Source organism: Podarcis filfolensis (assembly GCF_964270895.1).
Source record: "Podarcis filfolensis genome assembly, chromosome: 7".
Classification (NCBI taxonomy): domain Eukaryota; kingdom Metazoa; phylum Chordata; class Lepidosauria; order Squamata; family Lacertidae; genus Podarcis; species Podarcis filfolensis.
This window is the reverse complement of record NC_139603.1, coordinates 65,647,991-65,720,079: the sequence shown is the minus strand read 5'-3', so window position 1 is coordinate 65,720,079 and position 72,089 is coordinate 65,647,991. Positions and strand designations below refer to the sequence as shown.

At 41.0% G+C, this 72,089-nt stretch overlaps 1 protein-coding gene and 2 long non-coding RNA genes across 7 annotated transcripts in view; 1 reads left to right on the top strand and 2 right to left on the bottom strand.

Annotated features, from left to right (window-relative positions):
• The first annotated feature begins 22,396 nt into the window (after nucleotides 1-22,396).
• TRIQK (triple QxxK/R motif containing) lies at nucleotides 22,397-64,317 on the top strand. Of its 5 annotated transcripts, XM_083623500.1 has the most exons (5): nucleotides 22,810-22,945; nucleotides 25,315-25,501; nucleotides 37,813-37,893; nucleotides 54,984-55,069; nucleotides 63,738-64,317. In XM_083623500.1, exons 3-5 carry the CDS (start codon nucleotides 37,833-37,835, stop codon nucleotides 63,849-63,851), a joined length of 261 nt encoding a protein of 86 aa, XP_083479626.1. In that variant the 5' UTR covers nucleotides 22,810-22,945; nucleotides 25,315-25,501; nucleotides 37,813-37,832; the 3' UTR covers nucleotides 63,852-64,317. The 5 variants fall into 5 exon arrangements, with proteins under 5 accessions (XP_083479624.1, XP_083479627.1, XP_083479625.1 ...); XM_083623498.1 differs by lacking the exons at nucleotides 22,810-22,945; nucleotides 25,315-25,501 and adding an exon at nucleotides 22,397-22,470; XM_083623501.1 differs by lacking the exons at nucleotides 22,810-22,945; nucleotides 25,315-25,501 and adding an exon at nucleotides 22,580-22,769.
• Nucleotides 35,772-37,712, bottom strand: LOC310766878. The gene is made up of 2 exons (XR_014550492.1): nucleotides 37,518-37,712; nucleotides 35,772-35,852 (listed from the first exon to the last, which is right to left on the bottom strand). It is a non-coding gene; the product is annotated as an uncharacterized lncRNA (long non-coding RNA).
• A 2,626-nt stretch (nucleotides 64,318-66,943) lies between the features above and the next one.
• The window catches only part of LOC310766851, a 7,662-nt gene continuing 2,516 nt past the window's right edge, over nucleotides 66,944-72,089 (bottom strand). The window contains exon 2 of the long non-coding RNA XR_014550459.1: nucleotides 66,944-70,938. This is a non-coding gene — a long non-coding RNA (uncharacterized lncRNA). The remainder of the gene's footprint in view (nucleotides 70,939-72,089) is intronic.

The following is a 72,089-nucleotide window of genomic DNA, read 5'->3' as shown; positions in this document are numbered from 1 at the left end:
GGCAGGAGCAGGGACTGAGCAATGGGAGCTCACCCCGTCACGGGGATTCAAACCGCCGGGCTTCTGATCGGAAAGTCCTAGGCTCTGTGGTTTAACCCACAGCGCCACCCGTGTCCCAAATGACAGCATATATGGACATTAATCTCTCTTTATTTTAGTAGATTATGTACAACTGGTAATGAGCATCATAGTAAAATGAGGCTGTCCTTAACTATTTACACATATACATTAAATATGTAAAGTCACTGTTTTATGAGATTTCTCTTCTGTTTCACTTGCCTGTTTGCTTCAGTCTTGTGCAGCATCTGCAAGGACCAATATGTATGTGTTTCTTTTTTTATAAATGTGAAGGGCGTTTGGATTAAATCATGTATTAGCAATATATATCTTAAGATTTCTTCCTTTCATGGGTATGGGAGTAGAGAATCATTTTCTTTCCTTTTCCAAACACACACACACACACACACATTTCCTGCAGTGATTTGGCATACTCCAGACCAGCCTTGTACTTAACTGTAACAAAACTGGAGCTAGGAGACTCATTCTAAATGTAAATACTTGCAGAAAAGTGAAAAGGGGGCTCCAGGTTATTAGGACAGTGAAAATCTTGGCTGTTTTTATTTATCTAGAACATCATAGGAAAAGAGCATGAAAAATATTAACACAGCGTTTATGCTGTAGTCAGAAATGGAGAGTTGACTCAGTGTTTTTACATTTTGGATAAACACCCACCCAACCCATTCTGAAACTGAAGTAATATGCCATACCATCACTAAGGGCAAAAATATTCAGTTTACCAGTCTTCCTGGGCCACTTTAATATCCTTTGCAGTGACTACAACAGGATAATTTTTTTTGTGTGTGTGTTTTCACAGTGCATTCTTGATATTTCCTTGGCAGATCCTGAAAAATGAAGGCTTTTTCTCCCCCAGTGGATTTCAGTTCAAGCTACCTCAGCTTGGTAGTTTATCTAACGGACAAATTATGAGGAGGAACCTCTACCCTGTAAAAGGGATTTTTTTTGGGGGGGTGGGGGGTATTGTTTATATTGGTATCAGAGAGAGCGAGAGAGAGAGAGCGAGAGAGAGATGTTTGATACAAATTGTTTCAGTTGGAATGAGTCTTGCCAAAGAAAACAGACAGGCAGCTGTTTTCATTGCGTATAATTTTTTTTGTTAAATATGGCTGCACCTGTGTAAACACAAACTTTATTTCTAAGAAGTGCCCCATGCAGCTGCAAAAGCTTTTAGACCTTGCCAGACATGTTATTTTTATTAAAGCATGTTACATACTAAATAGCTTTTTGCTGGCCTGCCATGCCTTAAGAAAACGTGTATCATTAGAAACCTTGCACATTTTTAACAAGATATATATTTTATTTGTTCTTTATCATATCCTGGCATAGCCACAGTGTACTTCTCAGTTTAATTTTTCATTGACTTTTTATTAGGGCTTAAAATAGGTCCTATAAAATACTATTTAAGTAACCACAAGAGTTTTCTCGTGTATTCAGAGCTCAGCATGGAGATGGGCCAAGCCTCACCAAAGTCCATGGGAACCGTTCCATAGACTTCAGCAAGTTTTCCAGACTGCTTGAAAACAAATACTCCAAATATTTCAAAATTCGGAATTAGAGTGTGGATTTTGGGTTTGCAAAAGGAGTACAGAAATCAAACTAACTTGGGAGGGGTGGTGGTAGGAAATCCAAAGATTATAATTTTTTAAACATCATTATATGGAATATTTCTGATCTGCAGGCAGATTCATACCATACCTTTATGATACCACCTTAAACAGTAATTGCTCCCCACAAAGAAATCTGGGAGCTGTAGTTTGTTAAGGGTGCTGAGAGTTGCTAGGATACACCTATTCCCTTCATGGTGCTACAATTCCCAGAGTTCCCTGTAGAGACAGATTGAGTGTTAAACCAATGCAAGATCAAGTTCAAATGCAGAATGGGCATTCGGTTGTGCCTGTAACAGGGCCAATTCTTCTGATCAAAGCAGGCATGTGAGCATATATAGGAAAAGGCCATCTTGTAGGTAAACTGGTCCCAAGTTGTTAAGGGCTTTAAATATTAATAGTACCTCTTTGAACTTGGCCTAGCAGTAGTGTTGAAGCAATGCTTCTTCAACATCAGCTTCGTTGGACTGGTCATGTTGTGCAAATGCCTGATTATCGTCTTCCAAATCAACTACTCTATTCCGAACTTAAAAATGGAAAGCGTAATGCTGGTGGTCAACAAAAGAGTTTCAAAGATTTTCTCAAGGCAAATCTAAAAAACATAGTATAAACACTGACAACTGGGAAACACTCGCCTGTGAGCGCTCCAATTGGAGAACAGCCTTTACCAAAGGTGTCATGGACTTTGAAGATGCTCAAACTGAGGACGAAAGGGAGAAACGTGGTAAGAGGAAGGCACACTTGGCAAACCCTCACCATGATCAACTCCCTCCCGGAAACCAACGTCCCCACTGTGGAAGGATGTGTGGATCCAGAATTGGCCTCCACAGTCACTTACAGACTCACTTTTAAAACCGTGTTTATGGAAGACAATCTTACTTGGTTATGAGTGATCGCAGAAGAAGAAGAAGAAGAAGAAGAAGAAGAAGAAGAAGAAGAAGAAGAAGAATGACAACCAGTGCAAATCTTTGAGCACCAGTTTTGCATGCTGCCCAGGCCTTGTTCCTATCTGCAATCGTACTGCAGCAACTCTGTTGCAGCCAAAGGAATGAAAGAGGTAAAGGAGATGGCTAACCTAGAATCATTCTCTTTTGCATTGTAGTTCTTTATGTGCAGGGAACACCATCCAAAACAATGTTTTCATTGGATTACTCTATGTATATGCTCCAGTATTACAAACCAGCTCCAGTTTTCAGCATAGTTTTTACTCCTTCTTGCCTAACCAAATGTAAAAATTTACTCTTGACAAAAGTTGCTTTGTAACCCTTCCCTTGTTAAAATCAGCTGGCTTTAACAATGGCTAGTAACTATTCTGGAAGCAGCTATGCCTTTCTTCTGCTGTGTTCTCCTGGCTCCCTGGGCTGGGAGTGTCCTCATGGTATCTGTGTAAATGCTTAGATGGGCAGTTCCACACTCAGGGGATAAAAAACACTATAAATAAGTCAGAGGTTAAATCATCATAATAAAAGGAAAAAACACTATGGAAAATCGCATAAATTTTTTTTGCTCTTCATTGCCATCTGGTGTCGGATGTTTATAACACATTCAAAACACTGGTTTTTTTTACTAATGTAGCTGAGTCTGAGGGTCAGAGAGCTAATTTGGAGCTCTGGAAGATTTGCATGTGTTTATTTATTTATTTTCTATACTGCCCTTCATCTGAGGGTCACAGGGTGCTTTATAATAATTATAATGTTGTTGTTGTTTAGTCGTTTAGTCGTGTCCGACTCTTCATGACCCCATGGACCAGAGCACGCCAGGCACTCCTGTCTTCCACTGCCACCCGCTGTTTGGTCAGACTCATGCTGGTAACTTCGAGAACACCGTCCAACCATCTCGTCCTCTGTTGTCCCCTTCTCCTTGTGCCCTCAATCTTTCCAACATCAGGGTCTTTTCCAGGGAGTCTTCTCTTCTCATGAGGTGGCCAAAGTATTGGAGCCTAGCTTCACGATCTGTCCTTCCAGTGAGCAATTCCAGTGAGCAAATGCCTTCCAGTGGATTTGTAAATACATACATATATTGCAAAATAGCAAAAAGCGTATGGCGACCTCATTCCAAAGGAAAGTGGACCCTGATAAGTGCTAGAACATTGGAAATTTTTACTGCTTAAATAACTGGGTTGTGCACTTTATGCCAATTTATTTTTAGCTTTTGATTTTATCAGTATTTTAATTAATATTCTATATTGACTTATGTAAACCACTTAGAGGTTCCCCCCCACACACAATTAAGCGATATATAAAACTTAACTAATTAAATAAAATAAAATATTTTTGAATCCACATAGAATTCTTGGGCATGTATATGAATTATATAAGTACACCAGTGAATATGAATTGTTATTCATGTATTACATAGATATATAATACACACTTCATTAGAAATGCCTGTTTATCAATTTGGATTTAGTACAAGATAATTTGTCCCTTTTCTCTCCTCCCCACTGCATGAATATTTCATACGAAATGAATATTTGAGCATCAGAAAATCTAATTTTAGATGGAGGATTTGATGAGCTGTGAATGCGAAAAGGAGGGATCATATTGCAAATGACTAAAATATGACAGATATCATTTCTTAAGTTACTCCATACCAAATTAAATCTAGCCACTTAAAGTCAGACCAAACAGAAGTACCTTGCAGAATTTAATGATTTAAAGGGCAGATTTTGGCAAGTCTTTCCAATTTCAAAACTTTATAGAATGTTATATGAAGTACCTTGAGTAGTGATAATGGGTTGTATGCAATGAAGTCATCCTTTTGCAGCTAATTGTGAGCCCATAACCAAGAAACGATTGAAGAATTTCTCTTTCCCCTAGAGAAATTCGGAGAAATTTGGCTTCCTCCAATTTCTCTTCCCACAAATAGCGTGTTAAATTCTGAGAGGCCATAGGACATGATAGAGATCTATGAAATTGTGTATGGTGTGGAGAAATTGGATAGAGAAAAGTTTTTCTTCCTCAAAAAGTCCTTGAACTTGGGAAACTGCAGTGAAGCTGGATGTTGGAAGATTCAGAACAGATGAATGAAAGTATTTCTCCACATGGCACATAGCTAAAGTATGGAACTCTCTCCCTTACTGATGGCCACCTACATTGATGATTTTAGAAGTAGCAGCATCTTCCTTAATCCTTAATCCTTTTGGTTTTTCTGAAGCAGCTGTGTTGGCAGCCCAGCCGCCATTTTGCAGACCCCACAATGTCCTGGAGCTAACATCATTTCAGGGCATTGTGGAGGGAAGATGGCAGCCACCAAGAAAAATAATAATTGTGGTGTGGAATATTCAGTGACAGTGGCGTAGCGTGGGGGGTGCAGGGGGGCCCGGCCGCACCGGGCGTAACACCTGGGGGTTAGGGTTAGGGGGCGCAAATCCACGGGTTAGGGGGCGCAAATTACTTGCCTTGCCCCGGGTGCTGACAACCCACGCTACGCCACTGTTCAGTGAAAATTCTGCTACGTGGCCTTTTTCTAGAGGACAGAGAAAAAGAAACCCCCCGGAAATTTCCTCAAAGAAATGTCTACTGATAAATTTTGACTGAGCTCTACGACAGTTGTTGAGATACATCTTGTATTTCCTCGGCGATATACTTGTTCCACATACTACTTTGACTATCATTGTCTCGTCTAGGCTGAAGTGTCATGCCCTGCTTTATGGGTTTCCCACTGTGAGAACGGAGTGTGGGACTAGATTTCCCTTTGACAGAAGATGCTCACCCAGGAGGTTGGAGCTACAGTGCTGGTATCTCAGCATATGTTTTGCTGTGTTTTGCTGGGAAGCAGCAGGCCTTGGATGACGTATCAAGGATATTGGTTCAGTTGCAGCAGCAGAGCCAATCCAGTGCTCTTGCTGCAAGGCCTATGCGGCACCAGGGTGCAAAGATCCGCCTGGCACACACCCACCCCAGATTGCCCAGAGTTTTCGACCTTTTTTTATGGAGTGCGCGGCAGCCCATATGGTCGCTGTGCAAGAGGCCGCTTGTACAGATGCCTGTATGGACAGCGCGTGAGAGCAGCAGCCCGTACGGACGCCGAGTGAGCGGCGCCCATACGGACTGTGCGTGCCCTTGGCCGCTCTAAAGCTGGGGGGAGGCAGGGGCCATCCTGTCGTCCCCCAGAGTGGCACCCGGGGTGAACCGCCCCCTCCGCCCCCCACTTCTTACGCCCTTGATAACCTGTACACATCTTTTCTATGTTTTATCTCAACCCAGAGGAGACCACTTGAAAAACCAGTATGCAGAGACTGGGACAGGCCATAAGTAAAGATTCCTTTTTGTGTGTGTGCTAGGTGTAAGATACACTCCCACACAACACAACCCCCAAGAAATGAATATACACAGGATGGTGCTCCAATGCAGAGTGTATTGTTATGAGTACAGAAATTGGCAGTTGTGTCGTCCGACTCCCTCTGTTTGTGTAAGCTGCACACCCTGAAGAAATGGCTGCTGTCTTAAGCTCCACCACAAAAGGAAACAATGCCACTTTTAGTTTGGAGTTTTGCATATGAAATGCAGCCTGGCTCCAAGTATAAAAACAATGCAGAGAAACCTCAGCATGCTTTGCCCCAATCACACGGGGTAATTCATGTTTTATTAAATCCAGTCCTGAAACATAAAGCATTAGTTGATTATGTGTAACCAAATGATGTTAGATGTCCACGGGCAATTATAATAAAATATTAAAAGCGGTTTCATAGCCTGGGGAAGGGAGGGGGAGGAGGAGAAGAGATAAAAATATACAGCTATATACTTTTGATTTAGTTGCTTCAATTTCCTTTTTCGGACATTAAAAATGTATATAAGAAATGGCTTCTCCACTGCAAGAAGATATGAAGCTACTTTAAAAAAGAAAAAAGAAAAAAAGCCAGAATGTCAAGTTAACCAAAGTGTGCCTGAGTTCCTAAAAGTCACAAAGAGTTTGGGCTGCAATGCTACTTGCTTGCAAATGGAGTGAGGCTCCAAAATCCTTTGATAACGAAACCTGAGGTTCTTCGGAGAAAAATCTATCAACTTCGGAAAGAAATAACTCTGGGCAGGAGTCTCTTTAAAAAAAAGCAGGAATGGCTTCCTTGATAAAGTCTAAATCATTCCTTAGGTTATGTAATAGAAACGGTTGTGGTTACAAAATTAATCAGTCCCTCCTATTACAGCAAATTGGTGAAGAGTCTATTGACATGTCTTCATCTACATGTCTCATCGGAGGTGTCCGTGCCATTTAGCTACAAAGCCCCGGAGGGTTTATTCTTCACAGAATCTTATAATACTTCAATTAAGGGACACCAAGCTGCCAACCAGACAGCCGAGCGTTTATTTCTTGATGACTCCTTAAGTTGTGCCACAGGCCTATCATTAAGAGAATATTTTTCACAGCATGCCGCAAAGATCCTCGCGCCATTAAAAGGAATTGAAAAAGCATCCAATTTGTTGTTTCCACCTAACACAGATATTTTTCATTGCTGGAACAGCCATTAAAAACAATCTGTTTTATTGCCTTCTGAAAAGATCACAGGAAGTACACACAGTGATTTATTTCAGGGGTGACAATAGTATTAAAAGCACCATGAATCTGTAGGATTTGGAATAAATATTCAGAGAAAACAAAACATTACGGAAGTGTGGTTTTTATTGGTATCCATTTATCATGTGCTGCACTTGGCCTGGCATTGCTGACACCCAGGACTGGCCCAAGATATGCCAGTGTCTGCAGTGAAAAATCCAAATGGTTACCCCACCCAGAATTTACACATTACCATAGGGTACAATTCACTGGCACAATCGACCGAGGGGAGATGGGAATCCTTTTGTGCAAGCCTACGTGTCCTTCCAACTGGATTATGTTCATAGTTCAAATCAGCCTGGCTTGTATCCAGTGTAGCATTAAGTAACTTGTTCCGTTAGCACAAGAATTTGCTTGCACAATGTAACTTTAGCCCCTTCCACCGTGCACACTTTAAATCTGTTCTAGGGCCTGGTAGACCAGGAATGGTCCTTGTGCCTCACACAGGTGGCCAGGAATGTGTTACAACCCAGGCAAAAACCATTGGGAAACAGTGGTCAGGCTCAAGTCTGGTGGCACAGGAGTGACTATGTCAAAACATGGCTGCTGGGACCCCTGCTTTGAGATCTCCTGCACCTTATACTAGGCAAACCCGTAACACCAGTAGGGCATGTGTTCAATTATTCTCACCTCAAAACCCTTTAAAACTCTGTGGATATTTTGCGTGGATATTTTCCTCCCCCGGTTGCTTCCATTTCCCCTCTTATGTGAAATTCCTTTTGTAACAAATGTGCCTTGTTTCAGCAAGATTGTGCTCACATACAAGTTTCAATCAACATTTGGTGATCTCCTTCTACCAGTCAACAACAGAAAGTGTCCTTTCATACTGCATCACGGCGTGATACACTGGTTTGACATCATCTGATAGGAAGTGCCTACAGAGGGTGGTGACTACAGCACAAGATATTATGGGCTGTCCTGTGAATCTGCTGGATGAAATAGCAGAAGAACGTTGCCTCAGGAGAGTGAGGAAAATTCTCAGGGATGATTCACACCCTTGCCGGCACTTTCATGATCTCCTGCCCTCGGGCAGAAGATATAGAAGCATGATTAGTCACACCAACAGGGTAAAGAACAGCTTCTATCCGTGGTCTGTTAGGCTGCTGAATTAAAAGATAACAACAGGGCAACTCACTTTCGGGTTTGGTGCGTGTGCGTCAGTAAACGAAGGGAGTTAAGACTAAGAGAGCTGAGTGGGGGGTGCTTATGTAATCTCACTGTATACAAGTTGTACAAGTGACAATAAAGTATTTCAATTTCAGTTTCAATATTTCTTCTTCAGTAGCTTTTTACATAGATGAGCTTGTATAATGTGGTCCAGGGATGGGGAACCTGTGGCCCTCCAGGCGTTGACCGACTCCAACTCCCAGCAGCCCCAACCTGCACTGCCAATTCTCAGACCTTGTCAAACTTGTCCTTGTGCTGTGCCTAGAAAGCGTGGGTCAGGGTGGTTTCCCCCCAGCCCTGCTCCTTTCCAAGGGAAACCCCAATCTTTAGTGATAGATCAGAACAATGGGAAATCCAGGAAAAACCCAAATTGCTCTTTGCTCTGATTGGACACTAAAGAGTAGTTTTCCCCGGGAGAAAGCAGCAGGAAGTGTGAATAAGGTGACAGGAATGCAGTTGAGCAACATCTGAAGGCACACAGCTTCTCCAACCCTGTAGCAGTCTGAACAAGAAAATCTTGATACTAATGAAATGGCTCTTACCTTAATTTAAGTTGCTGCTTTATTTCCCATACTAAACGTGTGGGAATGTCAGCATTTATGGTATTTTTCCTGGGTATGTGCCAGCTTAACATTAATTAAATGTTATTGTGATATTTATGCCATCAGTGACATTTTAAAAGATGCTTGGAGGATGCTGTCAAATGGTACTTACTTCGGCTATCAATTAAATTTTAAAAAAAGCTTCGGTTTTAGTCATCTTCAACAGGAAAGGGAATTTTCTTTCCCTGATACATTTAGGGTGTCAGTTTGCACCCTCTGAAAAGACAGCCAATACAATTTCCAAGCTATTTCCTAACATTAAGCAAAATTAAATATAGATTGAACATAAAACTGATATTTTAAATTACCTGGCTGACACAGAAGTAATCTCAGTTTTGCACTTCCGACAGTCATTTTGATATGTGGAACTACCCCCCCACCGCCATACACTTTTCATTGTATTTCATTTTGAACTACATCCTGTCCAGTAAAGCAGCGTGAATGTATAGCCTTGTGGGAGTGGGAGGAAAAAATAGATTAATTTGCTTACATTTTTGAAACTGAACACTTAATACCCTATATACCTGAAGGAGTGTCTCCACCCCCGTTGTTCAGCCCAGACACTGAGGTCCAGCTCTGAGGGCCTTCTGGTGGTTTTCTCACTGTGAGAAGTGAGGTTACAGGGAACCAGGCAGAGGGCCTTCTCAGTAGTTGCACCCGCCCTGTGGAATGCCCTCCCATCAGATGTCAAGGAAATAAACAACCATCTGACTTTTAGAAAACATCTAAAGGCAGCCCTGTATAGGGAAGTTTTTAATGTTTGGTGTTTTATTATGCTTTTATATTTGTTGGAAGTTACCCAGAGTGGCTGGGGCAACCCAGTGAGATGGGCAGGGTACAAATAATAAAATATACTTTACATGGATAGATCTCGTTAGGAAATATGAATTTACTATCATGTCTGATACCCTGAGGATATTTCGTGCAGCAAGCACACACATGGAATCTTTGTCATCTTCTGGTTAAAATCTCCCAGCAAAGAACAGAAATGCTTTGGCCACCCCACTAATGGTACAGTAAATTGCATTTTCTCATTTGGAACAATGTAATAGATTTCTCTACAGAGTGATTTATCATGCAACAATTAGGAGCCCTGGGGAATTAGATGACCATTTAAAATTTTATCAGCTTGTTTCAATAAACTGTTAATGTGACCCTAATGTTTGGGAAGCACTTTAATATAATCAGATTTTAGTTGTTCAATCTACTGACATTAATGGCTAACTCATTAATCACGGGATTCTCACAGAGACCTCTGAGTCTGTGCTAAGTTTAGTGGGCCAGTTCTTACAATAATAAAAACAACAGGCAATTTTCTAGACAGCTTCTTTCCTCACTTTCACAGTAGAATATTGTGTTTGTTAGCAGTTGAATGGGTCACTAAGTAATTCATTAGGGACTTGGAGTGGAAGGGGAATCCTTTAATGTTTGTAGCTCTCTTTTTAAAAAATAAAAAAGGCAACCTCCATTTTATTTAATCCAAAATGGTGCAATTAAATACATACTTCTAATAGATCAATTTCCAGTAATAAAATGAACATTGGGAGAGAAGACGGGAGGCAATTATGCCTTGGTGTTAGGATAGCCACACATTGTCAAAAACCAAGAACTGAATCTCCAAAAGAGGACAAAAGACGATATAGATTTGCATAAAAATTGCACATTGCACATGCAAATTTAGAAATAATTACTATAATTGAAACATAATACAATACATTTTGCCATAGTGGGGAAGACTGTGACCAGATAAAAAACACAAGCTGTTCTTGGGGTGGCTAACCAGATGCCTAGGAGAAGCCCATAAGCAGGACTTACAAAAAAGAGAACACTCCCTTTAATGATCTCCACCAATGGTCTTTGGTTGTACATAATCATCATGACCAGTAGGATGCCAAGTCTGAGACAGATGACTCCTCCAAACTGGAGACTGTTGCTGCTAAAGTAGAATATGCAGCCACCACAACTGGTGCACATTTCTCTGTGACTACTATGAGCGAGCATGTGAAATGAAACAGCCACTCTGAGTAAGAGGGGAATGTGAGTTCTCTAGTAAAAATGCTATCGTGGTGTTGGAGGAGAGCTGCACAGAGGAGGAATGGTGGGAGCCACTCCCTCCCCGTGCTCCTTATCCTGAATCTTCCCAGGAGCAGGAGAACAGTATAGATTTGGAACAGTGGCTTGTAGAGGGGCATAGTTCAGAAGGCAGAAGCTGGGAAATATTGGATGGGGAACAGCTAGGAGAAGAAACACTAGAAGAGAGAGAGTTAACAGATTCACAGTCATTGGACGGCATTCCTCCGATCTCCCCAAAGTCAGGAAGAGCTCAGAAAGTCTCAGAACAGAGAGCACAGAGGATACAAACTCAGATTACAAGACGTAGGAGTGACATAGATTAAGAGGGACGGAGGGGATGTGATCCATAATTGGGAGCACCGCCGTAACTAGAAGATGTGTTCTTTGTTCTCTTGCTGTGATTATTAAAGTTTCTAACTGGTAAGACGTTCCTTTCTTTGATCTTCTTATCTACTGCCATGGGGAAGAGGAAGCCTATTCCCCGAAGCCTGACAACTGAGCACAGAAGCACTGGCAGAGGAAGAATAGTGGGGGGGGGGAGAGCGCACCGCTCCTGGCAGCGTGTTCCTGGCAGGGAGCCATCGCGGCTCCCCCCCGCCTGCGCTGGGCACCACGCCCCTACAGGCGGCATGCCACGCCCCCAGGATGTGTGCCACGCCCCCAGGATGTGTGCCAGCACCACCCTGCCTGCTCTCCGCCTCCCGGTGCTGGAGCATGAAGCTCCACCATTGCACAGAAGAGCAGATAGACAGCAATAGCTTGTAAAACATTATCAGGGACTAATTCAACACGATAGAGGAAACCACATTTTGGCTCAAGTGTCTGCCTTGTTCAAGAGTGACACAGTGGCCTGCAAAGTTTCCCTTGGTAAGGAATTCCACAATGCAGTGACAGCACCAACAAGCAAAACCTGCTTCTTGTTCCTCCTTTTCTAATTTCAGAAGGCCAAGGAGCTTGTAGTAAGGAGCAAAGTGATCTAAGTGTACATCAAAATTCACATGAAGACATTCTGTCACATATCTATTCTAGACCATTTGGTGACTTGGTTGATATTGCCAGGATGACATAGGCTGGAGTGTACTGGAAGGTAGAATTGAAGAACAGGTGCAAAACAAAGCCAATGTTATGAGCAAGGCTATTGCATGCACCAAGTTCATGTGCCACAAGCAAAATTTGCCACACTTTGTTGCCACTCAAACTACATGGAAGAGGTTTGCAGTGGAATGCTCAATGTATAGTTCAGGCATAGGCAACCTCGGTCCTCCAGATGCTTTGGGACTACAACTCCCATGATTTCTAGCTAACAGGACCAGTGGTCAGGGGTGATGGGAATTGTAGTCCCAAAACATCTGGAGGGCCGGGGTTGCCTATGCCTGGTATAGTTTATGCCTATAATGAATGACTCAACCAATCCATTCAGTCAAAGAAGGAGCAGCTGGGCAGAAATTGAGACACACTCAGAGAGAGAAACAGTCACTGGATGCAGCGTAGAGATGTGTAACAGTCCTTTCTTGTCTGTTATTGGTGTTAAGAGCTGAATCCATATACAGTGTAAGCAAACTTTTATTGACCTTATAAGCTCCATGGTTACATAATCTTACATGGTTTTATTGACAATTTCTTGGAGAGTGTATATGCCCATGGACCTCTCTTTTATAGACCACTCATGTTATGATTGCTAATATAATACACTAGTCAATCTAACTAGAGTGTCCACAAGAGTCTGTACCTGGTGTACAATTGTGAAGATAAGACCACTGTCTTAGTTTCAAATGACAACATACAGGATTAGCACACTGTGGCTTGATGGTCTCTCTGGCATTGCAATTAAAATCTTTGATTCATTTGTTTTGCAAGTTATGATCTTGCAAACTCCTTTTGTGGTCCATGGTTGGGAATACCCCAGTGTTGAACTGCTCCAAGGGCAGAGCTATGCATAAATTCAAGGCAAGGTAAATAACAGGATTGTTGACTTTGTTCAAAAGTCAGACTTGGACTTAACAATTTGTATTGTAAAGAGAACAAGGCCAGTTTTTAAACTGTTCCAGTTTATTCATTGGTCGACGCTGTGGATGCTCAACTGAATGGTGATTAAATATTTATTTTTGTCAATAATTATATACCTTTTGTAAATGATACAAAATCATACTAACTTGAAGCATCTTATACTAATGGGATCTAGTTCACATTTCAAGCATCTCTGACAGCAATGAAGGATTCATTTTAAAAATTGATTTTTGATAGCTTTGGGTTTTCTATAATGATATTGCAATCTAAATTATGTAATGCAATATATAAATTATTCACGGTACTGTCAGCATTGCTTAATGCATATTAAGTTTATTTATAAAACCTGTCTGTGGGCTCAATATATTAAATAAGCAACCTGTCTTAGAGGGAATATGCAGTATTGACAAGTCACATGATATATAGGGTTCAATAAAATGAAAGTAAGTTAGGTCATTCTTAGTTTAATACATTACCAAAACCTGTGTGCACTTTGATAGCCATTTTGTTTGACTGCAAAACTGAACATTCTAAAATAATGGGTATTCAACCAATTAAAACTGATCTCGATCCTCATGTAGAGATCAGCAAATCAAAAATTGGGCTTAAACTGAAGTTGGGTTAACATGGGTCAGTTACTTCTCAGGGCTGATATTACTCAAGCTTGCAATCCATTGCTCTTTGCATGCAGATTTTAAATGCACTGAGTATGTTCAACATGTCAACATCTAAGGGGGTTGGGGAACAAACTCAAAGAGATTCTTGTATAGTAATTCAAACAAGATGGTGTAACTGACAGCTCTGGCGCAGTCCTGATTTAACCATGGTGTTGTCATATGTGGGTTGTACATGAACATTTATATCCATGAAAAAAAAAAACATATCACAAGGGCAAGATGGTTCCACATCTGGGTGGCCAGAGCAAGAACAAGATATTATTATTACTATTTATTTATTAGATTTGTTAACCATCCTTCATCACAAGATCTTAGGGCAATTCACAGGATAAAAACACAAGGTAAAAAAAATTAGTTAACAACAAAACAATTGCCCCCCTCTCACAAACACGTTTAAATGGCTGTAGAATATTACCCAGCCTTATAACACCAACAAATACAAGTATAAATACAAAATACAAATTACCATATAACACTTAATAACAAGTTGAAATGGCTCACCCTCCAAAAAACAACACCCACCTGCCCTTTTACCAGTGAGAAGAGCTCTGCTAGAGGGTGTTTTGCTGGTGCAGTGCTGGCTAAGAAGAAAGACACTATCGAGCCATTCAAGTAAGCTCTATGCTGTGCTTGAATTCCATGGCCTGTGTTTTGAGTATACAAGTACACTGGTGTTGTTGTACAGCTGAAGAGGCAGAGTGGTTAATGAGAAGATATATGTGAAAGTAGAGATGGACTGTGCTCTGGGGAGGAAGAGGAATTTTAATTTAACCTGCAAGGCTTCCTCGACTTTAAAAGAAAATCCTCCTCTGTAGCAATGGCTTGACTGGGTTTCCAACAGAGGACTGACATGATGAACGACTTCAGTGCAGTACATGACAGTTTTAGTGTACATTATCTGCAGTCCATCATGGAATAATGTGTCACATTAGCCGCTGGAGCCTTCCTGGTTTGATTTAGGTGACTTCATTTGTAGTTAGTTGACTATTTTGAACTACTTTGGTCAAATGGCTCCAGGATTGCTCTGTGATGGGGCTTAGCTTGTTGCAGAGGCAGAACAAAGCCTTTTCTTCATGGGGCACAGGTGCTCCAGAGGTGCAATTTTCCTGCACTTACTGAAAATCATAATAAAAGGCAAAGAAGAGCTAAATTGTAAGAGCAAAGGCAGACAAACCTTTGCAATTACACATGTAAAAAAGTGACACTATTCTAACATTAGCATTATTAACGAAGATTGGCTTGGGGGTGTACAGTAAATGCAAGAGCACGATGGCAAAGTTATATTTATTGTGTATATTTGTGAAATACAGTGGAACTTGGGTTTTTGAGCATCTCAGAAGCCAAACTTTTTGGAACCCCAACACCGAAAACCCAGAAATACAGTGGTACCTCAGGTTACATGCGCTTCAGGTTACATACGCTTCAGGTTACAGACTCCGCTAACCCAGAAATAATACCTCAGTTAAGAACTTTGCTTCAGGGTGAGAAGAGAAATCGTGCTCCGGCGGCACAGTGGCAGCAGGAGGCCCTATTAGCTAAAGTGGTGCTTCAGGTTAAGAACAGTTTCAGGTTAAGAACGGACCTCCGGAACGAATTAAATACTTAACCCGAGTTACCACTGTAATTGCTTCCGTTTTCAAACGTGCCCCAGAAGTTGAACGGCTTCCACTGTGTGTTTTTCCATTTTCTCAATGGAAATTGCCAGCAGCCCTTTGCGCCTCAGTTGTTGAACGTTTTGGAAGTCAAACAGTCTTCCAGATTGGATTACGTTTGACAACCGAGGTTCCGCTGTATAGATGTTCTATCCAAATTTTGGATGATGGAGAATTCTGGGAGAAACAGAAATGGGAGTGAAAATTGCAGATGTTCACTTATTCATCATACATCCAGAATGAATATTAATCTAGTGAATTTGATCAGTACAATGTTTGTTTATTTATGCCATGTTTTATAAAATGTATACACTGCTTGTTTGTTAAAAAGCTGCTTTCACAAATGATATGTAATTGATTTCATTCCCGGCACCCTGAAATTCGCATTGCATTTTCTTGGCATTGAAATTAATGGGGTGGAATAACATAATGACAGTGTAACATGTGTAGTGTAGGTTGTTTTGTCACAGCAGACAAATACTGTAATGTAGTTTTTGGGCGGAAGAGTAAACTGCAGCAAAATGGAAACATTGCTGCATGCGATGAATACAGGGCAGAATGGAAAATGATACTTACATCCAAGGTCTTAATACTCATTAGCTTTCACATGAAGCATGCACATAAATAATCCCCACAGCATCCACAGAGGAATGGATTCCATAGTATCTCCAAAAGGAATGGATTGATATCGTCATAAAGCATTTATGAAGAGGAAAAGCTGGTTTAATAAAGCACGTTTACCAGGGGAGTTATACTATGTTTAAGTAGCATATACATTGCATGAACAGATATAAGAATAAAATAATTTCAGCACTGGATCAAAATGAGATCACAATCCAACAAAAGGTGCACAGTTGTGATCCTATACACCAGGAGTGGCGAACCTCTGATATTTCAGATGTTCTTCAAGTCTAGTTCTCACCATCCCTGACCATCGACCATGATGGGTGGGGCTGATGATTTCAGTGTCCATTGATTTCAATGTCTTAAGCATGGCAAATCCTTCATTGGCTATGGATCCTAATTAATATATTAAGGTGTTAATAAGACATGCAAAATTATAAAAAAAATGCTAATGTAAACAGATTAATTTTATTGTATTGCACTGTAGGTTATTGACTGATACAAAAATGCAAATCTATGTATTTAAGTACAAACTGCGTCACAAACTTTCATCACAGCATAATCCTGTGATGTCTACCATGAAGTCAGTCCCATTGAATTCAATAGGAGCTACTCTTGGGTAAGTGTGCGTGTGTCAAAATGCATTTTTGCTTATAACATACCTTTCAGAGGTGGATGGTATCTTCAAGTCTTAAAAAAAGAGCAATGAACAGTATGTACAAAACTCACATATCATGAGTACAATCAGCTCCACTTCTTGAGGAAATGTTAGAATGTTCAACATCCATGTTCTCAACAAGTAAATAACACATTCTTTGGCTACATTATGACCAGATTATATCTATTAGTTACTGCTGTGCACCATGTAAATCTCCAGATTCCCCTGGGAGATGAGAAAATCATTTCAGACTTCAATAACTAACAATCAGTTATTGCTCTGGGCAATAATAAAGCTGAATGCAATTACCTAAAGTGAAGTTAGCAGGGTAACAAATGAAATACAGATTTCTCTCTCTCTCTCTCTCTCTTAAAATAAATGTAGCATCTCCTCATCACACACTACCGCAGTGTACTAGTGGCTTTTTAAAATGCATTGCCTGAGCACTCTTTGAGGTTTGAAATATATGTGATTAAAACTTACCGAAAGTTACTTTTTATGATATCACTTGCATGATTAACACAGGGGTATGAAAGGCTATGGGCTATAAAACTGCAACAGTAAAAACATTCATTCTAGGAAAATAGACATCTTTAAAGGCTAAGCACTTGGCCTATACCATCATCTCCTATGTATAAAGGCAACACACACACACACACACACACACACACACAAATTGGAAGAGCGTGGAGGGATCTGGTCAGGATCCAACGGTTCATACAATGATTTCCGCACAAAATGAAGGCATTTTGGGGTACTTTGTTTTTCAAATAGGGGCTCTGCCATGCCCTATGGCAAGCCAATTTTGGAAATAGAAAGAGTTTCTGTCATGCAGCTTGCAATACCACAGGATTCTCCCTTCCCAAGAGTGAATATATACACCTACCAGGCATGTGTATGATTGCTGATTTTAAACAACATATTATAAGGCATTTCTTTAAAAAAGAAAAGAAAAAGAAAGCAGTATTTTTGTGCACATGCATTTTTCTCCTCACACTCCTAATTAAGAACTTTCACATTTCAGACTGTGACCAACAGAGCAATATTCTGTCTACACATGATTTTTGATTTTTTAATGTGAGAGTCAGAAAATGTGGGTTGTTGCACCACCTTTTTCCCCTGGCAGGGCTCTTGCGCTTTAAACAGCCACATAACAGGCAGACAGGGAAAAGCTTCAACTGTGGAATTTCCAAACATCATGAAGCTGTTTAATACAAAACCCACGGCAGGTGGGAGGAGGGGATGCCAACCCTGTATGTGCGTAGTAGATGTTTGGATACTAGGGGTTTTATGGTCCGCATTAATATACTCCGGTATACCAGGAGAAAAATGCATGTGCACAAAAATACTGCTTTCTTTTTCTTTTTTCAGTCGAGAAGTACATGGGATGACCTTGGGCAGATAAGTCTCTCTCAGCCTAACCTATACTGTTTGCTGTGAGACAAAAAAACCACTGCTCTAAACCTCCTCGGAAGACGAGTTTGATGTTAATTTATAGTAATGGAGCACATTTCTGCCACAAATGTTTTCCAATCCAGCTAGACAATCAATGGGCACTTCCAGATGGTGGCTTATAATGGTTAACAGGTCATTGAGATATTGCAAATGGGTTAAGTTTTCTAACACTGGATTTTCCCAAGAAAGTGTGAATCTGGATTAAACTGGAAGGGGGGAATACAGGCTGGCATATTGATGAAAACTATGTTGTGTGGACAGGTCAAAAACTTCAATGTGTGAGGAACACTGGTCACATGATAAATAACCACCTAGAAGCACCCTAACGCTCTTAGCCATGCAGACAGGGAGGCAAAGTCTCTTTTGATAATGTTTGGGGAATGAAGAGATAAGCCTTTCCTTCCCATGTGCTGCTTTCCCGGTAAGAAACAGACACTCCTGCACTTATAATTATTTAAGGGAAAGCAGATACATAGCTGCATCCTACACAATGAAGCAAATGTCTAGTTTAACCCTAATTGTAGACTTTCATTGGTTGCATCCCGGTCTTCTGGAATCAGCTCTGGCCAAACCTTTGCTTCAGAATCTTTCCACTGATATTGCAAGGCTTTGAATCCAGCTGTAAAACACAATTCTGTCAGTACTGGCATGAAGAAAGAAGAAGAAGAAAATAAATTAAATGCTTCTTCCAGTGACACAAGTCTCATGAAGAATTAACTAGGATAAGCACTTATTCTATCTGGTGCACTGACAATCTGAACAATGCAGACAAAAATAATAATTAAAACATAGCTTCATGCTGAGATGAAACTTTCAAGAGTCTCAACTGTGTTGAGCTTATGATTTTTCTGTTTTTGTATTTGTGAGCATAATTATGTCCCCGAGGCAGCAGGAGCTAGTGCTTGTCATCTCCCATTTCCCCCTCCAAAGGAAGATTAATTTCTTTACATAGGAATCCAAAAGTTGACGCCAGAGCAATAATAATAAATGTAAACAAAACCTTTTATTTTTTTTATATTCTAAAACGCATAATTTAATGGCACAGTCACATAAATAATGAAAACACTACATATACTTTAGCCAATTAAGGGTAAAGCTGAAAGGTAACATTTAATGAAGTATTGACTCGCTATGTCAACAAAATGATGGCAGACATCTGTATGGATGATAGCATTTAGCAAAATGCTATAAAATCAATAGAGAGAAAGCAGGGAGTGGGCAGGAGCAGACTTGATGGCTCAGAGTCCGGGTAATGGAATATGGAGCCTTTTGTCCTTCCCTTACCAATGGAGAGAGGCTGAGGTGGCTGAACAGGACAACTTTGCAATGGCTGGTTGGAAGCCTACATGGAATTGAGCTTCCTTTCATAATAGACAGGTGTTTGCATCACAAAGTTAACTCATGTTTCTTCAAATTATCCAGAATCAGTAAAGATATAAACCTTTTCACACAGGCGTTAAGGTCCAGCAGATACTCATGAAGATGTAAGGAATGGAATCACAGCAGTAGGTGCAATTTCAACGTCAACAGAACCTACACATGTACCACTGTACAGCATGCAAGGCTTTCTCCAAGAAAGCAGAAGCCCTAGATTTCCCCCACGACCTTGAAATAAACTTATGTAGGTCAACGTATATCCTCAACATGACTAATCAAAGACAATGCATTAAAAAAAAACCTCACAAAAAAAAACTTGTGGTGAACTCTACCTTGTCACCAAACATGGAAAAATCACACTCTTGCACCTAGAAGAATTAGCATCACCAGTGGCCAGTATTCACATATAGATTACAATGCTCATTCATTTAAAAGTTTACACTGAGGTTACAAGGAACTCAGAGCTTTTGCCATCCAGTGGGTGACAGGGCGGTTAAAGGATGTTACGCGGTAGCTAATTTGTCAAATGATCTTGAGTATTGAAACCAAAGGCTCATCCACACACTTCCACTTTCTTGCTGCTTTCCCCTGGGAAAACCTGCTCTTTACCACTGAATCGGAGCAAACATCAGCCAGTCGGGTTTTCCATGGACTGATGTTTGCTCTGATTCAGCTGCAAATAGGAGGTTTTCCTGGAGAAGCAAGCAGAAAACCTCTCGGACCCATGTTTTCTAGGCATCAGGAAAGAGAAGTGTGAATGAGCCCCAAAAATCTAGACAGCATCTTAAAAAGCAGAGACATCACCTTGCCAACAAAGGTCCGTATAGTTAAAGCTATGGTTTTCCCAGTAGTGATGTATGGAAGTGAGAGCTGTACCAAAAAGAAGGCTGATCGCCGAAGAATTGATGCTTTTGAATTATGGTGCTGGAGGAGACTCTTGAGAGTCCCATGGACTGCAAGAAGATCAAACCTATCCATTCTGAAGGAAATCAGCCCTGGGTGCTCACTGGAAGGACAGATCCTGAAGCCGAGGCTCCAATACTTTGGCCATCTCATGAGAAGAGAAGACTCCCTGGAAAAGACCCTGATGTTGGGAAAGATTGAGGGCACAAGGAGAAGGGAACGACGGAGGATGAGATGGTTGGATAGTGTTCTCGAAGTTACCAGCATGAATTTGACCAAACAGCGGGAGGCAGTGGAAGACAGGAGTGCCTGGCGTGCTCTGGTCCATGGGGTCACAAAGAGTCGGACACAACTAAACGACTAAACAACAACAACAGGAATAATCTTGTGTGGTGTTAAAAAAGAAATTTTTTGTTTCATGTATGCGTACTAATCAGCCATTGGAGAGTGCCTGTCTCCTAGTAATCACAAGTGAGCCCTCCAACAGAATGTGCGTTGCATCCTCCCTTCTAAAAGGATCGTTCCTGTTCAGGGTTCCGCCTATTTCCTACAAACACAGTCATTCTCTTCCATTTTCCTTTTCCAATTATTACTCATTTCTTGTTTTCGTCTTCCCCCTCCATCCTTTTTGCATTGTGTTTATCAAGTCTGCAAGCCCATGGGTAGCGACTGTGTTGCTTTTCATCTCTCAACAGTACAAAGAAAATTTTAGGTATACTCTGTATAATAATTATGATGATGCAGCCATCATTATATAGACAGCTGTGTGTGGAGATATTGCACAAAAACATACCATTTGTATCTCTACACAAAGATGCACTGTGTACACCCTCATCGACATCTGTATCGGCAAGGACCAGACCATCCAGTGTCAGGGCTGGAGAACCATTTTTGCACCAAGGCATTTCCCCCCATAGGAATGAGAGGTAAATATTCACTGATATATGAGGGGAAATACATGGAGCACTTTGGGAAGGCTTCTGCATGGTGGCTGCGGTCATCTGGTGAGGTTTCCCCGATGTAGCCACATGCTCCTGCAATTCACCTTGTGGCTGCCCAGAGCAGGGTCTTTGGTGTAGTGGCACCTGCTACCTGGAACGTACTTCCCCTGGAATACCATATCCAATATCCAATAATTAAAACCATACATTTAAAAATAATAATAAAAAGTATTAAGTAGTTTTATTTATTACATGTTATTACATTGTTTCTAAATTATTATGTGCTGTGCAATATTTATTTTTGTACCATATTGGCATCTTTTATATTAAGCATTTGATACATTTTTTTAAATAAACAGAACAAAAGCTCCCCCCACCCCAGGACTGTAGTGATCATAAGAACTCCAAAACACTGCTGGACAACACTTTATATTATAACGTTGATAATTATAACTTCCAAGGGTTAACGAAGGCTTAGCCCTGATTCTGGGCCAGGCTGTTTTCTACCCCCGCCAACCTGTTCTTCCCCCCAAATTACTTTTTGCCGACTTCAGTTTTCGAAAAGAGATTTCTGGCAGATATAATAGAAATTCTTCAAAGTGTAAAACAGAAGTGAAATCTTACTAGATATTTATGGGACATGACCCAAGCTGATCTATGTGAACGCCCCGCCCCGCAGCCTGTGCCCTGGGCGACTGCCTAACGATAGCACCGGCCCTGCCCGGGACCCTCTTCTGGCGCCGGCGAAGTGCCTCTGAGCATGTGCTGAGGGCGGTTTTCTTACAACGCCTCCCACATATTTGGGGAAGGTTTCTCCATGTCTTTGGACAAGAAATCAAGTTCTGTTGGGAGGCGAGGGGGTGCTTAGAAGAAAACGGTTCTCGGTAGAGATGGAGTTGCATGTTTTATTTCTGTCCTCAACCTGCCCCGTTTCAGAGCAAAAGCCAGATCTGCCGCCTCCTCCATCGGGCTAGGTTGACACTGACGGGAGGGAGAGGCGGACCCGTCCCCGCCCGAACGAGGGGGGCGAATCCCTCGGACACAGAGAACCCGCCCGCCATTAGAGGAGGAGGAGGCGGAGCCGACACGTTCAGTGAAGGTATCGAGGCGCTGGCCGGTGTTTGGCGGGATCCGCGCAGGGTGGGGGGTAGCGAGGAGGGGACAGAACGGAGGGAGAATTGACAGCCGCGGCGCAGCCGGCCCCTCCCACACTCGAGCGCACGCGCCTGGCCAGCCCCCAGCTAACGGCCGACCTAGCAGGAATTCGCGCGCCCGCCAGGCTGGCGAAGGCCGGGGCTTGCTCAAGGGACGCTTTGCCCAGCTTGATTTCCTTGTCTCCCATTGGCCACCGCGGAAGGGCTCGGCTTCGCGATTGGCTAGGCCCCGCTGCCAATCTTGGTTTGTTTCGAAGTCCACGCGTCCTTTTGTCTTCGAAGGGGAGGGCGTTGAAATGCGCCGCGGTGGCCATATTGCTTTAGGGTGGTGAGGTAGCCCGGGGTGGGGGTGGGGGTGGGGGTGGGGGAGGTTAGAGTGGAGAGAAAGAAATCTCAGCTGAGGAAGAAGAGCGACTAGCTGTAAGCCAGGGAAACAAAAACGGGAAAGATGAGGAGATGTGTGTTGTTAACCTTGCCCTTCAGCATCATTTGTTAGGGTGCGCTTGTCGTCCGCCCCCCCCCCCGTTTAAAGTCATTACAGGTCCAGTTAGCTGCTTCTTGGACACCTAGCGCAGGTCTCTTTTGTCAGATCCCGTGACCCATCATGGACCTGCTTAAATCATCCCTGATTAGTTGCAGGCTTCCCTTTGACGCCAAGATTGTGGAGAGAGGAGGAAATGGGGACTGTATTTGGAGTGGAGGCTGTGGATCATAGCTGTCAACGTTTCCCCCTTTTTAAGGAAAATTCCCTTATTCCAAATAGGATTCCTCGCAAGAAAAGGGGAAAGTTGACAGCTATGCTCTGGATGATGATGGCTCCCTCCCTCCTGACCTAGAACCAGTGCTCCCCCCCTAAAAATGTTTAGGGGTACTCTCATTTTCCTACTCATACTGAAATACTGCCCCTCAATGAGGCCAAACTTAGATTCGCAAAATGTTTATGCGTACCCCATGAGTCCCCCCAGAAAAAAAGCACTGCCTAGAACCAGTTGGATCTCCCAGCCACGCTCATGTCACTCTGACCATGCAATCGACCTTCTGTAGACCTGCCAAGTGTTTTGGCATAGTTAGTGCTCATGTACCTCTCACAATTTGAGGGAATGCTAAAAAACAATACAGCTGAGCTGGAGTGGGCTGATCTCTTCTGGTTTGCTGCAGGGATGCACAGAGGTTCCACATACCTGCAGAAGATGCACATTGTCCACCCCACCTAATGGATCCCTGGGACCTAAGGGTGCTTTGCATTTATGTCCTCCTAAAAACTGTGGTTGGTGGTGTATAAAAAAGAAAGCCAAGTTCCTCTCGGTGAATGAAACCTTGTTTGATTGTGTGTGTGTGTGTTTGGCAGCTTTTTCTCACTGCAAAGAAATTATTAGATTTCCTGAGGCTAAAAGGCTTCATTCAGCCACAAGATTGTCATGGACCAAGCTGGTCAAATATTAGTGGTGAACCACAAGAAATAAACTATATTCTAGTGACTAGTGTGCAGTATCATAGTCCATACAAGGTGCCACATTTATTTTTTCAACCTATCAACACGATGCCTCACAAAGTGGCACATTCACACTTCTCACCCACAACACTCAGTCCTCTGCCATCTCAGTTGTGGAGGTACACAAGAAGCTGCTTTCCTACCAAGTCAGACCACTGATCCATGTAGCTCAGTATTGCCAACACTGACTGGCAGTGACTGCAGGATTGTTGTTTTTAAGGCAGGAGTCCTTTCCAGCCATATCTGGAGATGACATGAGTTGAATATGGAACTCTTTGCATGCAAAACATGTGTTCCACCACTGAGCCTTGCCCTGTGGCCTTTCTTCCTCATCCACTGGTACTGGCTGGTGCTGCTGCTGTCAGTCTGCATGGTGTTGGCTTGGCAAAACCTCCACACTCCTATTGTTGGGTGGTAGCCCTTGATGTTGCTCCTGGGCCAAGCTGGTGGTTAGGTTGGTGGGCTGGGCAATGTGGATGGAGCAATGTGCAAGTTCACTGCTAGAAGCAAAGTTCTAATGTGTGATAAGTAGTGCCACACCCATTCCTTCCCTAAGACATTTGTCCATGCACCTGGAAATGAATTTTTCATTGGATTAAACTTAAAGTTTAATATTGTGCTGGTAGCTGGTCTGGCCATTAGAAAAACATGCAAACTTGTTAAAAAAAAAAGCTAGCCTGCTAGTAGTCCTAGAAGATGCTCCTCCCGCTCTGTGCAAATTGTGAATGTTCAGCTGGAAGTCAATGAAAATAAGAATTTAAAACCAAAGTAGAATAAGAAGGCTTAACTTTATTACTCAGGATTAACACATGCAAAGATAAAAAAAGATTGTGTAGTGTGATCCTAAGTAGGTTTAGGTTCCATTGATTTCAGTGAAACTTACTGAATCAAACAATCCTTAGTATACTGTAAATAAGACTGCAGGCAGCTGTAGTGGGTTGTTGTTTTTTTAAAACGGAGAATGAAGTCAAATATTAATATGCCTAAGCTTGTTTTGTTAACGTTACTTAAAACATAGGTCATAGGAAGCTGCCTTATACTGAGTCTCTCCATTGGTCCATCTACTTGAGTGTTTTCTACACTGATTGGCTGTGGTTCTCCAAGATATCAGATGGGAAATTTCCTGCCTTAACTGGAGATGCCGGGGATTGAACATGGGACTTTATGCATGCAAAGTAGATCCTCTACTGCTGAACTATAGCTTTACCCAGGGTTAAGGGCTGAGCATCATAGTGGCAATGAATTTCTAGGTTAAGGCAGCAATTTCTAAGAGAAGCCTTTCTCCACTTCTTTTCAGGTATGGGCATAAGCATACCACTCTGCATCCACCCCGATTTGTTTGTTTTAAAAAATACCTGGTTTGACCACACAAAGCATTTAGTTTGGCAGTATTATTATTGGCCAAGTTTATTTGCTCTTGTGCTCATTCTGTATGATCTGCCTACGTGGAACTCTCTGAGATTAACATTGCACAGAAAACTCAGGTCAGTATCTTCAAATATAAAAACAGTTAAAAATGAAGAGTAAGGCAATGGTGCAGATACAGTATACAGTCCATCTCTTGTTCAGTGGCAAAATATAATCTTTTTATTTTGAGATTTTTTACTTTGACATTAATGAGAACGTGCAGTACTAAAAGCACTTTGAGTGAATTTTTAGGGGTGGATATTTTTCAGAATCTGTGAATGAATGCCCATTCAAATTGAACATACTATAAGAGTATCAAGCTGTACTGTTTTGAAATGCTTTTGTAGCTGTGGAGGTAAAATATGTTGTGTTAGCTGGATTCCATGTAGTGCTGTAGAAAATGTCATTGGAACTGATAACCATAGATTATGATAAATTTGTGTCTATTCATTTCTGGGTTGTATGATGGAAATGCCCCAGGAGTCCGATCGTGGATTCAGTTACCAAACATTTAGTGTAGTGTTTTGGCTGTTCCTTGTTTCTCTTTACAAAGCCAATGATCTTGGCAAATTGTAAATAGAAACCTGAGCTGAAGCAATTTTTCAGCACATTAGCAGCAAATTTAGTGCTTATGAAGATGTGATAGTGAAAGCATTAGCTTTGACAAGGAAGGGGGATGGTATGAAGTTTAGAAGTTCTGTATGAACCTTTGCTATTTCATTTTAGCTCCAAGCGGTAACATTTGCCACTTTGCTGCTGGATGTCCCAAGGAAAATATGCCAAGCTGTATGTGAGGTGGACCGGGAGGAGGCAATCATTAACTTTTACTGTTCTAGCTGCATTAGGATTTGAATACCTGCTTGTGCAATTTGTAGTACAGTAGACAGTTTCAACAGGAATCTTGGGTATGGTGATTGGTATAGGTGTTTGTTTAGATTTTATAAACAATGAATGAGACAATAACATTCATTGAACCAACTAGCCCTTAAAATAATGTTAGTGAGCTCTTTGGTGTTCAGAAGTAAAAGAAGCCACATCTCTATTCCTCACCTTGCTATCTAGAATATAGAGGAATAGGAAGAAGAAACATTGATACAAATCAGGCCTTGCTTGAAAGAAAGCATTCTGTGAGGTCCCAGAAAAAAAGAGTGCAAACATCTAATAAATACAAAGCATTTCTTCAGTATCATCTTGCCTCAATGGGGTCTTGCAGGATAAACAGTGAAGACAAAACAAAACAAATTACACCCTAGAACAACAACATAGAATTGTCGCTGATCTAAATGTTGTCATTCAGGACCAAACGATGCACTACATAGAAACACATGTAATGGTATGGGGGTTTTTTGGCCTAGAAGTTGCTTTGAGATGTGTGTCAACCTAAGAAGAGTCTTATTGAATCAGCCAAAGGCCTATCTAGCCTAGCTTCCTATTTCCTACAGTAGAAAACCAGATACCTATGGAAAACCCACAGGCAGGACATGAGCACAGTAGTGATTATAAGCAGGGAAGTGAGGGCCTGTACTTAATTATTTCCGCACCCAATAGTGCCTTACTAAACAGCTCCCCCCTACCAAACTGGTATTCCCAGCAGGTGTTTGAAAACTTCAAGAATGGAGGGCTTTTGGGGTGGGGAAAGGGTTAATCACGCCCTGTTTTTCAGTCTCCAGTGCTTCCCTCGTGAAATGGCTTTTACAGCAAAATAAGAGCAATAGCTATTAGGCGATCATCACACACGTTTTCAGGCAGTATGTAGTTTGGCTGTCATACATAAAATTAAAATGCTGTGTTTCTACATCACTCTGGAGTGCAAAACAGTTTGTCTATAGTTAGGTTTGGCAGATCACAGTTTTAGTAACAAAACACTCTTGAGCTGTTGTGCCTGGAGTAAAGAATGTGTGTTGTTTTCTATAGGATTGTGATGTTTTGGAATAAGAGATAATCCTTCAGAATAAGGCACATCTGGCAGCTCAGTCTGTCGTCTGCAGCAAATCTATCAGCCTTGACTTGGAGAGTTGCCATGAGACTGTTGTGAACTGAAAAAGCATTCTGTGTACAGCTGTATTGGCACACCTGAGCTTCATCACATCCCCCCCTTCACATCAGAATGATTTTCCCCAAACACAGCAGTGCGCAGGCTTCCACTAATTGACTCACAAGTGGCAAGTGCCTTTTCTTGTGACTCCCCCAACACCCACACCTGGTGCAAAGGTGCCCTCTACTAAGTTCTCCATGATGCGTTCTGAAGTTGATGGAAGGAGTTCTTTCTGGCATCTGCAAGAGCTCAACGATATAAGTACCCCCGCTCTAATTCCCTCTGAATTCTAATCGGTTTATAGAACAGTCAGGGATGGGTTGATGTCTGTTTCAGACTCCTGTATTGATTAGGAAGGAAAAAGTATTATAAATTTCACAGGTTCTAAATAGCTAAGTGGATTACTGTTTGGGATTTCCCCCTCTACGTCTTTTTTTAATACACATGTATCTTGGTTTACAATTAAGTTGTCCTGGTCAAAGAGTGCATTTTTTTGTTTTTAAGCAGAGATTGTATGGCCATCTGTCATGTATGATCTAGTTGAGATTCCTGCATTGCTGGTAGTTTGACTAGATGACCCTTGTGGTCCCTTCCAACTCTACAATTCTAAGATTCTTTGTTTCACTTTACTGTACCAGAAAAGGCATGAGAGCATGGGAACACTAGGAACAGGTTTACTTACACGCAATAAAATCACACAGCATTCCTTGAAGGGTATTAGCTTATTAGATCAAGTGTTGGCAGCATAAGATCAGTGCGTCCAACAATGTCCCCACCTGAGCATCCATGATGGGGCTCCACATCTGTAGAATACTACTCATCCGTCATGGATGCTTTAGCTGTGATTCCTGCATTGCTGGGGGTTGGGCAAGCCGACCCTCGGGGTCCCTTCCAACTCTACGATTCTTTGATTCTACACATGGTCCCATTAATTCATGCCTTCAAATGGGCTTGGGGACTTAGGCAGATAATGGTGCTATGACTTTTTAAAGTGTTTTATAGTTTAAACTATTTTCATGTTAATGCTGGTCTGCTATTGGTGTTGATAATTTTATTGTGGGATTTCAGTGTTGTACAGTGTTTTGATTCTGATATAGGAAGCTGCCTTGAGAAGGAAACAAGCTCATCTTGCAGGGTGGCCATTTGGGTACACAAGTGTGAAAATGGTTCTGGTGCAAAAGCCTCAATAGGTCAGATGAGACCTTCTTCTGATTTAAATGGCAATCCATTACAGTGCTCTGCTGTGCTCATGGCAACGCCTACTAAACCACTCTTCTGCAGTTTAGTGAACAGGATGTCATATGAAAGCTTGGGGAAAGTTTTATTGAAGTTAACTTCTCAATCCGTAAGGAAATCCCTTATCTGTCAAACACAAGTGGAAATGGATTGTGCTTAAAACATGCCACATGCTGTTTTTAGAAAGCTGCATGGGGGAAGGACTAACATGGGGGGCAGTCAGGAAGTCGGGCTTGTATATCTCATGAAGCTGTCGCCATAACTCAAGCATCGTCTTGCCTATAGTCTAAAGTGGCAAAGTCTCCTGTCCCCAATGTCTTCCACCTCCTTCTGCATATGTAGACCATGCGCAGGGCAGGTGCAGAGTCACCGTGAGTGACAAGGAAAGGGCTGTAGCTCATTGGCAGAGCATCTGCTTTGCATACAGAAGGTTCTGGGTTCAATGCTCATTTCCAGGTAGGGCTGGGAATGCCTCTTGTCTGAAATCCTAGACTACTGAGCCAATGCTCATTAATTCAGTAGGAAACAGCTTCCTATTTCTTTTCATGTAGTTAGAACTGTCATGGGAGGCTTTTAAAAATAACAACTACCTGGTAGTATGATGCCTTTGACTACCAATGGTGGTCAAAGAATGAACTGGATTGTTTTGGGCAGCTTTTTAAAAATAATAATAGTAGTAATAATAATAATAATAATAATAATAATAATAATAATAATAATGCAAAGTTTTGTTAACATTCCACAGCATTGGTTAACAAACTATAAATTTCAACACAACCCACCTACCTTCCTCTTTTGACTCATCCCCTGATGTTAAGCAAAACAATAAGTGAAAAAGAAATGAAAACAAAAGAAGGAACACTGAATATTGTGTGTGTGATGATATAATTTTAAAGCTGTGTTTGTTTAATTCATATGTAATTTTCCAACGTGGAATGAATGCCATGTGAAGAAAAAGACAAAGGGATTGTGTGTGTGTGTGTATGTGAAGAAAAGTTATGCTATTCCCAGGTAGTATACAATGAATCACAACTCAAAAGAGCTACAAAAAGTTATCTTCTCTCCATTAAATAACTTGAATGATTACACACTTTCTTTTTGATGTTTTAAACATGGTGCGATATGTGCACCTTGGCAGCCTTCATGACCCATAGACTGGAACCCTGCAAAAATCATTATGATAACGGAACTGCTTTAGAAGCCTCAGATGATTTTGAAAACATGTGATCGATGACCTTTATTGCTACGGCTTTTATTTCAGTTATTTCCCCTCCTGCATCAAAGGAAATAAAATTCAAAAGGGGTTTGTGAGTGTTAAGGATAAAAGAGGGAATTAAACCGTTTCCATATCATGTTTGCTGCTGATCTCCTTAATCACTAGGGCAGAAGAAATAATTACCTCTAGTAGCTTTTATTTTTTTATATATATACATGGAAGTGTGCTGCATTTTTATATTGCCTAACAGTGGCAGATTCCTGAGCTCTGCCAGTTTAACTTTTAATAATACTCAACATGGCACAGTTTCTGTATTTGTGCTCAGGCTGTTTACATAATATGATCATCCTGCTGGATCTTCTGTCGCCTGGTATTTTTTTCACCAAAGCTGGCTGCATGTACTCCATCCCGTAAAACCCTGAGGGGAGCAGAACATGCAGAAGAGCTGATATCCCTCCTACCCCCACAATAGAAATTTAAGTTGCAGTAAGAGAACATGCAGTCCTTGGGTTGTCCCAAGGTTAAGAGTTCCCACAGCATAGCCATCTTCAAAACTATTTTGCTTCACATGCAGCCTTGCCCGGCAGAAGGAGGAAAACGGCGTTGCTAACAAGTGGTGAATAATCATTGCCTTTGTGACTGCTTGTAAGTTTCCCATTTGATTGGCCAAGGTGGGAAGCAGGATGCCTGACAAGGTGGACCTTTACTTTGATCTAGCAAGACCCTTCCTACGTTGTTATGAAAGCCAAAGGAACTTTCACAGGGTGTCCACAGAGCCCGTCACTCTGATCCTAAACAATTGCAGTGACATGTCTTGCAGCAATGCTGCGAGGCATGTTGTTCACAGATTTATACTGATGAAGCCTAAAGGTACATTTGCGTACACCTCCTGTAAGTCAATGCAAAACAGCAAAAAGAAAAAAAGATCAATATGTTTATATTAGCAAATATGCTTGTCACCCATCCTAGTAACCCTTGCAGTTCTTTGCTCCAACACAGGAATTTGGGAGTGGGTTGTTTAATGCCGAACAGTTGGGTAGACTGCTGTTTGCACATTTTTCTTCCTTTTTTTGTACAGACAACAATTGGAAAACTAACTTTTTTTGTGAGGAGGGGGATTAAAATGGAATTGTCATAGAAGGAGCTTTTAATATTACTGAAGCCCCTCACAGCTGTCATTGCAATCCAGAATGCAAGTGTGGTAGATGAAGTAATCCACAGTGAGCACATATGCATGCATAGCAAGTCTTTGGATCAAGCCCTTCCTATTTCAATGTAGCAGATGTTGAAAACTCTAATATTGCTTTGCAAAGAGGAAACGACAGCTAAATAACATTTATGAATGCATCAACCATGCTTTTCCTGTTAATGGAAAAAGCATAATGTTTGTGTTGTTGGCGTGCAAGCTGTGTGTGTATATGTGATTGATATATAATTACACACAAAACACGCACACACACATTCTCCCTATTTATAACATTGTGGATGTTACCAAGAAAAAAAAAAGTTGCTAAAATATTGTTTCTTCATTTTAGGCACATTGCTTCCTATTTTTTATCGATGCACTAGAACCTTATTAATTAAACTGTCTGGAAAAGGTTAGCTTTATTTACACTCAGGATTATTTGGGAATGCACAGCATCCTGCATATGCTGTGCCTACTTCTCATAGCTAGTTGTTTGTATATGACTGTTTCTCCTCCTCCACAAAAAAGCAATGCTCAGGATGGTAGTCTACTGTGAGGCTTATCGCTGATTTCCACATCATTGAATAATGGGGATTATCTCTGATTCCCACAGCCTAAATGGCATTCACGCAGCATTCACATAATGCTCCACGGCTACTGTCTATCTTTTATATGGAGTCGAGGAAGATGTCTTACACCAGGTCAGACTCTTTGTCCATCGTGACCTATATATAGCTTACTTGGATTGGCAGTAGCTCTCCAGGCTCTTGGGCAAATAAAGTCTTTCTCATCATCGGCCATTTGTTCCTTAAAAAAAAAAAGAAAACCGGAGACACTAAGAATTGAACTTGGTACCTTCTGTGTCCATGCTCTGTATCTAAGACGTGGTAGTTTCCCAGCAATATGTTCAAATTGCAACATGATATGCCTCACATTTGCCATTGTTGAGCTCCCACAGGCAGTCTTTTACCTATCTTACTGGTGTATTTAAATATACAGTCGGATACTCCACATGGACCACCAAACCCAACACTTTCCCTTGACAATGAAGTAAGAGCATAATGGTTGTGTCGTGTGGTGTCAGGCTAAGACCCATCTAGTCCAGCACTTGTTTGTTTTGAAAAGTGTCTTTCCAGATGTTTCTGGGGGTTCCACAACCAGGACATGATAATTTTTTCCAACCTTCTGCCACTGCTATTGTTATTCATTATATTTGTATACCGCTCTTCATCCGAAGATCACAGGGGGGTTCGCAGCATAAAAATGCAAAATGAGAACACAAAATACATGATAAAGCAAACCTAACCAAATAACCCCTCTCCCACACATTTAGAAGGCCATAGAATGTTAATCAGCCAAAGATCTGGTTATAGAGAATCATGTTTGCCTGGCGCCTAAAGATATGTAATGAAGGCACCAGGCGAGCCTACCTGGAGAGAGCATTCCACAAACTGGGAGCCAGCACAGAAAAGGCACATTCTTGTGTTGCCACCCTCTGGACCTCTCATGGAGGTGGCACACAAAGAAAGGCCTCTGGTGATTACTGCTGTTCATTTCTAGCATCTGATAATCAACAGGTCACTGCTTCTAAAAATGGATGGTACGCTTAGTTAAAATGACCAGTAATCATGGTTAGATTCCCATAAATAGGTCTAATTCTTTTTAAAGTATGCTAAGCTGTTGGCCACCATAATAGCTTGGAATAAGAATGATCTGAGTATGAATTTCATAAATTATTTTTTCTATGCTGTTCTAGAGGTTAATTACACATAGATGATAGCCCAACCTTCTTTTGAAATGATCGGAAGAAAGAAACTCCATAGCTCACCAGGCAATTTATTCCCTTACTGACCTGCCATTGTGGTTAACTAAAATTGATCTTTCTGCAGAAGAGGGAACAATGGCTTGTTCTATTGCATGGGATAAGCTATTGTTCTCCCCTTATTTCTGCATTAGCTGCTGGGCCATAGCCTAAAAACTTAGCTCATTTGGTTAGCGCAAATTCTTAATTCATTTTCTATATAATGAAGGACTGCCTTCAAGATTTCATTATCTTTATGATCAAAAAAATATTTGGTATTAATATTTAAGTATCTTCCACTATTGAGGAACCCAAATCTATTATAAAAGATCTAGTCTAATTTTCATGAAATTTTGTGTGCCAGTAGATATTGCTATGTACACTGGAAGTCCCGTTGAACCTTATTATTCTTATTAATCATTTATATGGGACCATAAATGTGTAAAGCACAGTGCCATGTAGTTTATAGCTTTTATATTCATTTTTATTATATTACTCATTCACTGTATATATCTATATATATGAATGGGAATGTGTGATCCCTGAGATAGTGAGGAACAAGGTGATAAATTTCCTCAAAATGTAAAAATAATGGGTACTTCATGAGTGGCAAGCTCAAATATATTCTCCTAGAGGCTGTGCATAAATTATATAACTTTTTCTAAAGTGAACCAAACTCTATTCTTCCATTTGCAATGCTGGGGAAAAAACAATCTGCTGTGCAAAATTAAGGGGTCTCATCATTTCTGGACGGACTTGCATCTCTCACACCTGATTGGACATTAAGATTTCACCAAGACTGTCCCAGGCTATTGAAATGAGAATCCCAATAAGGTCAAAAATATATACTTGAAAAAGCACATAGGTCATGATTCAATGTATCCATGTCTAAGCTGGTTATAGAATTCACCATCTGACATATAGGTCCTTTAAAATAACCAAAGGGATTCAACAGTGAATTACGGTATGCCCTGCCACATGCTGAGGAAAGCACTTGGCTTTAAAGGAGTGAGTGATGTTTCAGAGCATGATTCATGGGGAGCAAGTAAGAGACAGTGCAGTTTTCCTTTTGTACCTGCTGCAGATTCTGTTGCTACCACCATAGACAAAATGGCGGGCAGGGGTGGGAGATAAATTACTTGGAAGGTTAAGCCTGGGCTGTGGGTCAGCTGTTACCACTGCTGCTATAGTATTTAAATGACTATGGTCCAGGTACAGTGGTAGCTTGATTCTCAAATGCCTTGATACTCAAATGCCTTGGTTCCCAAACGCCGAAAACCTGGAAGTAAGTGTTCTGGTTTTCAAACGTTTTTCGGAAGCCAAATGTTCGATGCAGTTGTTGGCTATTGTTTCTGGGGCTCCTGCACCAATCAGAAGCTGTGCCTTGGTTTCTGAACATTTTGGAAGTCAAACAGACTTCCGGAATGAATTAAGTTTGGCGCTTTTGTTTTGCTATTTGTTTTGCAATTTTGTTTTTGAGGCTTTTTCAGTTAATTTGTTTTTGTGACTGTGTGGAATTCAGTTCAGCTACTGATTGATTGATTGATCCAAACAATGACTATCATCAGTGCAGTTAAGAAAAAGAATTAATTTTAATTTTTATCATCTACAATACTTATTTATTTTATAGTACAGTACATTGATTGTTGCTTTCGTTTTATGGCTCAGTGGTCTCATTAGATAGTAAAATTCATGTTAAATTGCTGTTTTAGGGGTTGTTTTTAAAAGTCTGGAACGGATTAATCCGTTTTACATTACTTTCTATGGGAAAGCATGCCTTGATTTTGGAGCAGACTTCCGGAACGGATTACGTTTGAGAACCAAGGTACCACTGTACTGGATTATAAGGGGAACAGGCTTTCACAGCCATGTGACTCATCTCCAGTTAGGTCACCCCAGGAGAAGAAGAAGAGTTTGGATTTGATATCCCGCTTTCTCACAACCCTAAGGAGGGAGTCTCAAAGCAGCTAACAATCTCCTTTCCCTTCCTCCCCCACAACAAACACTCTGTGAGGCGAGTGGGGCCGAGAGACTTCAAAGATGTGTGACTAGCCCAAGGTCACCCAGCAGCTGCGTGTGGAGGAGCGGAGACACAAACCCCGTTCACCAGATTACGAGACTACCACTCTTAACCACTACACCACACCCAGGAGAAGCTTTTATGTGGGGAAAGCATTGGCAGGCGAGATTTAGTTATTTGTCATATTTGTAGCCTGCCTTTCTTCCAGCAAGCTCATACAGTGGTACCTTGGGTTACAGACGCTTCAGGTTACAGACTCCGCTAACCCAGAAATAGTACCTCAGGTTAAGAACTTTGCTTCAGGATGAGAACAAAAATCCCGCTGCGGTGGCGGGAGGCCCCATTAGCTAAAGTGGTACTTCAGGTTAAGAACAGTTTCAGGTTAAGAACGGACTTCCAGAATGAATTAAGTTCTTAACCCGAGTTACCACTGTACATGGTTCCTTCTCTCCATTTTATCCTTGAAAAATAGTGACCTGCTCAAGGTCACCCAACAAGCTTCTTGGTTGAGTAGGGACTTGATGCTGGGTCTCCCCAATTATAGTCTGACACTAGTGCCCCCGTGCTGATAAGAGGACACTCAGGTTCAAGAACAGCACATGAAGTTTTTCCTACATGACCCCACATCAATGTAAGAAATCACATGTCTTCATGGGAAGAGTGATCTCTGCTAGTCAGGAATCATGTAAGTGAGAGTGATAACAGAACACTATACAACTGGTCAGATATAGCCATGTGACAACACCACCAAGCCTATTCAGAGGATAGTTATGTTTCCTGAACTGACATTGCCATCACTCTGAATGGGCAAGCCTTTTCATTCCCTATACAGACCTCCAGGAAGCTTTTCATACCTGCATAAAGCTTTCCCAAATAATGTTCCTATTATTTTTTGACTCAGGCCTTCCAAAAGCTGCTACTCAACTCTCCTTTGCTGGAAAAGATAAAGAAAGATAATTATTGTTTCGGTTTCAATCACCATCTTTTTATTACTCTTTGGTAATAGTACAGCGGGGAAAGGATTTAACTCATTTCTTGTTTACTTAAAAAAAAACCCCTCAGTGGTTTGCATCATTTTATGGAAACCATTTTAGTTTAATGAAAGGCTGACAGTTTTCTTTTCAAAGTATTTCATGAGGTGTAAAAAACTGATACAATGAATACCATTCCTGAGCAGGATTCATAAATAATGAATATATTTTCTTATTAATCCATATTTTAGTTTAACTTGGGCTCGTAGCAAGTTAGTTCCTCAGGGAATGCAGGTTTTAGTTTTTGGTGTGGTTTTTTTCTACAAGGGAAGGTGATGAGCTATGGTCCCCTGGGAATTAAATTGTGAAAACAATCTCGGTTTCGTACATGCTAATATAGATCTGTTATTCCCTTTCCACATCTATTGCAAGACATTTTAAATTGTGGCTGATCTTTTATGCAAATAGCTGTCTTATTAGACATTGTGGCTGTATGTGCTAATGTCTCTCTGGGTTTCTTGGGAGTTTGCTATCTAACCATCAAAGCAGTCGAAATGAATGATGATTACTGCACAGCTTTGAAGAACAAAGAAAAGTCACAGCAATTTTAGAGGTCTTGGTTACTGCAATATCAGTGACAGCTTGAACCACACAGACATCCAGGAGGGTCTCTGTGGCTCATATTAACTAGGCCAAACTTTTTTGTTTTGTTTTGTTTTTTTAAAGAACAAAATAGATATTATTTTTTTCGCTTCATAGTTTACTGGCAGCTGCAAAAAGTGCAGTCTTTTTTCACTGCTGACATTTTGTTGCAAACGTTCCAAGGGTATTGAATTAGCAAAAGGCAAATAAAAAACCCTATTTCTTCAAGCAAATAAAGTAAGCTGTGAACTGGATGTTGCACATAAAAGTTTGTGTATCATCAACTTTACTAGCCTTTGTTCCTGTTTTGTGTCATCTGGAATATGGCAGCATTGCAGATTCGACAGGGGAAAAAAAAAGACAAACACATAGGTCTCTGTGTGAGGTGAGGTGTAGGATGGGTGGGTGAGGAGTTTATCCTTATTGCCTTCATTTTATTACACGGGTCACATCTACATGATGAACCTGCATCAGTTTCATACCACTTTAACTGTTATAACTTCCCATAAAGAATCCAGGGAATTGTAATTTGGCGGGGATTCTAGCAGTTCTGTAGCCCCCTCCCCCCGACCGAACCACATTCCTAAGTTTTCCTGAGAAAAGGGGGAGGGAGACACTGTTAAACCCGTTTTCATAGAACCGTAGGGTTGGATCATCTCGTCCAACTCCCTGCTATGGCGGACTCTTTCGCCCAACGTGGGACTCTAACCCACAACCCTGAGATTAAGAGTCTCTACAGTTCTACCAACTGAACTATCTTCCAGTATTCTTTTAAGTCTGTACTGTGCCTTTGTAGAGAGCTGATGATGAATAGCCACGTAGTCTATAAAGTTATTGCGAAGGACTGTGTTGCATTTGTTGATGTGAAATGCGTTGGGTTAGATCAAGAATGGGGAATTTCAGGCACTGTGGGGGGGGGGGGAATGTCAGCCTCTAAGCCTCTTTGACTGATCCCCAGGCCAGATCCTCTCCCCAGCCACACCTACCTGCTGTCCCTCTCACACATCCTTTAGTGTTTTCCTCTAGGTGTGTCCCTGGACACTGATAATGTCCCTTGCTTCCCTGATGGAGGACTGTGAGGGGTGTGTAGGAGCTAACGTACTGTACAAAGGTGAAATTTACATTAATTGCTCCACCCACTTGGAATCATAGAATCGTGTATGCATCTGTGTAGTTATTTCTTGAGTCAATTATTAGATCTATTGGTATGCTGCCCTTTTCTGCAAGGCATACCACTTACAACCATAGATATTGATAAACTCTTTCCCTCTTTCCTTACAGAGTTCTGGGACACATAAAAAATGGGTAGAAAAGATTCTTCTTCTGCAAGAGCTCCTGTTGAGCAGTACAGAAAACAAATAGGTAAAACATTTCCCTTTTTACTTAATATATTTGTTTCTCTTTTTAGTTTTTGTGAGTGCTACATTCCTGTAGGAAAGATAGTGAGTTCTAAAGCCGATTACTTTAACTGCCTTCTAACAACATGTTTTGAACTGATTCAACTTTTTAATGCACGTTGCTGGACTATCATTCTTGACTATTCGCCATTACTCTCAAGCCAATGAGATGTGGAGACCAACAACATCTGGAGAGCCACAGGTTAACCACCCTGCTGTAATGGTTTCACTGGATATGATGTGCTCTCAGATTAACTCAAAGTATTGGAGGCAAAGTGAAACTCAGTGTAATAACGTGGCTCTTTCGGTTAAAAGAGTAGTTAGATACAGCACATACCAAATTGATTAATGGTGAGGGTGGCTTGAACTGTATATGTGTTGTTTGAATATACAGAATCTGTTGCATTGAGGCTGCATTCATACTAAGTCTGGACCTGTGATGAAGTGAACATGTGATTGCTTCACTGTGCATCCAATTCTCCAGTTTCCCATGTGGGCATTATCCTGCATTGCTACAGCACATTAGCCAGAGAATCATATGCTGCTGCTCTCGGTGAGCTGTGCCGCATTAGACTGAAAGCTGTAAATTGGATTATCATACAAAAAATATACCTGCACATTTAGAAATAGTTGCTGGGAAGAAGACGAGGCATTGTTTTGCATTTGTAGAGAAGCCATTGTATATGATTGAGCATTCACAGTGTGATTCCCCACTTGCAGTTGGAAATGGTGCAACCCAGCATGAGCTGAATCAGCACAGTGAGTTGTTCAGCAAAGGTGTGCTGGGATGTGGACTGGAACTGAAAAACAGAGGTTTGGGTGCAATTAATCACACATGTGCTTCACTGCAGGCCCAAACTCTGACACTGTTTTTTCCATCTGCATCTGAATGAGAGTTGGCCATCATTCTGAAACCAAATAGCTTGCAGGCCGTTCCAGAGGATTGAATCCAGGTTACACAACTCATTTGCCATAGGTTGTTGCAGTGACAAACATCAATTACTAGGTATTCTTCTTCCGCCTAACTTGCCCTCACTTAAGGCAAGTCAAACTGAAAAAAGAAATAAGAATGAATGTTCTGATTCAGATGGGGGAAGACTTCTAGATCAGGGTAGATTTCATGTGGCCCATTGCTTTTCCTTCTCCTGTATGGACTGTAGAGCTCTGCTTCAATTTTCTATCAGGAGAATTAAAATCTTTTTTTAAAAAAAATGGACACAAAACCTTCCTTTGTCCTCACATTATCTGTTTAGGTACCTCAGTTACCATAGGTTTCATCAGCTAGAGTTTATATGGCATGCACACACCACCCCCTTGGTATTTTTTGTGTGTGGATAGCAGACAGAAAGGCTTTCTGCACAACTACTCCAAATATCCAAACAGCATTTAGTCTCGGTGCATTAACTCCTCCAGGTACCTCTTCAGTTACAATAGTGGAATTAGGGATATGGTAGAGACTGCAGAGTTTTCAGTCCCACTGCATCATCTCCAAAAAGGAAGCTTTGTGGGGTGTTTCCGATTTCCGTGGAATTTACCAACGACTTCAAGTATTTTTCCTCCTCCCCACCCTCCCACTTGGTTGTGCAACGGTTTGCACAACCAGCAGGCAGTTCTGGAAAATTCAACCCTGATTGCTCCTTATCGGGTTTGCATACAATACTTGCTTCCTGCCTCTGCAATGAATGCAAGGGGTTGCCATATTGGCTCAAGCTAGTTAATTTCACCTCTACTGTGAAATGACTTCTCTGAACTCAAGCATGTCAGTTTCAAACTGTCTCTTTGCAGCCCTTGTAGAACTTTTCTGGGTTGTTACATAGCCAGCTGCATCTATTTTTTCCTCTGTCTGAGCTGCATGCTCCAGAGCTTGCACATCCAGCCACTGATTATTTTTATTTCCTTGTGGGAATTATATTGAATAGAATTAGACACCACAAAGCATTAGGATACTTTTCCGTGCTAACAGAACAGCAGTACTTGCAATGGAGATTGAATCAGGAGAATTCATGTGTCATCCCTAAGTAGAATATCGTGTTTGCACACAGTAGATTGGGGACAACCTGAAGCGCAAAATTCCCATGAGCATCAAGCCCTAGTTTTCTGGGCATCTGATGGCTGAGCTAAGGACTCAGATACCTTGGGGGGGGCATTTCTTAAGCTGAAATGCTGCTGTTGCAGTATTCATTACAATCTGAAATGGAGAAGAAATTTTTAGGGAAATAGGTGCTTGAATTGTCATTCTACCAAACATTACGAACAGTCCAGGTTCATATTCTGAGACATTATATTATATTATATATATAATGATAATTTATTTAATCATGAACTTGACTGACATAACTAACAGCAACACAAAAAAAGGTTAACACAATAGTAAGGTATTGCTGTGGAGCACAGTAAGGCAGACTTGCTGGTTCTTAGTAAAGATGGCTGAATAAGTACTTTTGCACTGGAGTTGTACAGCAGAGGGATTTGCAGCCATTAATAATTTGAATTCAGAAAACATAAAAGAGGCTTACCAAATTAGTTTAGACTTTGGGGGGTGTAAAGTTGTGAATCATTGCGAAACACCACAAAAATAGTCTGTTAATTGCACAACACTTAAATGCACCACAAGGCATTCAGAATGGAACTAGTTGCCTGCTCTTACATTTTTGCACATATTAGATAATATCAAGGCATATTGTAAGCTTGGGGAAAACCTTTGGATCAAAAGGGGGGATATATAGTATTAGTATCTCAATTTATCATTAATTGATTGGTTTTAATAGTCACACCAAAGCAGAAAAACTATGTAAAGAGAACCAAAGCCTGTGCTGTCAGGTATTTATGTTAGGTAGCACAAATTCATATTCATTAACTACTGAGAATCAATTTACAGACAGCCAAGGCTTGTCTTTAATCCATTGTTTCAAGTCAGGGAAGTTCTCTCCACGAACTCTTCTTCATTACTGCTGTTCTAGTTAAGCAAGTGTGTTATTTACTGGGATGCTGATTATGTTCTATGATATATTATTATTAACCTGAAAACCACCACCGCCATCACCAGTGTAATGGGGATGCAAAATGTGGACTGCAACTGCTCTGAATACATAAATAGCTCCCTTTCTTTAAAAAATACCTTCTCCTTGTTTAATTTAGAACACATGTCCTCCTGAACAATGACTGTCATGTGGACTTTCTGCTTCTACCTTAGAAGAAGGAGAGAGGGATTGTGTCGACAGTGTTTCCTCCTCCCATTGGAGGTGGGCTGTCACATATTCCAACCAGCAGTAACTCCATGCTCCACTGGTAACATTCAGCTTCTCCAGAAAGATTAGATAAGAGCAGTGTGTACTTGGTCCCAACACCAATTAAGAGCATGACCCATAAGGATGTAGGAAGCTGTCTTATACCAAATCAGATCATTGGTCCTACTAGCGCAGTGTTGTTGACACTGATCGTCAGCGGTTCTCCAGAGTTTCAGAGAGGAGTCATTCTCAGCCCTTCCTGGAGAAGCAAGGGGTTGAACTTGATGCATTCTGCATGCAAGGCAACTGGTTTACCATTAATCTACAGCCATTCCTTGTAGACATACATTACCAACATGTGGAAGAATTAGCCATGGAGCTCCTGCTCCCTCCCTTCCTTTGTGTACAGTTGTGCATGAAAGCAGCATACTGGGGCATTGTGAGGATTGGGGTGACATGAAAAAGAGGGTGCTTACTGCCCCTTCCTGATTCCTTCTGTTCCTCTGTGTTCAGTTTTGAAAAGTCGTAAAAGAGAAGAAGGGGCATTTCTTCCACAAACCTGGACTATATTCCTTGCATTGCAAATGAACACATCCGAAGTTCCGAGGTATTTCTGCCATGTGTGTTATTCTAGTTTATTTTAAAGAGAATGGATGCTATTTCCATCACAGCCAACTGTACAATTCAAAAGAATGGAAGAATACGATCATGAATTAAACAGGTTGTTTCCTTTTGTTGAAGTGAATAGGAAATTCATGCTGAGTGACTGTAGTAACTATTAACCTTTGTCATGCATCCCTTGAGCTCCCAGCACAAAACAGTAAAACCATCAAAGTGACACAGGTTAAAGAAGCAGAAATGTGCTTGTTTCCAGCACGGCACTTTTTAACAGTACAGTATTTTTAACCTGTCAAATAAATACCTGATTGTCACTGATGTATCTTACAGTCATATAAAACTTATGAACCACAATATATATACTTTGAGTTTTTTTGTTTTTTGTTCATTTTTTAAGTGCCTGATGCCTCTTGCCAGTTTCCCACTCTCACATTGGCTGAAGCTGCTGTGATGTCGCAAATGATCCTGACTGCTGTAGGGGAAGGACTAGTTTATAGAATGCTGGAAATCAGTAAAATTTGGAGAGAAAATGGAGCATTAGTTTGGCTTGGCATGTGTGCATCCTTCACACGTGTAATACACACTTTTTACTGCATGGGGGTTAGAGAGATGGATTAGTGGGTTGCATGCAGGGGCTTGAAGGATAATGTGGGACATTAAGAAGGCAGGGATATATAATCCGCACAAAAAGGTTATAGACAAACGGGGTGTGTTGTTACTGGGAAGAAGTACTGAGTATGCACTACCTGCACCTTGTGACTAGTGGTCGTATGACAAAACAATAAGAAAGTCAACATGTGACATTCATAGAGCACAATTTCAGTCTCAACACTGTAATAATAGATTCTTTATTGTGCCTTGGGATGAACAGCTAGGTGGAGGGTCTGTTTTCTCTGTCTTGACTGTCATGATCACAAGCCTATTCTCCATGAATTCATCTGACTGGCTTTGAAGATTTTGAAAGCTGACCATTTTTTATTTTTTATTAATAAGGCTTTTGTGCATGTGCCCTGCCATGGCCTGTGTTTAATTCCAGAAAGTGAAATCGTTATGCATTTGTCTATAAATATTTAATACTAATTTTTTATAAATGAGAAATTGATTTTGAAGTCCGGTAATAGCAAGAGTCAATTTGAAAGAGGTTCTTTTGCAATTGTTTTCCATACTAGTAGTAAATATAATTTATGAGCCTTTTTATAACATGCCATCAGGGAGATGGCTCTTGCAATACATTATGATACTGAACCAATAATTACACTTAATACTTTTTCATATGTGTAGCACCTTGTATCCAACAAAGTCCAAATGCTTTACAAGGACTACTTGACTGTTTGATTACCTGGTTACATTTCAGAAAGTAGACAGTTGATGCAACTTGGATTAATTTTAATTGGGCGAGTCAGCTGGACTACTTTTGTCCTGGTTTTTTTTTTTTTAAAGATGGCGAGCCTGGTCCACCTAAATTGGGAGTTGTGAAGAGTGGGTATATACTCAGAAGTGTTCTCCCCAACTCTGAACTGGTTAATTGTCACATGATGGTTTGAAGAAAGGTTTCCGGAATCACCGATCTGAAAAGGCAAAGGAAGAACAGGCAGCCTTAAAGGAGTCACTTCTCTTTCAGTTTCTGCCTTGTGCACTGCATGCGGTGGCATTCAGGAACTGGTTCCTCAGGGGATCTGGCTCAAGGGGTGCTATTTAGGGTTCTCTGGCCCAAGGGATCCTGACTGACAGACTCTGGATTGCCCCCACAATTTGCACTGCCTCCTCAATTCAGCTGATTCCTTATTTGTCAAGAGCTGCTGATCAGGGTTGGAGGTCATGGTAGCCTCTTTTCTATGTTTTACGGCCGAGAAGAATTCTAGTGGATCTTTTACTCCTGCATTTATTATTTATTTCTAGAGCAACACAGTAGCTTTCGGTGCTGCACATGGATCCAAAGAAAAGCTACAGATCCCAACCTCAAGCTTATGCTCTAGAAATGATAATAATCAACAAACACAGCAAATCAACAGAAAGTTTTTTTGGGGGGGAGATGAGTTTGAGAATGCCAGAGTTGAAAAAGGTGTTTCTACACACATGAGTTGAAGGAGCCAGATGGCAGGAAGAAGTTCCAAATGTCAGGAAGTAGCAGGAAAAAAAATGTACTTTGGGGGTTCATGGAAGAGGAAGGGAAGCGAGAAGGGATATGGAGAGAGGGAGGAGTTGGCAGAAGAGGAAGAAAGAGACTGAAGACCTCTGCAAGGCAATAGAAGTCTTAAAAGAATGTGAGAGGAGGGAAGAAGGGAGCCCAGTGTAGAGGAGTAATGTAACAATGAGCAGAATAGAGAGAGACGAAACTCAAGACTGAAGATTTGAAGGAATAGGCAAAAAGAGGGTTGTAGCAGTCAATGCAAAAAAATCACGGAGAGTGAACATGAGTTCATCATTCTGTTTTAAAACTCCAGTGTGGTACATGTAGAAACTGCAAAAAAGAGAGCCACAGGGCGCAGCAGTTGAGGGAAGGCATGGGGAGTGGAGATGGAGAGGAAACAAAGACCAAACCAACAGCCTCTGAGTAAGATTGTCCTGAAACCATCCTGCTTCAGAGTTGTCTCCCCAACTCATTGCTGCTGTGTCCTCTACACTCATATGGTGACATAGGTACCCTAAGAGAGCACCCAAGGCTTAAAAACCTCTATCCCAGCTTGTGGTTGGGAAGGATCTCCCGATTACTTCTCAAAGTCACCGAGCACTTGATTGAAAAAGCCACAAATTCCACAAACCGCATGTTGATTTCTGCTTTTGTGCCCCACTGTAAGAGAACAGGAAGTTTTGAAACCATTGCAAGCAAATCCAGAGAGCCCGTCATATATGGGTGAAGCAGTGTTTTGTGCAGTTTAGAAGTACTTTGGAAGGTTAAGGACCAATAATAATTTTATAAGGGGTGTCGTAAAATTTCTTTGAAACAATCATTAAGCCTTCAAACATGATTGCTTTTTAAAAGCTTAGTAAATAAAGCCAATGAAATTCGCCCCCATGTAAAATGGGAAACGTGTTAATGGGGAAGTTAATAAATACGAACTGAATTAAAATTGCAAGTGGGCAAGCTAAAAATGTCCTCATTATAAGCAAAAGGCTCAGGCAAGGTGTGGGTCCTCCTGTTACGATAGACAGAGATTGTTTCTCTCCTTTGATCCATTACTTCTTCACTATAGCATCTGTGCAGCTACTTCAAACAGAAATGGTGTGCAGGGAGACAGTTCCCAGTGGCTCCTTTGCAAGACCCTTTTTCTGTTCTGACTCTGCAAATGGCCAAAAGAAATATCCACCTCAACAATATTGGAAAATGAACGCAAATAAAGTCAATGCACAGCTGAATTGCAAGTCCTGCCTTATAGCTAGTTAAAGTCTCAAGCTTCAAGATGAAATTGTAGCCCACAAATGTTATGCATGCAGTTGCAAAATGTATGGACCACTTTTTGCATATTTGCAAGGAATGCAAGTCTGCTGAGACATTTCCCACTCTGTTTTGATCTTCCTGCAGAGAAAGGAGTTGCAGTCCTGTGCTTTGCACCACATCAAAGCCCTTTCCCCTCCCTGCTGAACAGCTGATGGTGAGAAGGGGACCCAGAAGACTTGATGAAATTTGGCTGCCATATCTGGCCTGTGGGTTGGGGTTCCCTACCTCTGCTCTAAAGTGTTCTATTTAAATCAGTTCGTCTGCTGTTGAGTTAAGTGGCTTGGGAATTCCAGTCCCCTTTCTTGACATCAACACGGATACCTTTGAATCTAGCTGGTTGCTAATATTTCCTGGTATAACTGTTGTTCATTATTTCATTTCACCTGAGGTCCAATGCTCCAGTTGCTCATAAATATGTACAGCCTCTACTCTTTAGTGTAAGCTGTTATTGATGTCATTCATCTTTTCGTTAAGACCTGTCAGGTGGCATTTATGTTGAAGCGAAGTAGTGTGGAATTACAAGTGCCCTGAAGACTTTGGAGTGCTAAAATTATGAGTGATTTGGGGAGATTATTCCTTACAAGTAAATTTAGTGGGAGATAATACCGCTGCATACAAGAAGAGATCTCTTTCCTGTCAATTCTGTTAAATGTTTCAGTTTTTGAATAAATCTTTGAAGAACATGATGGGCTTTTTTGTCATTTCCCACACTATTTTCCACATCTAATATCTTCCTATCACGGCCGCCAGTGCATTAACATATGCAATGCTGTGCTGCTCTTATAATATACTTAATTAGCATGGCATGTGCAAACAATGATGATATATTTGGAGAAGCATGTCCCTTCTAAAGTATCAATGCATCAGCCTGGCGTATTTTATTTAAAAAAGAAAAAGAAAGACTACTGCTGTAAGGTGGTCAACTTTAGTTGGGAAGTCAAATTTTCCCGTCAGTTGTTTCCTGAATAGCTCTGAGATGCAACCGTTCTGGGCTGAATATCTCAAAAGACCAAGCCCTTCCAGTTTATAGGAGCTGAGTTCCTCTCAGTTTCAACTTGTTCTGCTTTGTGTTTCAATCTTTATACTTGCATCCTTGTCATTTGAAACACATCCTTGTGGAGAAAGCTCCATGTTATATTCCTGTACCAACTGCGGACTCCACTCACATTTCTTCAGCTCAGTACTACAGAAATGCTATCTGAAATGTATTACAGCTTCTCTGCAGTCCAGTTGAACGTGGATGACTGGACTGTTGGTCCCAGGGCTCCGTGGCAAATCATTCCTTGCAATGACATGATTTCCAGGGACCTCCCTTTGGAGAGCCGAAATGATGGAGCAGGCCCATGAACTAGTGAATGTAGCTTTGAAAGCAACACAAAAGTAAAAGCTTTATCTTTAAAAGCTACATGGATATGGAACATTGAATTACTTAGTGTCCCAATGCCAATAGCAGCTAACAAGATAAAATTTGCAATGCACATACAGGTGAAGATCATTGAGATTTCTGATGGAAAACCATTCCCGCTCCGCTTAGTCTGATCAAGCTGGCTTGGACATGCCTGCAGTTCTGCAGAAAGCATTCATATCTGCTGCCTTGATTGGTTTGCAGAGAGCCTCCCACCACCTTTCTGGCACTCAGTAAGTTTTACAAATGCTCTGGTCCACTATGCATATTTGTGGTTTGGGCGGCCTCCCTACAGAGGCTGCAGCATATGAAGTCGCTCTTCATTTCCCACCTCCTTGTATCACTTCTGCCTCCCGTGTTCATTCAGCCTGCGTGAGATGGCTGCTTTATGGGTTTAAAATTGTAGCTTAACTTATACAAGCAGAATTCTGAGTCGAAACTGCAGGGAGAGTGGAAATAATTGAAGGTATAGATACTGGTATACTCAAGAAAGTCTTTTATTCAGGCTAAAGAAACCCTTGCTGATAGCATAAAATAAACTTATTCACTTTAATGCATCCTTCTTGTTGGCTTAAAGCTGAAATACAGTTGCTTGAAAATTAATTTACCTCTCATGAATGGCTGGCTGGATTATCTTTGTAGCATAAAATGTAATGATATGTCAACCCTGAGCTCCGAACACGTTGTGTCTATTGTAAAAAAAAGTTGTTCCTGAGCACTTAATGTTGTGTTAAATGATGATGTGTCCTTTGCAAATGTATTATTAGTGTCAAGCTGTTCCATCTCTCAAGATTGAAAAATGGCCAGTGATTTGAGCTACCATTAAACCTGAATAAAAAAAAAAAGAGAAGAGCTGTGGGGGGTTCCCATGCTCTCTCTTTTGAGTACTAACGCTTTGACTATATTCAATATATATCAAAATGTTTCCGTTAGCTGAAGACTCCTAAAACATCTTTAATCGCAGCAATTGAAATGGTATTAAAGCAAACCTCTCTTCCTCTCCCCAGCCCCGTGTGTGCCGGAGGTGGGGGTGGGGAGAGCTCTCTATACCAGGGATGTTCATCGTAAGATGATGCAGAAGACCGCTATGAATGCTGCTTATGTTGCAGTCAATTGGCTTGCTATTAACTTGAGCGATGATGAAATAGGAGCCCTTTTATTTGAAGCAGCACTTTTTTTACAATTGAAATTTTCAATTAATATTCTAAATATCCCAGCTCCCCGTGTGATAGAGCCTTTCGTATCATTTTGTATTAGTTGGAGGGAAATGAGCGCCCTTATTTCCTATTATGCAAAGGAGGGATTTATGGCGCGATAGCGAGCAAACCACTTAACGGCGTCTGGTTGCATGCATGGCCAAACGATTTCTGAAATGCTTTCACGACAAAATGTACATTTTCTACATTCCTACTTCTTCCCGGACAACTCCCTCGTCTTAATGCAAAGGTATCAGCGTTATTTATCGTGCCAGCTTGGGAATTAGATTGTGGCTCTTTTGCTTGCTGATTGAATGTAAAATAGTTTTCGCGCTTTCTTGCTTGAGGGACGGCTGAAATTGGCAGGGCCGCAGCAGCACAGTTTAGCTTAGCCCAGGCATTATGACTAGAGAAAGCAACAGACAGGGTTGCTGGAACAACACCTGCGAAGGCCCTGCAGCTTTCGAATTCCCCTTCCGTGTAGCTTAAATTTATCTCTTTCATACCACATGTTTAAATGGCTGTAATGGAGGATTAGAAAAGAGGGAGAAATACATGTGAGCTTGGCAGTGGGTGATATTGAAGGCACCCAACACTTCTGTAATGCTGTCAATGTTTCCTTCCCCCTCTATCATTTTAAAATATATGTCAAGGTTTAAGGATAGCTGATTCAAAATAAAGGACACTGTGGACATCTAATCTTTCTCTTCTAAGGTTTCAAGGTATTCTGCATGTGGGGCTATTTTTTAAAGGTCAGTTTCTCCTCCTGATGCAGAGATATGCCATCCAGCTTCTGTCTGTGTCTATAAGGCTGTTAGATGGGGGACCTGTCATCTCTTATCATTAGCCATGCTGGCTGGGAGTCGGCATCCAACATCTGGAGAGTCATAGATTGTCCATCCCTACTATACAGGATCCTTTTGAAAGTCCTGATAAGTGGGAAGGTGGTCAGCCACACCTGGATTGGGTTGTGGGTTGCTGTAGATTCTAGTAACAAGGATATTTGAGTTCAGTTCTGCATTTCCTTGCATTTCAGTACCATTTATTATTGTGATGGTACTGAACTATGGGAAAGATATAATGTTTTTGTTTTAGTTATTATTGTGGTACCAGCACAAAAATATTCAGGGCAGCAGTTTCTTGGCAGTTACAAATTGGAGAGAAAGCGCTGAAAGGGATTTTAAATCTGTAATGTTGATTTCTTTTACTATCTGTCAGTTTTTGGCATTCAGTAAATAACTCATTTTCAAATAATTTGCCTGTGTAATTAAATTTAGATTGCACACTTCTCCTTTCAAATATTTTGACTCTTCCTTGTCTGCCATTCAATTGTGGCATAATTGGTGCGGTCTATATAAATGGGCAATAAATTTATGGACTTTTGTTTGAAGATCAGGCAGTGAATAGAACTTGGTAATCATCCCAGGAGGAATTATGATTGAACATGTTTGCGAGAGTTAAAGAACGGAATTTACTTTTGTTTTTGAATTAAAGACAATTAAAGATTTGCAGGCACCCATAAAAGACAATGAATCGAGGAACAAGTTAGAAGCAAGTCCATTTGCAGGTGAAAAGAAACGCCTTTGAATCAGAACCAGCTGTATTTTCTATGAAAGAATGTGCTTGCTTGATAGCATAATGTGCTCCTAAGCAGCTTACGCTTCACAGTATTCAGAAAATCGGAGTGCATTAATTTTTAAAGTTGCAAATGCAGGCGAAGAGCAACACTGCCTCATGATGATAATGAGGGTGGATATTGGAAAGTCTGTGGGTGGGTGGGGGTGGGGCATAGAAGGAGCTTCTGAAATGTGAACATTCATAAAACAATAGCCAGGCATACAAATGATAATGAGCTTGGACAGCAAAACAAACAAAGGGCAAAGATGAAGACCCCATTATTAACTAAAAAGAAGCCCTATACTCTTAGTTGGTTAAGCCCAGTAGTAAACTTGCTGAAACGCTTGCATATTTCAAGGTTCAAATATTGATATCCCCGCAGCGTTGTTAGCTAGAGTTTGGCAAAAATGAATTCACCTGCTACCGAGAACCGGCACTAATGGGAGTTGTAGCTGTACTAATGGGAGTAAGTGTAATACCCTTAGGCAGTAAAGTATTGGGAGTGGACTCCAGGTAGACACAGAATTATAGAATGGTAGAGCTGGAGGAGACCACAAGGGTCATCTAGCCCAACCCCTTGCAATGCAGGAATCTTTTGCCCAACGTGGGGATCGAACGCACAACCCTGAGATTAAGAGTCTCACGTTCTACTGATGGTCATTCTGAGATATTCTCAAGCAGCCTTCCATAACCTGGAGCCCTCTGGTTGTTTTAGGCTCCAGCTCCCATCATCTGTGACACTTAACCATGCCAGATGATACTGATGAGAGTTAAAGTCCCACGCAGGACATAAAAGTGCATGCAGAAGTTTCCAGGTTAAATCCCTGGCATTGGTCCATCTTTGGATGCGAAGAAGAGAGGAACGCAGTCTTCGCAGCCCCGCGAGATGTGGGAAATCTGTTAGGGAGGAAAGTGTTCATAGTAAACTTAAAGATTCTGTAAATCCGGGGTGTCCCACTCAAAGCGGGGTGGTTGCGCCATATGCACCAACAGGTCTCACTGCAAAACAGGGATAAGTATACATATGTACCACGAACAGCAGCCAGCACCCCTTTCACGCCACCTTAAGCTCTGAAAATATCCTCCACTATAATTGATGCTAGTTTAAATTAACGTGAATTTACATTCCAGCTAGCAACAGTCAAAGGTGTTTGCATTGCTTATATAAACTAGATATTTCAGGTGGCAACTTCTGGGGCACATATGCCATTTTTGCAGTACAGGTGGTTATCTTGGGATTTTTTTTGGGGGGGAGGGGAGTTCAGCTGTTTAAAGAGGTGTTTTTAAAAAGTCCAATACTAAAATGTGGTTTTCATTACCAAGGACTTAACAGATGTCCTTTGTAAATTTTTACACACAGTTGATTCAGACTTGTATTCTCTGGTATGTACTTTCTCTTCTGGCTATAGCATTTAGCAAGGAGAGTGGTAAATTAATCACAGATGCTTTGTTTTGGAGACTTACCAGCTGTAGAGTCATTATTAAAATAGATTGTTTGCAATAAAGAGAGTTTCAGTTGTTAATATCGACTTCAATTTCAGCCTGCAAATATTGTCACTGTTAACTTGCACCGAGGTAAGTTTTAGGGAAACAGTCATATAGATCATCGAATTCAATTCATTTGAAATCTTAAAGCCACTTTCTCAGACGCAGTCCTATTTCTGCTCATGGTTCTCCTCTGGAATGGGTAGTTGCTAGAATATAATCTTGAAGAGGATCGATAAACTTTCTTTGTTGAGAAATAACTAGTTATTCTTAGGGCATAATGATGCAAAAATATTAATAATCCATTATTGCCTCTACCTTTGATGCACTCTGATGTGCACTTAATCTATGTCATCTTTACTATGACACAGGTCACATGCCACTCCACTTTAACTGCACTTACAGTCATGGGTTTGGTGGAGTTTACATGGTTGCAGAAATGGTAAGGTAAAGGTAAAGGGACCACTGACCATTAGGTCCAGTTGTGGCCGACTCTGGGGTTGCGCTGCTTATCTTGCTTTATTGGCCGAGGCAGCCGGTGTACATCTACCGGGTCATGTGGCCAGCATGACTAAGCCGCTTCTGGCGAACCAGAGCAGCGCACGGAAACGCCATTTACCTTTCCGCCGGAGTGGTACCTATTTATCTACTTGCACTTTGACATGCTTTTGAACTGCTAGGTTGGCAGGAGCAGGGACCGAGCAACAGGAGCTCACCCTGTCGTGGGGATTCAAACCGGCAACCTTCTGATTGGCAAGTCCTAGGCTCTGTGGTTTAACCCACAGTGCCACCCGCGTCCCTCGCGGAAATGGTACCTGCATACAATTGCTCTGCACCACACATTTGCCTCAAAGACGAGTGGCTCATGTTTATGCTTAGTGGGCAAGGGGGATGCTCGGTCCATTCCCAAAACTGGTCAAAGCCAAAGATTGGCTCTGCCCATCCACTGCACTTTGTAGTTGGCTGCATGGCAAAGCCAGATGAAGTGAATGGTAAAAGTTATTCAGGCAACCTAGGCATAAAATTAGATATGGTTTCCAAGACAGGACAATCAGGTGGTCACTTCACCATCTAGCTAGTTGTAGCGCACATTAGTCTAAAGCCAGAGTGAATTGTTGGTTATGTATATTAGTTCATTGTCCATAAAACCCACAAGATAAATTAGATCCTAAACCCAGGGGAAAGGGAAGATGAACGAATCTCCTTCTAACATTTTATCAATATCTATATCATCTATATACTTGAGCTCTTCTGCTTTTCACCCATTGCATTTTGCACCGCTACACTTCCAAAGTATCTACAGTAAGGTTGTACTCAAATTTACTCTGAGGAAATGCCAAGTAAATAGGAGAGCTCATCTACACCATTCCCTCTGCTTTCCCAAAGCTGCACCTCTTTAATTTTGGCTGATCTCAAGAACAGCAGGTCTCTCTGATGTAAATCACATCTTAGTTGTCCCACCTTTCATTATCAGTGTAGACATGAGGGTGTATTTCGGACTTTCTGAGATCTTGAAGTGAAACAATTATTTTCCCCTTGTTTTCTTCTTAAAGTCTTATAAATCTGTGTTCAAAGCCCCATGTGAATAAATGTCTGCAGTTTGTTCGCAAGTAAAAGTTTTTAGCAGCTGCATGTCTTAGTTGAAATTGGCTCCAAACAGTATTACAGGTTCAGATATATTTTTAAGCCAAGTTTCACCCTGGAGTGAATTTTTACGAGCATATAAACTCAGTCAATTCATAATGGAAATTCTGACAGGTCCTTTACTATTGCATAGCACATGGTAATATCATAATGACTGGCGGGGAGCTGTAGTCATGTAAACTCTTTCCCCCTTATTCCACGATGACCATACTTTCCTCTGAGAAAAGAACAATTTTTCCCATGCTTTAGACTTTAAAATCTCCACTGCTCCTCTGGTATAATACAGATCACCAGAGAAATGCATCTTGAGACTTCTCAGTAAGGAAAATGTTTTCCCTAATCGTAGATTATTTTTTTTTAAGGACTGGGAGTCGCTTAAAAACAACAACAATAACAACTTGCACCTCCAGTGACCAGAGAGAAAACATAAGCCCTGTTTATGTGTTACTCGCATGTAGAACATGTGTTTGTATAGCGAGGGGTGAGGCCATGGTTTTATTCCTGCTCCCAGTGTCATAAGAACATAAGAGTCTGCTGGATTAGCTCAATGGCCTATCTACTCCAGCATTCTGTTCTCACAGTGGCCAACCAGATGCCTGTGGCGAACCCTCAAGCGAGATCCAAGCACAAGAGCACTCTCCCCTCCTGTGGTTTCCAGCAACTGGTATTCAGAAGTGTATGCCATTGTGGCTAGTAGCCGTTGCTAAGCCTTTGAAGTTGTCCAGCCCTCTTTTAAAGCCATCCAAGTTGGTGATCATCACTGCCTCCTGCGGGAGTTCCATAGTTCACCCATGCATTGTCCCATCTCCTCCCCATCCCCTGCCGAAGCAACCACATGTTGGGCACAGTTGTAGGACAAGAAAGCTCTTGCGCAGGAAGAGTAGGAGCGCAGTGCAACCAGGGGACCAAAGCATCATCCAGGCATTTCCCTGAACGCACACTGGGATTGGGGTGTGGCGTACATCTTTTGTAGATTCATCCGCATTCTGCCCCAAGTCATCTGTAAGCATGTACAACTGGAGGGCAAGGCAAGGAGCGTCAACTCAGTTGCCTCAGTTGGGCAAAGGGGATAAGTTCCTTCTTTGCCCTCTCACCGAAAATGGTGGTGGGGCTTCATTTGCCCTCAGTGACATCATCCTATAGCTGTGTCTAATTAGCTATATGGCTACATGGCTTTATAATGTTTACCACATACTCACTGATGGTCACACCACACATAGCTGCTCCCCCCTCCAGCAAAGAAAGCTGGGAACTGTAGTTTTCCCTTCATAGAGCTATAATTCTCAACACCCTTACAGTTCCCAGGATTCTAGATTCAGGTAGGTAGGCGTGTTGATCTGATGCAGTAGAAATATATAAATAAAATTTTAAAAATTGGCAATTGCACCTTAGAGACCAACTAAGTTTGTTCTTGGTATGTACTTTCGTGTGCATGCACACTTCTGAAGAAGCGTGCATGCACACGAAAGTTCATACCAAGAACAAACTTAGTTGGCCTCTTAAGTTCCCAGGATTCTTTGGGGTAGTCATGTGCTTTAAATCTAAGGTGTGGATCTACCCATAAGAGTGAAAAAGCCCTTTCGAGGTTGGTTTGTTGGTCTGTTTTGGCACTCAGGCCACAGCAGAGTAGGAAAACGAAAAAGGCAGTAAAAATGTGCGTAAGTATGGAAGGTAAGTTTTCCACCACCCTTCCCAAAACAGTAACTTTAGCAGCAGAAACAATCTCTCAAGCATTGGCCTAGCAGTAGTCCTGAATGCATTTGCTTAAGATCAGAGCCCTTAATGACTACAAGGCTGCAAAGTATAGCTTTCAGCTAATCTAACACTGATCGGCCAGCCAGCCGCCATAATGCAGTCTTGTGACATGTGGCATGAAAAGGGATACTGTGAAAACAATTTCAACATGGCCAAAACCTGTTATTACTAGGCAGGAAGTGCTTTTTATTTTTTCTAGAACTGAATTTGGATGTAGGCCTAATAACCTTCCAATTTACAGGCGGAGTGGTTATGAACTCTTGAAAATTGTCTCGGAAAAAGTAAGAGTTTTATCTTATGCCTAAATTAACCCCACAACCCATGCAAATACTATGCACAATTGTTCTCAATTGCGTCAAACTTTTCTCATCATGGGCTTTCTCTTTTTAATTTTCTACATTGGATGTGGCATGATGTGGCGTAGCATCAGTCTTTTAGGCTGCCCATTCGTAAATAATAAATTGCTCAAATTATACTGTCATATGTATTCCCTATGAGAGCAAACATTTCAAAGTTTGTCACTCTACAAGCAGCTCTAACATACAGTGGTCTTTTTGTGCTTTGTAAAGGAAAATTTGGATATGCTGCAGACATTAAAATAATTGTCCCTCATTTACCATGGAGTGTTTTCAGTAACTGTTTTTTCTCTCCCCCCCCCCCCGTCAATAGGAAAACAAGATTACAAGAAAACCAGGCCAATGTTAAAAGCAACAAGATTAAAAGCAGAGGCCAAGAAAACTGCACCAGGCATGAAGGTATATCTAACTGATAGCTTACACCAACATCCTAGAGATGTTGAGTTTCTTTTCCCCATAGATGTCCTGTGTGAATATTGATCTTTGAAAGATATTGTTTATGACACTTCAAAACCCTAAGTGGAATGGCAGGATCTAAAATATTCATGACTGATTTCTTTTGCGTTAACCTACAGCCAAGCTGGAATAACTGAAACTCGGAGGCTGCAATCTGACACGGCTCTGTTTAGGAATCAGTCCCATTTTGTTATTTATGAATTAAGCTTCAGTTTACCTATTTTTAAGATCTCTTGCCCCTGCGCCACCATAAAGTCCCAGGGCGAGTTGCAACGATGAAATATGCAATTGTAAAACCATTCCAATTATAAAACACGGAAAGCCATTCCAAAGGCAACAGATGGGTATAAATTCAACAAAAGAGGTGGGTCCCACAAAACAAAATACCTTCACTGTCAAAGGCCAGGGCGAAGAGGTCTCTCTTCAGCATACAGTGAAATCTGTGCAGTGAAGATGCTACTTAGGGTCTGCTACGAAAATCCCCTTCTTCGGCGATGCCATCCTCTCCTTGTCTATGCAGGGTGCATAGAATAAAGCTGCAAAGTAATTTTGATAGGCAGCATTTTATTTTTTTTAAAGCTTCTTGTCAACTACTGTGTGTCATGGAATAATTTTTTAAAACAACTCCCATAGGCAGACAGTGAATGTTTTACAGCATAGAATAATAGACTTGGAGAACTGGAAGGGACCATGAGGATCATCTAGTCCAACCCCCTGCAATGCAGGAATCTTTTGCACAATGTGGGGCTCAAACCCACAACTCTGAGGTGAAGACTCTCATGCTCTACCAAATGAGCTATCCCAGTTTGGCTCATATCTATTCAACAGTAAGTCCCAGCAGGCCATAATCCCAAAGAACCGTGCGTAGGATTGCAGCCCTCATTATTATTGCACATCAGTGCTTTCTTTGGTTAAAAACCCCACAATGTACTGGTACCCATGCTTTGATAAAAGTGGGGGTCAGCACAAAATGGCTTCTGCAAGGCAGCAAAATATGTGGTGCCAGAACTCCTAACTAGTGAGTACCAGAAGCTCCATCTTCTGAACCACATTGAGGGACCCTGATGCAGCGTTCTGACCTCGCGTGTGTGATGTTGCACAATGTACTGACGCCACATGAGCTACATTGCGTGATGTCCTAATGTCCCTCTGTGTCCAGTTTTTACAATGGGAGGGACTATCCCCCTCAAAAAAACCATAGAGGGGGTCAATAGTGTCTTAGCCCCCTGGAGCCAGCATGTATGGCAAGTACTGTTACCTACACACACACACACACACACACACACACACACACACACAGAGAGAGAGAGAGAGAGAGAGAGAGAGAGGGAACCCTGACTGTTGACCATGATGGAATTTTTTGTCTAGATGTTACTGTAAACGGTTACAGTTTTGTCATAAATACATACAGTGGTACCTTGGGTTAAGTACTTAATTCGTTCTGGAGGTCTGTTCTTAACCTGAAACTGTTCTTAACCTGAAGCACCACTTTAGCTAATGGGGCCTCCTGCTGCTGCTGCGCTGCCAGAGCACGATTTCTGTTCTCATCCTGAAGCAAAGTTCTTAACCCGAGGTAACATTTCTGGGTTAGCGGAGTCTGTAACCTGAAATGTGTGTAACCTGAAGCGTATGCAACCCGAGGTACCACTGTATAACTGATACCCAGCCTACAGTTTTCATCTTTCTGTCCAGCATGGAAAACGATTGCCTTCTCTTATGACCCAGCAAGGAAGCTGGTGGACTCAAAATTAGTTTGGAACTTCCTGTTTTTAAAGCTTAAAGAAAGGAAGGAGAACAAGTGAAGGTAATAAATAATAATTTGAAGGATATTTATAATATTTTCACACCCACACATGACCCTGTCGTAGAGTTTGGCGAAACATATGTAGTTTGTTTAAATTGCTTCCAATACTTTCCTCTCAATTTATTTTTGGTTCAAAATAAATTAACATAAAATCAGCTTAGCAACCCATGCTGAGGGAAGGATGCAGATCAGGAAAAATAGATGCAAAAATGAGCTATTCCTAATGAGAAGAATGTCAGTAATGTTCAAAGAAGTACATTTCCTTGTTTCTGGCAGATGAGAAATCAATTCCCCCCTCCCCAAGTTATAGCTTACAGCAAATGGCAAGGTATTACTACCATGCTGTAACAGCTGTTGAGCCGCCAGATGATGTATTTGGTTGTCTTCCAAAATTTGCTATTATAATCATGAAACAGTGGTTTCTTTTCGCTCTCTGATAGCTGATCTCGATCAAGCATTGCCACGCAATGTGGTCTGCTTTCACAACATCGTCTCCTCAGTTAGTGCAGTGTGTCAGGTTTTAATGGGGAAAAAATAGATTGCCGTTTTTGTTGTTTGTTTAAAAGGCAGATTATTAACCTATCAAGTTATGCAATTTTCTCTGTCCCTTTCTGATTTAATTTTACCTTTCTGATTTAATTTTACATCGTAGAAGGGGCCACAAGGGTAATCTAGTTCAACCCCCTGCAATGCAGAAATCTTTTGTCGAATATGGGGTTTGAACCCACAACCCTGAGATTAAGAGTCTCATGATCCACCAACTGAGCTATCCGGACAAGTGGCCTCACAGCATAGGGTTGAGGATAGCCTCAAACAATGCATACACTGGAGGCTTGGATTCATTTGTTCATTCTTTAGATTTGTATAGCGCTTTTCCACACAAAAAAATCATGCTCAAAGTGGTTTACAAAACAACAACAACACAGGAACACATTTCAAATGCTACAAAAACAATTTCATAATAACACAGCCAAGTAACATAGTAACAGTTTCATACTAACATAGCCAAACAATAGCATAGTAACAATTTCATAATTACAAAGCAGAACAATAGCAAATATAACATGAAAAACATATAAAGAATTCCCAGCAGAGCTGCTGGGAAAGAACTATTTTTCAGCTTCAGTTGCCATCTGTAAAATAGGTGTGCCTTACCCTGCCCGGATGATGGTAGTTAAAGAAGATAAAGATTATGAAGCATGTGGCATGTGAAAAGTGCTATGCAAATTGTTAATGAGAGTAAAAGGAAATCTTGCAGAAGCAGAATTATACTTCAGTGTTGTGTTTTCAGTGTTGAAGCATAGGGTTGAGTCACATATGCACACTCTTCACATGATTTCTGGATGCTTGATTGTACAGCTTGGTTGGCAACTGACTGAGAAGCAAGCTTCTTGGAAGTATTGATGTAAAGTCAAACCATTTTGTTTAGTGTTGCATCAGCAATCCATTTCCTTCTGTCTCCATGCCCTCATGTCCTCAGGTTCACTTAGTTGTGTCCAGACGAGAGCAAAATATAAGTTACCTTCTGCCAACCTAGCAGTTTGAAAGCATACCAGTGCAGGTAGAGAAATAGGTACCACTGTGGTGGGAAGGTAAACGGTGTTTCCGTGCGCTCTGGCTTCCATCAAGTGTCCTGTTGCACCAGAAGCGGTTCAGTAATATTGGCCACAAGACCCGGAAAACTGTCTGCAGATGAACGCTGGCTCCCTGGGCCTGAAAAGTGAGCTGAGTGCTGCACCCCATAGTGGACTTAACCGCCCAGGGGTTCTTTACCTTTACCTTTACCTATAAGTTACCTTGACATCAAAACCTGGAAAATAATGGTTTATACTTGCCCTCTAAACCAGAATTGCAAAGCATGGTTTGCTTATGTTTTAGCTCTTCGGAGTATAAGGGAGGAAAAACAGCTTATTAGTTTGGATATTGTAGCAAAGTATGGTTTGTGTTAAAGAGGAAATAATTGGATATGAGTAACTGAAAAGAGGAGGAAGTAGAAGGAGGGTGGATGTAAGCCTGTAGCATGTTCTTGGTTCTTGAAACTTCGCTTTGGGAGACTGGGAATGTTGCATTTGAACCAACTTGCTGTGATATGAAAGTCTAGCCAATGGGTTAATCCAAACAGTCTCTAAATTCAGCAGCCGCTTGTATCTTAAATTCAACTCCCACAATGCATGTTAGCTCATACAACCTGTGCAAGGACCTGGGTATCCTTGCATAATAATAATAATAATAATTTATTATTATTATTATTATTATTATTATTATTATTATTATTATTTATACCCTGCGCATTTGGCTGGGTTTCCCCAGCCACTCTGGGCGGCTTACACCACATAAAAAATTGTAAAACATCAGACATTAAAAATTGTCCGATACAGGGTTGCCTTCAGATGTCTTCGAAAAGTCAGATAGTTGTTTATTTCCTTGACATCTGATGGGAGGGCATTCCACAGGGCAGGCACCACTACAGAGAAGGCCCTCTGCCTGGTTCCCTTTAACTTCGCCGGAAGAAAGCCGCTAGAAGGCCCTCGGAGCTGGACCTCCGTGTCCGGGCTGAACAATGGTGTGAAATCGAATGCCTGCGACCTAAATGCCAGTTTCAGGGTTTTGCATTCTCTGCCAGCATGCCAGTACAATATTTCCATGGGCTATATTTATAAGCAAGCTGTAGAAACATATACATAATTTGCATTCATTTTCCTATCTATACTGAAGGAAATAGCCATATTGAAGATTCAGCACATTTGAGGCAGCAGTAAGTTGGAGCAGTAGAAACTGGACATAATAAGAATAAGGTAGAATATTTAGGAGCTTAATACGAAGTTTTTTAGATTTGGGGGGCGCAGAAGATCAATTCAGCTTAGAACGACATTTTGATTTCATGGAGTTTCAGAAACACTAATTTAATTAAACATTATTCTTAAAATAATAATAATCTTGATTATTGCTTATTTTTCTATTATTTACCCAGGTAGACAGGTTGAGTTTTCACCAGGGATGCATTTTGCACAAACTTTGCTCTTTTAAAAAAATGTATGGTTCCCCCCTTACTTCAAAACGGGCCCTAAACTTTTCTAAACCAACCCCAGTAGGGTACTTTTAATTTCAAAACTGGCATGCTAATTAGTCTATCCTGTCACATTTTGATTGCCTATCATTTTTATGCTGGATTGAAAGTAACAAACTTTCATTTAGTCATTGCCATTTAATACTTTTTTAATTTCCCCAATGAGTGATTTTTATCTTTTGTTGATAATGTCAACACAGTAACTTGTGGGCAATAAATATCCAGTGTTTTTGACTCTGTGTTGTTGAAGCAGGATGACTGTGGTAGACTGCAGAATTTATGTGCTTTCCTATGTCTATTAAAACCTCTCCCTGCGTAAATAGTTTTCCTGTTAAAAGAAAGACATCAGGCCAATGGCCTGTCAAGTCCAGATGTCTGTGGGAAGCCCACAAGCAGAAACTTAGTGCAGCAGCACCCTCTTCACTTCTGATTCCAAGCAAACTGGTATTCAGAGGCTTACTGCCTCCAGCAGCGAAGGTAGAATACAGCTATCTCTTCTAACTCCCATTTCCCTCAGCTCCTTGGTCTTCCGTCCGATAAAAGTTTAAGCAAAAGGATCTGCCCTATCTGCAAAAACAGATGCAAAGGATTCATCCAGCTACTCTGCAAACTCCTTATCTTATGCTGAAAATCAGAAACGATTTTCTGCTACTCAACAAAAAATTAAGAGTCACTATCCTTACTGTGAATTTCTTCAGTTCTATCATAAAGGTAAAGGACCACTGACCATTAGGTCCAGTTGTGGCCGACTCTGGGGTCGCGGCACTCATCTCGCTTTATTGGCCAAGGGAGCCGGCGTACAGCTTCCGGGTCATGTGGCCAGCATGACTAAGCCGCTTCTGGTGAACCAGAGCAGTGCACGGAAACACCGTTTACCTTCCAGCAGAAGCGGTACCTATTTATCTACTTGCACTTTGATGTGTTTTCAAACTGCTAGGTTGGCAGGAGCAGGGACCGAGCAACGGGAGCTCACCCCGTCGCGGAGATTCGAACCGCTGACCTTCTGATCGGCAAGCCCTAGGCTCTGTGGTTTAACCCACAGCGCCACCTGCGTCCCTTACAGTTTTATCATACAGTTCTATCATACTTTCCCCTTAAAAACAAGCAGTGCTTGTTACATAGGGTAGCCTCCAAAGGTGATTGTCAGCTGCCAGAAGGGAATTTGTCAGCAGAAAAATGAGGGAGGCCATTTTTGGCAAGAACTTCCTTCCTCCTGCAGTGACCTGCATGCCCCACCTCACTAAATGTGTTCTGGATTATCCTCTAACCTTCTGCAGTATAGCAGATCCTTCCCCCCCTTTTGACAAAGTAAAGAGAAGGGGACTCCTTCCTTCCTTCTCTATTGCCCCTAATTATCAGATTGCAGGAAAGAAGAAGCTGAGGAGGAGAGCAAGCAATGATAGAGGAAATCAGAAGACTACGAACGACCCAGAGAGTGGGGAACCACCTGAGGTCATCTTGCCCAGGACCCCCTTAAGCAGTATTGCTGGGCCCAGATAGGTCTAGGAGCACAACTGCAGTAAATACAAGAAAATGAATGAATTCTGCCTTATGTGACCATTGCATTTTGACATAGAGAAGACGTGTGCCTGCAGTCCCCCATCTCTTGCTTTCTTTTTTATTCCCATCTCTTTCTGAAAACAAATTTTACATAGCTCTTTTCTTTGAAATTCCGTTAGATAAAACCAAGAGAAGATCCCAAAGTTTAGACTAACCTGACGATCCTTATAATTATGGGTTGGGAACAAAAGCACGCCAACAGTTTTTAATGGCGTTGTTGTTGTTTCAAACCTGTGAGTCGCATTATTTGTGTGGAAAAGGAAATTTGTGCTACCTGCAGAATGACAATCCGCTGAGAAATCTTCGCCCCAAGAAGCGATAATATTTGAAAAGTGTATGCGGTGGCATATACTGAATTATGGATATGAAATACTGATAAAATATAAAGCGGATTCATGTAAATGCAAATGAAGTGTGTTCCAGAGGAGTTTGCGACGGGGGGAGAGAATTGACAGAGGAACGTTAACTCTTTCTCGGGATGACACTGTTTTGCTTTCTCTCTGACGTGAGTACTTTCAGAAGTGCTTGCAGAGAGAGAACTTGCATGCTACATGAAATTATTAAATCCAGCTCGAAGTTATAAAGTAGGCTTGAGTTACACAATGTGCAAACACATGTGTGAGAGAGAGGCCTTAATTATGTATGCCGTTCAAATGAGGAAGACGGCCTCCCAAAGGCCCCATTTATGCATGTCAACCCTAGAGCCAGGCCTCGTTGTGTCAGGTCACAGCCTTCCAGCATTAGATGAAACTGCCTGGGTGAAATGGCTCTTAGCTTTAAATAGTCTTTTCAGAAGGTGGAAGAGCCTTGGTCTTTGTCCACCTGCCCCATGTTCTTCCTGCAGTAAGTTTGAGACACGGGCTATAATTTAGAGAGCTGTAAAGCTCATTTTACAGAATAAGTTCCAAGTGCCTGGGGGGGTTTCCTTAACATTATTTTTTTTAATCGGTATGGTAGGTTGCTTCCCAGCTCCCAGAAAAGATAGGGAACTTTCAAAGTTCACATATATTGCCTAGGAAGAGGGTGCTGTTAAAAATGTGTGATGCTGCTGGTGGGCACTTGGATACCTTTAAAGTACTCTGTGAATTCTGTCCCTCTTCAGAGTCCTGGGCTAAGCCTGTTATACAGTAATCTTTCTTCTTTAGCCGCATGGTCACCAGATTCAGTTCTGATAACCAGACTAGAAGTGACATTAAATGCACTTTTAAAAAACGTGCAGTTTAAAAAAAAAGGGGGGGGGGGAGATTTGAAGAAGATTAGGACCACAGTGGGTGAAGAGAGAGAAATGAAGCCTTTGCTTCTGCTGTGATTCCAGTGAAAAGCCCCAGCCCCACCCCAGTGATTGGTCCTGTTGGCCTTAATAGAAGTTGTTGGCCAAAGCAGTAGCTTGAGGGGTGGAGATTGTCATCGGATTTGTGCCAGGGGGAAAGGAATTGAATTCCTCACCTACAAAAATCCCGTGCTGTTCTTCATCCCCACAGCTATTTACACTAATAAAGATGTGTGTGTTAAACGTAAGAAATGCATTAATATCACATCTGCTTTAGCCCTTACTGTTAATGCATGTTAACCACCAAATCATAGAATTGTAGAGTTGGAAGGGACCCCATGCATGACAGATGGCCATCCAACTTCTGCTGAAAAACCTCCAAGGAAGGCGAGTTCAGGGAGACTTGTTCCACTCTTGCTGTCAGAAAGTTATTCCTGACGTTTAGTCGGAATCTCCTTTCTTGTAGCTTGATGCCTCCAGAGCGGGAGAAAACAAGTTTGCTCCATCTTCCATGTGAAAGCCCTTTAGAAATTTGAAGATCATTAGGAAGGTTAGGTTTGTTCATGTGGTAAAACAAACCAACAAACCAAAAGTGGCCTTCAGTTTAGATTATATCATTATTTGGTCAGGGTGTTTGTTCACGGTTATTGTTTTTTAAAGTGTATTTTGACATTGGTTAAGTAAACTCTGTAGCTCATTGCTGTGGGGCCTTGCATGAGGAGGGTCATCAGACTGTGCTTGAGTAAATTACAGGGTAAGTTTCCTACCATGATAATTTACAATGTGTTGAGTAAATTGCATACAGTGTTAATGTATTTATGAATGAAAAATGTCATTTGTTCTTAATTAAACTGAAATGATGACTTGTCTAACTTTTTTTCTTTCAACCCCGATCTTATCATTGCTACAGGAAGTCAGCCTCATCCTTGGAGCTATATTGGTATTTCTGGTAGCATGTTATGCTTTCTTTTATCTTAACCTGTCCGAAGAGGTTGACCTTGAACTGGATCAAGATGAAAACTAGCAGATGTCTTTTTTGCAAGCTTTTTTTTTTCTAGAAAAGATGATGATGAAGAACAAGCCGTCTCTTCACAGAGGTGGCCATAACTTGAACAAGTTCCTGCACTTTGCAAACTTTTGAAATATTGTAGCAAGGCTTACGAGTTTTAATGATGAAGCCCACTGACCAAATCTCTGTTATTCAACCTGGCTTATTCAATGATATAGAGCCTTTTCATAGTTTGTTTCATAATTTGAGCTGGAAAATATTTGATTCCGGAATACAATTTCCTACATTTATGAGCATTACCATGTTGGAGGGCAGACTCTGATTTCCCTGGACTCATCTTGGAATTAATTTGTTATTTTCAAAGGATGACAAACCGAAACCAAACAGGATGGAACTGGATGAAGTTACATTGTCTATGCTGTCTGTGGGCATGCTTCCATTATTAATAATGTTAAGTTGCATTAAAGGCAGTAGGAAAGGTTCAAGCATATGTTTAATTCTTAGACTAATACCAGTGAGAATTTAAATGTGCTTAACTATAGCTGGATCATACCCAGTAATTAGTGAGAGCAAGTATTAGTATGCCAAGGTTTACTTTGACTTTGTGAGCAAAAAGTGTAGACAAGCTGGAGAAGAGGGATTCGACCACACCAGCACAGTCTTCTCTGTATCAATGCATCAAGTGTACCCTCTTGCACCATTGGCCACGATGCTGCAAAAACACACATAGGTTGCATTGATTTCAGTGAGAGAGTAAAACGTGCTTAAATCCCATTCAGAATAAAGAGATTGTAAAATGCTGAATGTTGGCTGGAAGATGGTCATTGTTATTAACTGCAAAACAGCCCAATGCCAAGATCCAGAGCTCAAAAGAGTCCAGAGGATGCTAACCAGGACAGCACAATTTATGGACAATTCACGAATAGGTAAGGCCTATTGAGTTCAATTGGACTTGTTCCCAGATAGGTGTGTATAGGATTGCAGCCTAGGTTGGTTGCAACCTCTGCAAGTGTTGATATCAAACAAGCAGTCTTAATTCATGGGGGTTTTAAAAAACTAATTTGCAAAGATCACCTTGAGTTAACCACCTCGCGTTTCCATTTGCAATGAAAGCAGATTTTAACCGAGAAAATAATTAAAGGTAATTTATGGTATTGGCCTACAAGTTGATATACTTGGATTTATTTCCTAACAGCAAATTAAACTGTGCTCAAGTATAGCCATCAGTGAGAGAACCAAGAACCAGACGAGAGAAGTGTAATCAAATATTTTAAGATTGGAGCTAATGGAAACAGACGGGTCACTACACTGCTCTTCCCTCTCCCAATGGGACCTACGTCTACCATCAAAGCATTTTCTGCTGTGGCTTTCAATGGATGTTTGTATAGAATATGGAGAGCCTCGACTCAGTAAAAGCTACTTGGAGTCAACTCGGATCATACTCTTTTTTTAAAAAAAAATAATATTTATTAACAGTTTGAAGACTATAAAAGAAAAAAGAAAATTCAACAAAACAATACAACACAATACAAAACACTACGTAACACTAACACAAAACATTAAATTAACAGAACAAAACAAACACAATTTAGAACACATCCAATAATTTCAATATCTTAGCTTTCATTCACTTGTTTCCACGACCTCCTCACACCTCCCTTTTTGTATTCCACTTCAATTAACTGTTTCAGCAATTCCTTTCCATCTTCCTCTGTTTTCTGTCCTGTAATTTATCTTAACTTATTCTAACCTTATTTTTTCCCTTTAATACATTAAAAATCTATTTGCACTTAATTCCTTATAACATTTCTGCTAAAGCCATATAACTTCATTCCAACATTTTTCTAGCATTCATTACTTTTACAGTATTTCTGTAAATAATCTTTAAATTTTTTCCAATCTTCTTCCACCGACTCTTCTCCCTGGTCTCGGATTCTGCCAGTCATTTCCGCCAGTTCCATATAGTCCATCAACTTCATCTGCCATTCTTCCCAGGTGGGTAAATCTTGTGTCTTCCAATACTTCGCGATGAGTATTCTTGCTGCTGTTGTTGCATACATAAAAAAAGTTCTGTCCTTCTTTGGCACCAATTGGCCGACCATGCCCAGGAGAAAGGCCTCTGGTTTCTTCAGGAAGGTATATTTAAATACCTTTTTCATTTCGTTATAAACCATCTCCAGAATGTCTTAATCCTTGGGCATGTCCATCAAAGGTGAAAGAATGTACCTTCAGTCACATTACATTTCCAACATTTATTATCAGGTAAATTATAGATTTTTGCAAGCTTGACTGGTGTCATGTACCACCTGTAAATCATTTTCATTAAATTCTCTCTTAGGGCATTACATGCTGTAAATTTCATACCTGTGGTCCATAACTGTTCCCAGTCAGTCATCATAATGTTGTGTCCAACATCTTGTGCCCATTTAATCATAGCAGATTTCACCGTTTCATCCTGAGTGTTCCATTTCAACAGCAAGTTATACATTCTTGACAAATTCTTAATTTTGGGGTCTAACAATTCTGTTTCCAATTTTGATTTTTCCACCTGGAAACCAACTTTTTTGTCCAAATTGTATGCCTCCATTATTTGGTAGTAATGGAGCCAATCTCGCACTTTATTTTTCAATTTTTCAAAGCTCTGCAGTTTTATTCTGTCTCCATCTTGTTCCGAATTTCCCAATATTTCGGCCATTTGGCCTCCATATTGAGCTTTTTCTGTGCTTTCGCTTCCATTGGTGACAACCATCTTGGGGTTTTATTTTCTAACAAATCCTTATATCTTATCCAAACATTAAACAGTGCTTTTCTAACAATATGGTTTTTGAACGCTTTATGTGCTTTTACCTTATCATACCACAGATACGCATGCCAACCAAATACATTATTGAAACCTTCTAAGTCCAGCACATCAGTATTTTCAAGAAGCAGCCATTCTCTCAGCCAGAACTCTGATCAAACTCTACGATCCAAAGCTTCCAAATTATCAAGAGTTGCCAGAAGAAACACTTCCCAAATAAGCATGCTTTAATAATTTGTAATTGTAGCACATCTATACATAGAATCACATGGCAGACCTCTCTGTTTAGAAGAACCCTTCTATTCCTTTTTTTAAAAAATATTTTTTGGTGCAAGTTTATTTTCAGTGTCACCCTGGCTCCTTTGTGCATATATATCAGCAGTCATCTTTTTCATTCATTGCCAACTGTTCAAGGCACATGTGTTCTGTCAGAAATGGCACCTGGATGACAGAAGCTCAAGCATTCACATATGCCTCTGAAGCAGAGTTCCTTGCCTCTTGGGCTATCTTAACGAATGTAAATAGAAAGTTCAGTCGATGTTGATTTTAATTAGCACATTGCTTCATTAATATAAAGTTGAAATTCTGTTTTAATTATACCATTGCTGCTCCTGCAATATCAACATGGAAGATACATGGTTGCTGGTTGTTTTTTAAAAAATCTCTTTGGCAATTAGGCAATCATTTTTCATAAGTTCAAATAATGGTTAACAAACATTTTCCATACAAATTCCCAGTAAATTTGAAACATCCTGGCTCCTTAATACTTTCTTGTATGATACAATTCTAAATATAATGTATAAGGGTTTTTTTCCCCTAACCTCAGTTCCAAGGAAAAATAGATAATACAAAAAATTCATCTGAGTATATGATAAGGTCTGCAATTTTTTATTTTTTTTTACTTGTGATGAATTTGTGCAGATTTGATGGTTGGGAAATTTATGATGCTGTTCACATGGTTCGTTCATTTTAATAGGGCATCAGAGAAGCCCTAGTGCTGATTAGGATATGGAAGCTTAATAGAATATTGTTTGGTATGTTTATTGAAGCCTTGAAATTCATTTTAATATCCTGACCATAAAGCTACTCTGCTCAGTCTGTGGACCAAATCATAGGTGTTTCTTTCGCTGTTGTTTGTCATAAAGATTTTGAAAGTCAACTATTGTAATGCGTCCAAGTTGAAAGACATAACATGAAAACATTCCAAAAACAGGAAACACAATGCAGATCAATCCAAACTGAAAAATTGGTCACTTTACATGTAAAGTTTTACTTCTTTTGGCAGGATAATTCAGGTTTTTTATGACTAAAGAAATGATAATATGATACTTGACTGAAATTGCAAAAAAAGAGAGAGGTAGGAATGGAAATGCTTCCTGGCATTTTTTTGTAGTGAATTCTGCTTGTAATTGTGAGAATGAAATTGGCAAATGAATAAACTGGCTATGATTATTTGTGTACTTTCCCCTCTCAACGGAACAATAAACAAACCGGGCTCTGGTTCATGCAACTTAGAGAACCGGCACCATCATTGCACTTTGGCACCCAGCATGTATGATTTCTCCTGTCTGTGGGGGAAGAATTATGAGATCAAGTGTTTGCACAGTGCACTAGTGATGCTCTCTGTATGGTGGAGGCAGTTGTCTCTTGAGTTGGGACCCCTTTATGGTCCTTCCTTTTCCTCTCCAATGCACCACTGCCCACTCGCTTTTCTGCACACCAGCCTGACAGTGAGCCCAAGGGAAATGGATGTTGCTTCTCCATCTCCTCCCTTTTGTCATTGCTTGCATGCCAGAGAGGGCAGGTGAACAGGCAGGACTAGCAAGGAGGAAGAGTAGCAGAACCAAGCAGTTTCAGAGCATAATAGTGCTCCAAGGGGTGTGGGCCATGTCAAATGCCTAGCAATTTCCACCCCTGGCACCAGCTTTCTTTGGAATGGGAGTGGAGGGGTGTTTGCTTGTTCCTTTATCTAGTGCTTTTTTTCTTAAAAAATGTTTAGGGGGTACTCTCATTTTGACTCAAGAAAATCACCATCTTACAGTTCAAATCAGGAAAAATAAATACAGCAAATGGACAAAAGTACAAAGATTCACAAAATGTTTAAGGGTCTGCGTCCCCCAGAAAAAAGCACTGCCTTTACCACATACCACTGGTCTGTTAAGTTGTGTGAGCTGCACTTAAATCAGAAAAAAAGAATATTTTGAATGCATATCCTTTTATGTGACCGTTTAATTAACCTCAGTGTGCCATGTTTTATATAATAACATATAGATTTAAAATGTTTCCAAGAACAGGAAAAGGAACTTTATATGGCATGTCAATGCCCTTAACCAATACCACTCTCTGCTAATGTTTACTGAATCCCAAATTTGTGAAGAGACAGCCAAAATGTTAGGTTCCAGTGTCTCTCAAACAGATGCCTCAGCATTATTTTGTAGCTTGTTTGGATGAATAAACATGCACAACTGTGAAATGTTACATTGTAGGAGCCTTTTTATTTTTTAAAAATGGGCCAATCTGTTTACTGTCCCCAGCTGAGACAACAGTATCAGTTATTGCTAGTTTGGGCGGCACTGCAATTACCAGTACCAGACAAGTACCTGGGAGCTGCAATAGCCTGTAAATTAGGTTACCAGTTTTTTTTTTAATCAATCTGGGGACACTTTTCAACTTCAGTCAGAATGGATGGATTTTGTCAGGGAACTGATTTGTAAATCCAGGGACTGTCCCCGGGAAATGGGGACATCTGGTAACCTTACCGTAAAATTTGTAACTTTCAGGACTATTGTATACTTGTATTCAGTTTGTTTTGCATGTTAAATCAAAGACAAACATATAATTATTAAAACATTGTCCTATTTCCCCCCTCTCTGTGTTTACCTCATGCACCCTAAATAATTTTTAACTTGGTGAAATTGTGGAGGTGAGTTCATGTATCAACATTTCACTTTACTCCCCCAAAATAGGGATTGCTAAGGCTTCAATCCGAAGGACACATATCAGGAAGAAAGTTGAACTGAACTTGGTGGAACATACCTCTAGTAAACATTCTTGGAGGGTCAAAGTGTTTAGACTATATATCAGCCAACAGCCAGTTATGGTTGGATCTACAGATATCTGGAAAAGAACTTAGGAAGGGAAACTTGCATTTTGGTTTTAGACAGAAGCTTTGTAAATAAGTCCAGAAGTTTCTTGACCAAAAAATAATAGATAAACCATTTCACCTATTTGAACTTGATTCTATTAAGTCATTTGTTACAGGAGCTGTAGTGTTAAAAGGGAGGGGACATAGGACACTGCCTTACAGTGAGTCAGCTCATTGGTCCATATAGTCAGTATTGCCTGTATTGATTGGCAGAAGTTCTCCAGGGTTTCAGGCAGAAGTCTCTCAACCCTACTCTCAACTGAATCTGGGTCATTCTGCATGCAGTACAGATGTTCTGCCACAGATCTCCTGCCCTTCCCCCTGAAAAGAGCCACCCCTGCTAATTTTCAAATGGTCCCTAGCATCTCACCTGAGGGTAATGAATGATCCACTGAGTGATTGTTTACACATCTCTGAATATTAGCATTTGGGATGTTTATTTCCTGGACAATTTGAAGTGGTGTCTCTCTCACTGAATGGAGGATAAACCTTTTAATGTAATTGTAAGTGTTATTCCTAAGACCTTAATGGGTCAAGAGCTTGTGACTTCATCTCAGCATTCCTGGGGGGGGGGCAGCGGCGGTCAGCACCCACACTTTGAGAAATGTGTTAACAAATACTGGCAAGGCCTGCCAAACTCTGCCTCCAATTGGTACAACAATACTCCCCCAAAGAGAGTGCATTCTCCCAGTACTTTGAGAAACCCTTTTCCAGGACCACTGTTGCAACCAAGTATTTCTTTGGAAACATTTAATGAGCTCTTAACAGACATTATGGAGCCCAGTAAGGAAATGGATTTATTCATTTATGGATTCAAGCAATGAAACAGTGGTTAATAGACATGTTAGAGCTGAAGTTCTCAAGCCATTTATCCTGGAGTACTCTTTATCCCAGAGTACATTTATCCTGGAGTACCCTGTACTCTACAGTGTGACAGCTGCACATTGAGTTTCCATGTTTACAAAATTGATTTCTTCATGAATTCTGAAGCCAAACACTCAGTTTACCACGGCATCTTTTTGCAGCGCAATAGGGGACCTGCTGGAAGTTGCACTTAAATTAGTGCGCCTTGCTTTCCTGGAGTAAGCTCTCGATGACAAATAGATTGTCAGATTGAGATACACCTCTATAGATCAGCTTTCTGAAGGCATTAGCTCCTGAAATGACAGCGGGCAGAGGCAAAAAAACAACATCCAATTATAAGGAAATCTCCTCTCAGGATAGGTTGCCAACATTTTGGGTTCATTATTAGATTTAATAATGCTACGAAAGAGCCCTGGAACTCTCGGCTTTTATTTATCGCAACTCGGTGGCATTTGAGGAAGAGGCGATGCGGCACAAAGGTAAAGAATTGCCAGAGAAGAGCAGCTTGAGAATGGCTAAGATTAATGAACAGATAAAGACACATATGATTGCCTGCCTTTCCAGAACAAGCAGCTACCAGCTCATTAAGCCGGTGAGAACTCTTGAGACAGTTGTTACAAACAGCCTTGCTTTGAGCAGGAAATAGTGGCATCTCAGTTCACATTTATAAAGGCTTCTGGCATGACAGCAAGGGGAAAGCCTTAAAGGATGGCACATTTCTGCCAGAATGTGTGTGCTTGAAGGTGAGCCTAAGGAATGGTTGTTACAAAGGGGAAATGCCTTTTCTAGCAAACTTGTTCCAATAATCATCATAACAACATAATTTTGTATATATAGTAACCAATTACAAACAGATTCCACAGTAAATTATCCGTATCAGATAAACACACAATCCTTCGCAACAATTTATTACAGTACTTTTTTTATTTAAAAAGTATGTATTTTGCTATTACCTTCCTATACTGTAGTTAAAATCACTTAACCCCCCCTTGATTAATATTTAACTCATTTACACTTTTTAGCATGAACAAGGAGTAGTGCAGCCGATGTGTTTTCTTGAGGCAATGTTGGTGTCAGCTTTTAGACTACAGAACTTTTCACAAGCAGAGCAGAAATGTGCATAACTCCCAGGCATGTGAATAGTGAGGTGGGTGACCTGAAGGATTTGGAGAAAGAGTGTGATACAGATGTGAGCAATTCAAAAATAGATGCACGCACATAAATTTGACTTGAGGGCGTACACAGTGAGGCCGTAGCTAAGATAGGAGGAGAACTCTGGATTCCTTAGGTCTGGTCATCTTTCCACTGCACTAATGTGGGTCTTTTTCAGTAAAAGGCGAAAGATTTATACGATCTGAAGAGAGACCAGAGTGGGTCTTTTTCTATGGGAATGATATGCATCACATGCATGTATATACTTGGAACACTAAGGGCCAAACAAGAT

What these genes read in the sequence shown, in the direction of transcription:
- TRIQK (XM_083623498.1), top strand. Translation starts at nt 37,833, where the DNA reads ATGGGTAGAAAAGATTCTTCTTCTGCAAGAGCTCCTGTTGAGCAGTAC. An exon ending in GCAGTACAGAAAACAAATAG is followed by an intron (nt 37,894 to 54,983) that starts GTAAAACATTTC and finishes CCCCGTCAATAG; the next exon opens with GAAAACAAGATTACAAGAAA. An exon ending in AAACTGCACCAGGCATGAAG is followed by an intron (nt 55,070 to 63,737) that starts GTATATCTAACT and finishes TCATTGCTACAG; the next exon opens with GAAGTCAGCCTCATCCTTGG.